Source organism: Geotrypetes seraphini, chromosome 11, assembly GCF_902459505.1.
Source record: "Geotrypetes seraphini chromosome 11, aGeoSer1.1, whole genome shotgun sequence".
Classification (NCBI taxonomy): Eukaryota; Metazoa; Chordata; class Amphibia; order Gymnophiona; family Dermophiidae; genus Geotrypetes; species Geotrypetes seraphini.
Genome location: NC_047094.1, coordinates 72419998 through 72492086, shown reverse-complemented (window position 1 = coordinate 72492086; position 72089 = coordinate 72419998). Strand labels below are relative to the sequence as shown.

The 72089-nt window shown below is 42.0% G+C and overlaps 1 protein-coding gene across 1 annotated transcript; it reads right to left on the bottom strand.

Moving 5' to 3' along the window:
- Positions 1 to 34469: 34469 nt before the first annotated feature.
- Positions 34470 to 68574, bottom strand: LOC117345869 (phospholipase A2 inhibitor and Ly6/PLAUR domain-containing protein-like). The gene is made up of 5 exons (XM_033915135.1): positions 68362 to 68574; positions 45468 to 45593; positions 40928 to 41077; positions 36090 to 36233; positions 34470 to 35494 (listed from the first exon to the last, which is right to left on the bottom strand). The coding sequence occupies exons 1-5, from the start codon at positions 68411 to 68413 to the stop codon at positions 35304 to 35306; spliced, it is 663 nt and encodes a 220-aa protein (XP_033771026.1). The 5' UTR covers positions 68414 to 68574; the 3' UTR covers positions 34470 to 35303.
- Positions 68575 to 72089: the final 3515 nt, after the last annotated feature.

Here is a 72089-nt window from a genome sequence, read left to right as displayed (position 1 = left end):
TGATGTGATGGCTAAGCATGATGCAGCATTTGGGGCTTTAGTCCAGGCGGTAGGCCCTCCCCCTGATATGTTGGGACTGCTTCGATACGTCCCTATGGGTGAAGCTTCCAGAGGTTAATGTACAAGAACGAAAGATTAGGTTACTTACCTCTGCTAATCTTCTTTCTTGTAAATATCCTCTGGAAGCTTCACACCCGCCCCTCTATTCTGTCCGATTCGCAGGTCACCTGCCAGTAGCTGGATTTCTGTCTTTGACCAGCTTCGCTGAGAATCCCATGCATGTTCCTTATAAGTACGTAAGGTTTGGGGTTAGAGGGGGTCCCTGGGTGGTGCCTTAAGGCTGTGTCTCCTTTATCAAACGTTGTTCTGTTTTCAATTTGTTACTGTTCAAATTTCATGTTATGCAAAATTTGGCCTTAGGGCACTATTTGTTTTGAATTTGTTTCTCATGAGCAGAATTGATATGTAGTTGGGAGTCCCCGCACCCCTTCTCTCTCTCTCTTCTTGTGTTTCCTGTTTGTACTAGATCTGCCTGGCTTTGGTACCAACTGGAATTCCAGGGGTGAGTGCAGGGATATGACACCAGAGGGTGGGGTTCAAGGCTGAAAGAGATAAATAACCTTATGGTGAAGCTTCCAGATGATATTTGCAAGAAAGAAGATTAGCAGAGGTAAGTAACCTAATCTTTTGTTATCCAGGGACAGCAGGCAGATATTCTCACATCCCTCCCACCTCCCCTGGTTGGCCTCTTAGCTTACTTATGGAACTGAGGTATCATGAGCTGGCTTGGGGAAACCATTCACACCTGCAAGGTGCAAGCAGTCGTGAACTTTCTAAGAATCTTAAAGTGGCAATACACTTTTATCACTGTCCATACCAGGCTTTGTGGATGATGTCACCCACATGTGAGAATATCTCTCCCCTGATAAAACCGTTTATCGTAAGTAACTGCTTTTTGAAGCAATACATTGCATGCCTTGATATTTACATATACGTTTACTGTTATTACATAAACTGTTTAAGTTTAGATAAATTACTGGAAGAAAGATCTCTAAATTTTTATTAGCCAAGTAGACTTGGGAAAGTCACTGCTTATCCCTGGATATAAGTAGCAAGGAATCTAAAAGAACCTAAGAATAGCCTTACTGGGTCAGACCAATGGTCCATCAAGCCTAGTAGCTTTTCTCACCGTTCTCACGGTGGCCAATCTAGGTCCCTAGTACCTGGTCAAAACCCAAGAAGTACCGTTTGGGATCCTGCTTGGCCACGCAGCTCCTGATGGGTGAGGCTCGACTTTAGTACAGGAAGAGGCAGTCGGTGCATACCGCAAGTGATTTCCTTCACTCGCCAGTGCTCCAGCTGCCCTCTCCTGCCTCTCCAGCTGCCCTCTTCTATCGCCCCCGCTAAAAACTGTATTTGCGTTTTTTCATCATTCGCGGGGGTCCCTTACAAATATCATGGGAGTACTGTATGTATTACTGATCTGTTTCCCCTTGTTTCATATTTGTTGGGTGTCTGTTTTGTACATGTCACCAAGGTGTAGTATTCTACTAGCATATAATTTCTGTGAGAGATACTGCTAATGTTTAGTTTCTGTATAGGTATTTATAACAGGCTGAGTTGTTCTGTTTTATATCAGGATGCATTTTAAGGTGCTTCTTTTTATAAGTACTAGGGTTGCTATTTGAGCCTTGGCATCAGTGCTGCTTATAACAAGTTTTCTGTATAGATCTTGAATGTATTTGCAGGGTTTGGTTACTGGAGCTCTGTTTCTGTTATATAAAGTTTGTGAAATAATCATAGAACATACTTACATGTGGCAGATCTTTTAGAGATGGCAACCTGTCACCTTTTAACTTCATCCTACGCCCTCTCATTTTAGAGCTTTCTTTCAAATGAAAGAGACTTGATTCATGCGCATTTAATCCATTTAGGTATTTAAACATCGCTATCATATTGAGATCTTTAAGTCTGTCCCCCATACGCCTTATAACAAAGACCACGCATCATTTTAGTAGCTTTCCTTTGGACCGACTCCATCCTTTTCATATCTTTTTAAATGTGTGGTCTCCAAAATTGTCTGATCGACTCACTTTGCCCTGGCGATCTACCGATCCTTTCTTTGTTCCACTCCTTTAAGAATTATGTCACTTATACATTCAATATGGAACAGAGTTTGTTCATCTTTCTCTGTCCTCTAAACATGTCTGCCCTTTCCCCACCTTCCCATCCAATGTCTGCCTCTCTTTTTGCTACACTCTTCCCCTTCCAATTCCATCTAATATCTACCCACTCCTTCTCTGCACTCTCGCCCCCTTCCAGCTAGTAATGCAGCTCCATGAAATGAGGTGAGATAAAATGCTTCATGGGGAGGGAGGAGGGAGTAGCCGGTGGCTGGCTCTGCTGGAGCCAGAAACAAGGAGCTATATCAAAGCTTGATGTAACTTCCTGTTTCTAGGTCTGGAAGAACCAGCTTTCTGCCTGACGTGTTAATTGTGATTAAATATTTTAGTGGGCATTAAAAATGTAGGCCCCATTTACAAAGCCGCACAGCCAAGTGACACTAGAACTTTTAGGGATGCGTCTAAATCAATTATATTTAGTTGAAAAGGCCAATCTTCTTAGGAGGTGTGTAAATATAGTGGGTTTAGCTGCAATAGTAAGCCTAGTATTATATGTATATTTACATAGACCATTGATTTGGTATAAACGTGTGCAAATAAGTAGGATGATCAGTGTGCCAGTTACATAAGTAGGATTATTGATTATGGTATGATCATGCCAGTATTAATAACTCTGTATTGTAACACCACCACAGAGCTCCTTGTGTTTCAGTATAGAGCCCATGTATTGTAACACCTCACAGAAGCTCTTTGTAACTCTGTATGGTAACATCTCTAAAGAAGCTGTAGCGTAACACCTTTACAGATGCTTATGTAAACTGCTCTGAATTGACTCCCCAGTCATTAGTAGTGGTATAGAAGCTCTGAATAAATATAAATACAATTGATGCTGAGTTATTCCAGCTCTCCCTTTCTTTGTCTCCTATGTATCGTATTTCAGGATCTATTATACAATTTCAGCAGCTTCAGAGGACCTGCACTACTAGAAACATGATCTGCAACCAATATGGGAGTATGTCCTTCAAAGAATTCCAGATAAGGATGAGGACTGAATGCTGCAATACCAACCTTTGTGACCCAGGAGAAGTGAACATCTGTATATACTCATATTGCACTTCCATCAAAAAAAAGTTTCCAGATGGCCTTGTTTCCTGATGGGTGGGAAGAAATTGTTAAATATGTTCTACAAATATTTTGTTTTAAGACATCATTTTCAGTAAGTTCCTGAGGAATTAGACCACCCATATAGAAGATGGCCCAGGATAGAGTAGAGCAGTGGCAGAGGGAAGCCTAGGAAAATTAAAGACCAATCAACTTTTGTTGCATCCAGACCAGCTGGTAACAGAGAGGACAGGGCCTGCTTGTCTTTGAAACGTGAGGCAGCATGTGTGATTCTTGATGGAACATCCTCTAACTTTTTTGAGCTGGGGCACACTAAACCTAGTATCCCCAGCTCGAGACACCCAGAAGTGTGCTGGCTTCGGCGTGATGATGTCATGCCAACGTCGGCGCATGTGCAAAGGCCCTTCAAATGGGTCTTGCGCCAAGAGGAGAGAAGGGCCGGCAGAGAGAAGAGCTAGAAAGAAGGGCCGACAGAGAGAAGAGGTGCTGGCGTCAGGAGATTGCTTACAGGACGTGCCTCTCTTCGTGAGAGGCATATCCTGTATATCAGGGGTGTCCAACCTGTGGCCCGAGGGCCGCATTCGGCCCCGTGAAGTATTTTGTGTGGCCCTGGTCGAGGATGATGCAGTGTTTTCCTCTGCTGCCCCTGGGTGTTTACCTTCTTGCTGGCTCCCTCCTCTGTCTTGCTACAGCATTTGCGCGTTTGTGCGGCCCCAGAAAATTTTTTTAGGACAATGCGGCCCAGGGAAGCCAAAAGGTTGGACACCCCTGCTGTAGATAGTCAGCTGGCTCCGGCATCTCTCTTCTTCCCCAGTGTACTGCGGTACACCTGAAATCTCAGGAGCCACACTGGTGTACTGCGGCACACAGTTTGCGATACACTGCTATAAAAGGTGTTAGAGCATGATAGGTTCATGTGTTCTAAATTTCTGTGAATTATTTTGGCAGACTGGTTGACTTCATAAAATAAGTGGACATCATTATAGGACGATGTTATAAAATTATCCCCTCGTATGTACTTCACCTGCATATACAGTGGAAGATTTTATAAAAAATCACTTCTGTTGTACTGTCTTTCTTGCGGAAATAGCTTTCTAAATTATCCTCACTTACTACAAATGGGTTTACATTTGTACCACCTCAATCACTATTTTCCTCTTTTGAATAGTACCAGCTGTGCAGCACAGAGCGAATGGGCTGAACTGCCATTTGTCTTTTTGCTATGGATCACATTGTATTAGCGATGAGTCGATGAATTGCATTGGAGCTGAGACGAAATGTTTGGAGGTAAAGATGAAAGAAGAATCGGGTAGGTTTTATTTAATAATAGCAATAATAACAACTATAGGGTTTTATATTCAACAGCACTTAAGAAGATAGGAGCAGCTACTTGCCAGATTAGTGCCATTTATTGTGAGCAGCTGTAGATTTTCAGCAAACATAGATGATGATGCTGAAAATTCCCACCGACTGGATAGTGACAGGTGGTCTGGAGATGGGGCTAAGGCAGAGCTGAGAGTTACCTGATTAGCAATATTCAGTCTGTTAACCAGGTAACTAGATAAAGCTAGAACAACAAAAATGCTGTCCTAATTTTAACCTATTAGTTATCTGCTCATTACTCCGAATAACACTGGTACCTTTGAAAATTCACAGCTTATTCCTGAGATAAGCAGCATAAAATCTGTTTTAATTTTTTTGGATATTGCCTGGATTCACCACTATTGGAAACAGGATGCTTTATGGACCTTTGGTTTTTCCCAGTATGGCGATGCCTATGTACCTTTACAAGAGGCTTATGCTGGTATCTGGGTTTGTATGAAAAATCCTGTAGCAGCCAACATTTAAGACTGCTGACCACTGTGAGCTGAATATTGAAAGGAGAATGGTGGAAATAATGTTCATAGTGCTGCTAGACATATAGTGGTAATTTTATAACAGGCTGCCTATGTGTGAAGGCAGGTGGTCATAGCTACCCTCCTTAGAAGCCGGCGATGATCACGGCATGTGCTAAGGCTAGGAAGGCTTCAGCACCAGTGTGCTGATCAGAAAGTGGAGCCTTATATGGCTCCGATATTTGTATTCTTACTGTTTCTTCAGGATGGTCTTGAAAAGAGACTGGTGGTTGGCTCTCTCAAGGTGCAGGTGGAAGGCTTCTTGTGCTTTAGAGCTTGAGTGAAGAAAGTGTCCTTGGCTTCCCAAATTTCTTCTTCCCAGATAACCAGATTTTTGAAGGGTGTGTTATGATTGCATCTTCCAGTGTTTCAACTATTTCTTATGTGAAATCTTAATATTGTTTTATGGGCCCTCTGTAAAACCCTGTACAAACCCTTATAGAACATGTAATGAAATGTTATACTTAAAGTGTTATATGAGAGTTTAACCAAGTGTGTATTTATAAGTTCATATGAGTTTATCTGCTACACTTGTCTGCTACACTTGTTGTAATGTGCAAAAATGAATAAAGAATTTAAATCTAGAACGTGTCACTAATGGATCTTACCATCAAGACTGTTTTCGTCTCGGCGAGAAGATTTTTGGAGCTTTAGGCTCTCATGCAAAGAGGCTTTCCTCAGATTTATGGAGGCTGGCATGCGTCTGTGCACTGTGCCTTCTTTTCTGTTGAAGGTGGTTTCGGCATTCCATACTTCCTGCATTCCATGCCACAGGGTGAAGAAAAAGGAAAAAGTTTTGGCAATGCTTCTCTGTTATCTCGAGGTGACAAATGATTTTCATGTTTCAGATCATCTTTTTGAGTTAACCAACCTTAGTAGATGTGGCAAGCCAGCCTCGAATGCTTCTATCTCCAGATGGATTTGCATGGGTACTTCTGCATACACTGACTGTGGTAAACAGCTGCCAATCTCTTTGAAAGTGCATTTCAACAGAAGCATGGCCTCATCATGAGCAGAGTCCCAGGCAGTTCCGTCCAAGCTACATGGTCCACCCTTCATACTTTTATATGTTTTACAGAGTGGATGTGGCAGCACAAATGGATACTACTTTTGGGTCCTTGGTGCTGGCAGCAGGCTCATCTGCCCCGCCCTAAACTCAGAAGACTACTTTGGTACATCCAACTTGTCAAGCTCATGTTCCTTTTTGCGCTGTAAGGGAAGATTAGGTTCTTGATTATCTTTTTTTCCAATAGAAAGGAACATGGAGCCTACATTGGAGTCTTGTGAGCTGTGCTGCTTGTTTGTAGCCTCTTAACTACTTGGATTTTTTGTGACTTTTATGTTTTTATATTTAAGACGGCCAAGAACCCTATAAGACTCCTGAGGAAAGCATTTTTATGTTGCTGAAACATGGCCCATGTTCGGTCATTTTTATTTTATACATTATTTGATTTCTATCCTGTGGGCCACTTGTGACTGTATACACCCTTTGTGGATTGTTTTTAAGATTTTTGTTTTTAAGTTTAGATGCTTATTAATTATAAACTGGTACATCTGAACTTCTGTTCTGTATCTTTTGGTTGTTTTGTACAATCCTGGAGCCACACTTTCAAAAAGATATTAACAGGATAGAGTCGGTCCAGAAGAAGGCTACTAAAATGGTCAGTGGTCTTCTTCATAAGGCAGACTTAAAGATCTCAATATGCATATTTTAGAAGAATGGTGGGAGAGGGGAGATATGATAGCGATGTTTAAATACCTACGTGGCATAAATGTACATGAGGTGAGTTTCATTTAAAAGGAAGCTCTGGAATGACGGGGCATAGAATGAAGTTAAAAGGCTCAGGAGTAATCTAAGAAAATACTTTTTTACAGAAAGGGTGGTAAATGCATGGAATAGGCTCCCAGCAGAGGTAGTAGAGACAAAGACTATGTCTGAATTCACGAAAGCATGGAACAGGCATGTGGGATCTTTTAGGGAGAGGAGGAGATAGTGGATGTTGTGGATGGGCAGACTAGATGGGCAAATTGGCCTTTCTGTTATGTCCCTTCCAGATTCCATTTGCTAGGTGTTCAATTCCAACCCGCAGTCCGGGTGTTGCAGAAATTTAAATCTTTTTAGAACACATGCTGCACTCCCCCTAGTGGTAGAATCAGTTTCAGTTTCTGCAAGCAGTCTGAACAGAAGTCTTTTGCTGTTGCTCTGCTTCTGTTTCAATTTTTTTCGCTTAAAGTTCACTTAAACTTCATTTCTCAGTGGTTTCAGTGCCTTGAGATCCCTCCCCAGTGGTCCGTTGGAGAAAATGACGCAGTCCTGCAGCTTCACAGAGAAACTCTGGTGGTTCTGTGCAGCCAGCCTGATGTATGCCACCTTCTGGAAGTAGCTGGGGTCCCTCCTGTGGAGTTTGCTGGCCAGTGACTCCACAGTCACAGATTTCTAGCGCAGGCAGATTGCTTCTGCATAGAAACTCACCTGGGTTTCAAGGCGCAAACTGCCTTTCCTGCCCACAACCATGTGGCAGAAGATCCTTGGGGACGGAGAGTGGGTGTAGCCAGTCTCTGGCCGGCTGGCAGTCCAAAGATCTTTGATTGTAGTGAATTTGGAGCTGTTTTTGAGACAGAAAGTCCTTTTTCTCCAGTGAGCAGCTTTAAAAACACTGACAGCAAAGGTACTACCGAAACTGTGAGTAAACCTCCATTATTTCGTATGGGAACTTCGGGGGGTGGCTTGTAACTTGCTTTAAACTCAGTTTTTCACAGTTTCTGAGGGTAGGGTTCAGGTCCCCCACCTCCCCAGACCCCCAAATGGGGTGAATGGCCCAGACAAGTGGAGCAGGGTGTTAAATGAGCTGCATCGGTTCTCCTGGCAAGTAGCTATGCTCCTGGAAACCCATCTGAGAGGAATAGAAACAAACTTCTTTAAATTCAAAATGTTTCTTCAAATTTTTCTAAGAGGGGAGAGCAGAGGTGGCAGGAGTAGCAATTCTGATACATAAGGATTTGGGGATGGAAATAAAAGCAGCATATAGGGATAGGGAAGGATTCAAAATCAGATTGTAACCTGATCAATATTTATGCCCCTAATCAGGATCAATCAGATTTCTTTTGGTGCATAGAAAGGGGACTTGCTGAACTTTGTAGAAGGGAAAGTGAATATAAGAATAGCTATACTGGGTCAGACTAGTGGTCCATCTAGCCCAGTATCTTGTTTCCACAGTGACCAATCCAGGTCATAAGTACCTGGTAGAAACCCAAATAGTAGCAATTATGAGGTGGAGGTTGGATTTTTAATGTTACGGTGGATGCAATCTTGGATCACTTGAAGGGGATGGGGGAGTTGTGCACATAGGGCAAGATTTAAACACCTGATGAACGCTGGGCTTAGTAGATGTGTGGAGGTTATATCATATTACAAAGGAAAATTATACCCATTATTTCCACACACAGAAGTCATGATTTGATGCAATAGGAACATTTTTGGGTGTGTGGGTGACTCGGAAATAAGTTCTATAATTTTGTCCATGCTTCAGTGTGGCTTGAGTTTAGAGAGCTGGGGGAAGATAAAGACTTAATCTTAGCCTCCTTAGGTATCCCTTTGTGGATAAAGAGATAAGAGATATTATACAAAACTGTATTAGAGAAAATGATACTGGGGATATGAGGGATGCATTGAATTTGGTATTGAGGGGTTTGTTTGTTTTTTTGTTAATTGGGGAGTGAGAAAGAAGAGGCAGCATGAACAGAGGTCTCCCTCATTGAGGGAACAACTACAGTTCGGCAGAACTTGGTAAGAATTATGGGGCACCTTAAGAAATTGCAGATTGGGGAGGTGAAATATAGAAGACATTTTCTTTAAACAACACCTATTTGGATTTGACTTTTCTGATTTGAAGAAGGGATACCTTCGAAAGCTAAACAAATAGTGCTCATTCCAATGGAAAGGTATCATCTTTATTCCTTTTGATTTGTTAATAAAATGAGTAGGCTGTTAGCTAGAAAATTGAAGAAAAGGAGGGGTTGCAAACAGTGACTAAAGTAAAGAACCAGCGGGAGTATGCTGATATATATAGATATTGAAATTTGGGACCAATTTGTGGATTATTATTTCTTTCCTGGATGTCAAGGAACAACCTTTAAATAAGTAGAGGGAATATCTTGCTCTTAATAATGATGAAGTAGAGCTCAGTACAGTATGAGAGGCAGGAAGGGCATATATGAGAAGTATTATTATTATTTAGATAGCTGCTTAAAGGGAAAAAAGATTACATTCAAAAACATCAGGAGTTACTGCATCAGAAACAAATGAAGACACATGCAGGGAAATATACAATCAACTTTAAGAGCTTAAAAGCCAGTCGAATTTAATGTGCACATTAAAATTTGAATTATTGCTTAAGAAAACAAAGAGGAATTTTTTTTAGAAATAGAGTAGGCGAAACAAGATTGGTTTTTGTTTTGTTTTCTAGGCCCAGATGCCAAACAAAATCTGCATAGAGATCCCTTAAATTTTGAAATCACACTGTTTAAGAGTTCCGATGAGAAAACGAAGTTGGCTACTCTCTACAAAGGAGCCTAGAAGGTCCTAGAGATAATACACATATCAAGGGTTGGGAAAGATAGCTGGGTAAGGAAGTGAGGGGGAATGGGCTCAAATACACTATTATGTGCACTCATGCTATTTTGTAACTAATAAACAACTGCAGTTTACTATAGTTCATAAGATTTTATTGGAGGCCAATTAGGGTGAAACAGCAGGAATTGGCATGAGGAGTGTTTGTTGGAGAAAATGCAGGGGACGGGGGCCCCAGAACAGCACAACCACAAGGCACTCCTGCCAAAGATGTTCCAAGAGCCCCCGTCCCCTGCATTTTCTCCAACAAACACTCCTCATGCCAATCCCTGCTGTTTCACCCTAATTGGCCTCCAATAAAATCTTATGAACTATAGTAAACTGCAGTTGTTTATTAGTCTTTAAGCCCGTTACATTAACGGGTGCTAGAGTAGATGTCTGTCTGGGTTTTTTCAGGGACGCAGCAGAGGAAATTAGGCCAGTAGAAGACCCGAAGCAGCGTGTTTACTGTGCCTGGGACGCTGCTGGAGCTGTGAGGTTTGTCGGCTGGATAGGGTCGGCCAGGGGGGGGGGGGGGGGGAGTCGAGGTGTGTTAGTGGTGTGCCAGGTAGGGTTGGTGGCGGGGGGGAGGGGAGGGGGGAGTTGCGGCGTGTTACCTGGCTGGTCCTTAGACGCGCGCATGCGCACTCTTACCGCCACAGCCCGACAGATCAGGACTCAGGGAACACGGGGTAAGAGTGCACATGCATGCTTAAATTTTAATATAATCTGGGTTACTGGGATCTTTCTGGGTCTTGGGTTTCTTGTAGAAGCTTAATTTTTATATCCAATCTTGTACATCAAGCTCCGTCTTCGACTGTATTTAAATTTAGGCTAAAAGCCCACTTTAGAGACAGGTTTTAACTCTTAATGCTTAAAGTACCCATATCAGATTTAATCATTCCCACCGTAAGCATTTCCCTAATTGTCTGTTTTGATTAGATTGTAAGCTCTCTCAAGCAGGGACTGTCCCTTACATGTTTAATGTACAGCACTGCATATGTCTAGCAACACTAAAGATTTGATTGGTAGTAGTAATTAATAAAGTACAAAAAATAAGATTGTAGCAGGAATTATTTCAATACATTTGGGATTCTAAGAGGCCAAGGATAGCTAGAACTATTTTATGGCAGAAAAAAGAATATTGGGGAGAAGCTATGTCCAACAGAGCTTGGTATTATGTCATATCCTTTTGAGCAATTTTTGTAAGCCTGAATATAACCAGGACACAGCCCAATCATGCATTCTTTATCTTAAAAATTAGCCTCCCTTTCTGTGCTAGTTTTGGCATAGATTTAAAATTATTAATATTGATTTCATTCACCATTGGAAACCCCAATACATAATATAGATAAACTCCAGAAGCATGTTAATATGATTGTTCTTTATTTAGGCCCAAAGAATAACATTTCCCTGCAAGGATGTGCTACACCAAGCATATGCACACTAGAATGGACAGACAACACACAGACCTCTGACTTATATAAAATTGAGACATACTATTGTAGCAGGGAAAACTATGTATACCAAGACTTCTTCTTTCCAACTATTGCTGGGCTCTTCCTGATGATTGTCCTTTACTGATTGCATCTTCCAACCTTCTCCTGATGAAATTCCTTTTGCCATTGTCTCCTTTCAGCTCTTTTTGGGTTCCACCTGATTGTCACCATATGACCCTTACAAAGCAACATTTCATACCATACACTTGTCATTATGTGTACATATGTTTTGTAATCTTCATGTTTAAGATCCAAAGAGACTTTCAAAGTACATTTTATTTTTCTTGTTATGCTGTAAAATACGAGGGTGGTTTGAAAAGTTTAGTAAAAAAGCAAGTTAAACAATTTCTTTTTTAATTTGACAAAATCATATTTTTCCAACAGGATGGAAAAACTGGAGAATCGCTGGATTAAGTGTATAGCCCTCAATAGACTATGTTAAGAAATATGACTGGCATTATTAAACAAAATATTTTTAACTTGATTTTTTTACCAAACTCTTCAATCCACCCCCGTATTTAATAAAATAATTCATTTAAAAATATTTCTGAGGATCTTTTGGTTACAAAACATATCCTAAGGGTCCATGTAAGCTGTTGTATATTGGTTTGTTTAGTTAAATGCTTATATGTTCTGATTTGGTGCCAAAATGATTCTTCTGCACTGTTACCCCTTGTATATGTGTTAATCTGCATCGATGCAAAAGTCTTAATGTTTTTGCTTTAAAATAAATAAATATTTTTTTGTGCATTATAGAGTTTGGATCAGTACTTGATATCTAATATAATAAAAGCCAAGCCACGCATGCACACTCTGACCTGCGTGCTCCTGTTTCCATGCACTGTAGGTCCCCGCAGGTAGGAGTGCGCATGCGCGCTTCCACACATCTCTCTCTCCCAAGGCGGATGTCGGCTTCGGGAAGCGAGGAGGCTGTTTGCCGCCGCGGCTGTCAGCAGCTGTAGGCTGCAGCGGCTTGAGGCGGCTGTTGGCGGAGGGCGAGGTAAGGGGTGCTGCTGGGCAGGGGAAGAGACGGGGGGTAGAAAAAGGAAGTGAGGCCTACTGCTGGACGGGGGAGCAGGAAAGAGGTGCTGATGGACAGGGGAAGAGACGGGGGAGAAAAAGGAAGGGAAGCCTACTGCTGGACAGGGGGACAGGAAAGAGGTGCTGCTGGACAGGGGAGAGACTAAAAAAAGGGAGAAGGGCTGCTGCTGGATAAGGGGAGCAGTGAAGGGGTGGTGGTGGACACAGGGAAGGTAAAAGGAAGGGAGAATGGGTGGATAGCCGAGGAAAAAGAAAGACAGAAATACAGAAGGAGAGGAGAAGAAGGAGAGAGAGAGAGAAAGAAATAAAGACAGACACACACACATATATTCTAGCACCCATTAATGTAACGGGCTATAAGACTAGTTCATTAATAATGAATGAAGAGTTTTTTTATGAGACAAACAACTGGAGTTTTTATTCTACATCTATGAATGCACTGAATGGCCTCTCACAGCACATCCCCCTCCCCCAACCTCCCTTTTATCAAGCTCTGCTGCCGAGCAGTGCAAACTAAATGCTGAGCCACTCATAGGATTAGAATAGGCGGCTTGGCATTTAACTCCCGCTGCTTGACAACGCAGCTTTATAACTCTGGCAGTGGTGAGCAAAATGCTGAGCACCGCTAGATGAATATCGGGTTTTATATATATGCACGCTTTACTGAATTGACTGCAACCGGCAGTAGTATGCAGTCAATTCAGTAAAGCATTGCTATGAGTCTTATCCCTGACGCAGTGGGGATGTAATTATTTCCCGCGAAACGCAGGCCTCGTCTAAAGCACCAGTGCGGAAGATCGAAAGCATAAGCAACAGCCCTGGTTTCTAAAAGAGCATAAGCCTAAGTACATTAAGTATTGAAAAGTACTGAATTGAAGTATTTAAGTATTTATAGCATATAAGCACTTTCTATGAAGCACTTTAAAGCACCAGTGCACTTTAAATCTATACTAGTATAGTTTGTCGGTTTCAAGTGTTGAAATGAATTGTAGTCTTTCAAATGATAAATGAAAAATCCCTATTCATTGAGTTTTTATATTAGATTATTTAATTGGAGAATGAAATAAAATCAGATAGTGAAATTTATGAACTGAAGGAATCTGATCGAGACTTTCAAAATACTGAAAGGATTCGACAAAATGGAGCAGGGAAAGCAGTTATTTACAATGTCCAATGTGACACGGACAAGAGGACATAGACTGAAACTGAGGGGGGACAGGTCCAGGACGAATATCAGGAAGTTCTGTTTCACGCAGCGAGTGGTGGACACCTGGAAAGCTCTCCTAGAGGAAGTAATTGGAGAATCCACTGTTCTAGGATTTAAGGATAAACTAGATGCACATCTCCTTAAGAGTGGCATAGAGTGATACGGGTAAGAGTAAATTAGATGCACATCTCTCTTGAGAAGCATACAGTGATATGGGGACTAAAACTATGCCAGGGTACACCTGGCGGGGCCTCCACATGTACGCGGATCACCGGACTTCATGGACCCAAGGTCTGATCCGGAGATGGCAATTCTTATGTTCTAATAAAATCAGTATTAAATAAGTAATTAATTAACGTTTTAACTATGGTAGGGAGGATGAGTTCAAACCGGTGATGTTATCAGGAGTAAGAGAAAAGAAGTCTTCTTTCTCTTGGAAGAAATCCCAAAATGGGAAAATTCACTCCATATCTGAGGCTTGTCCCTGTTTGTTTAAGTAAAAAAATGTTCTACAGCTCATTTTGACTTCTTTAATGGTTTTTGAAATATATATTTAATCAACAGATAACCATTTAGCTTTTAGTTTCTTGTTGCACTGTAAAATTGCCATTATTTGAAAAAAAATTAAATTCCAGGGTACCGGCTTACTGTTAATGATGTCACAGTGGCATAGACGTATGTAAACAGTAATTTGAATTAGAATAATTTGTATTTGATAATATGATAATTTACAAATAATTTATTTAAAAGCATTTCAGGAGCTTTAAGAACACAAGCGCCCCTTGATTGGTGATAGATTTTCTTGGTGAAGCAGTAGGTCGGGGAGAGGTAGGGTGGATAGTGGAAGTGGGAAGGAGAGGAGGGCATAGATACATAGAAACAGAAATATGATGGCAGATAAAAGCCAAATGGCCCATCCAGTCTGCCCATCCACAGCATGGGTTAATGATTTAAATTGATGCTCAGTGCCCCTCCCCTTCCAAGTTCTGAAGCAAAAAAAGGTATTGGCAAGTAGGAATGTACTGAAATAAAATGACCAGTGGAAAAAGGAGACTGGTGCAGCTTACAGCATCTTGTTTGCATGAAGTCATTCTTAGCATATGTGTGGCTATTCTCTTCATAGGAGAGAACCATTTTGGAAACAAAGTCAAAGAAACAGCCACCTAAAGATCATTGTTGCACCTTCCAGACTCTATGGTTAGCCACTGAGGAATAAACCACTTCATCAAGAAAGCAGCTCTTTCTATTTGGAGAAAATTCTGTTACTTGAAGAGCTACCATTAGCATTCTAAGCATAGACAATAACAACCGCCTTGGTCTTACTAGAGAAACAGGAGGCAGGCTAAGACTCATACATCTATCTGCTCATGTAAAATAACCATTTTCCCCACATCTACCCTTCCAAGGAAGGATAGTTGTTGGGTTGTTTTTTTTTTTTTTTTTTAAGAATGTCCTGGCCACTAGCAACAACCAATGGGTACCGCTGATAATAAATCAGGGATACCACCTACATTTTTCTCAAGTCCAATCAAATCAGCCCATCCTTTTCTCCTATCTCAATCACACACAGTGTTGTTCTCTTCAGCAGAAGATACATTCTCTCCTACAAAAGACGAGTGGAAAAAGTTCGAGTCAAAAACCAACAAAAACTACTAATTCTCTGACCCAAGAAAGCTGGGCATTATAGTTTTCTGTTGACAAGTAGAATTGAATTAGAGTGACATCATCTCATTCTGCCAGAGAAGAAAGCTCTCTGAAAGATCAGAAGCATGCATCCCCCTTTACTTAAGCAGTGATCTTTTCAGCTCCTCAGTTTTGTTATCTCCCCCAGCCGAATAGATATGAGTACTAAACAAAACTTTTCCGCCAGAGTTTTATCTAATTTAAAACTTCTTTTTGTGGTGGTGTTCAGAATAATTTTCTTTCTTTTTTTTTCTTTGAGGTTTATGTGGCTCCAAAATCTGGATTCTGAGGCAAGCAGGCATAATATTCTCACATGTGGGTGATGTGATCCATGGAACCTGGTACGAACTAGTGCTGCCTGATTCACCAATTCAGTTTGATTGAATCAATTTGTTTTGGAAAAAATTTAGACTCGCTGATTCAGGCCTGTTCTTGTTCTTTCCCTCTGCCAGAGTCCTTCCTTTTTTTTTTTTTTATATAAACTTTTTTATTCACCAAAATGAAAGATACATGAAACAGGAAGTTACATCAGAAGAAAGGACTCTGGCAGAGGAAAAGCCCAAGAGGCAGGCCTGTGCAGATTGGCAGCAAGGGTTGAGAACTTCTGGTAGGTGCTACTTCCACCATTATTAACTATACATGCTATATCGTTTGAAATTACTAATTTCTCATTTTGATTTCAAAGCTGTTGTGATCTTATTTCGGCTGGACTACTGTAACGCGCTTTACTTTGGAATTTCTAAAACGAAGGGAAAAGCGTTTCAGTTAATACAAAATGCTACAGTTAGACTGGTTATGGGCGTTGAAAAACCAGCTCATATTACACCTGTTCTAAAGAAATTACATTGATTGCCAGTTGTATTTTTGGTTCGACATAAAGTGATTTCTTTAATTCATCAAACACCATGGATTTTAGTAGAGTTGTGGTACCTTACCAGCCAAATAGAGCCTTGAGATCAGAAAATCAAAGGTTATTAGACTCAATAATGCAGGGGAGATATACTGACACCAGAGCGACTGTCTTTTGTATAAGATGTTAAGCTGTGGAATTCACGGCTATGCACTTATTGGTTAAGATTTAAAATATTAAAAATGAAGCTGTTTGTGGTAGCATTTTTGTGAGGCATCTGGTTGTTTAGTAGTACAGTGGGTGTATTTTATGAGAAGATATTTTAAGATTTCGCTTTGTGATGTTTATTCCTTAGTTTTTAAGTTTGTTTTACTGTACCACCTAGTTGTAAGAACATAAGAAATTGCCTCCGCTGAGGCAGACCAGCGGTCCGCTCCCGCGGCAGCCCATCAGGCCCATTGCCTGAGCAGTGGTCTCAGACTATCCCTTAACCTACCTCTACTCCTATCTGTACCCCTCAATTCCTTTATCCTCCAGGAACCTATCCAAACCTTCTTTGAAGCCTTGTAATGTGCTCCGGCCTATCACAGCCTCCGGAAGTGCATTCCATGTATCCACCACCCTCTGGGTGAAAAAGAACTTTCTGGCATTTGTTCTAAACCTGTCCCCTTTTAATTTCTCTGAGTGCCCCCTTGTACTTGTGGTTCCCCATAATCTGAAAAATCTGTCCCTGTCTACCTTTTCTATACCCTTCAGGATCTTGAAGGTTTCTATCATGTCTCCTCTAAGTCTCCGCTTTTCCAGGGAGAACAGTCCCAGCTTTTTCAGTCTGTCAGTATATGGGAGGTTTTCCATACCCTTTATCAGTTTAGTTGCTCTTCTCTGGACTCCCTCAAGTACCGCCATGTCCTTCTTGAGGTACGGCGACCAGGACTGGACACAGTATTCCAGATGCGGGCGCACCATTGCACGATACAGTGGCAGGATGACCTCCTTCGTCCTGGTCGTGATACCCTTCTTAATGATGCCCAACATTTTGTTTGCTTTTCTTGAGGCTGTGGCGCACTGCGCCGACGCCTTCAAGGTTGTGTCTACCATCACTCCCAGGTCTCTTTCAAGGTTACTTACCCCTAGCAGTGATCCCCCATTTTGTAGCTGAACATCGGGTTCTTTTTCCCTACATGCATGACCTTGCATTTCCCTACGTTAAAGTTCATTTGCCACTTTTTGGCCCATTCTTCTAGTGTCGTTAGGTCCCTTTGCAGATCTTCGCAGTCTTCCATGGTTTCTACCCTGCGGTAGAGTTTGGTGTCATCTGCAAATTTAACAACCTCGCAATTTGTTCCACCTCCAGGTCATCAATAAATACATTGAACAGGAGCGGTCCCAGCACCGACCCCTGCGGAACTCCGCTCGTGACCCATTGTAGATTGTATATTGTGACAAACCTACTTCTAAACCTGGCTTTGTCCCAGGGAAAGTAAGAAAAAACACCAGGACCCTGATCAGAAGAGCTGATCAGATTAGTGTCAAAGCCCCAGAGATAGCTGACTTCTTAGTGAGATGGAGCAGGATAAGTACTGGCACAGTAGCAACAGCCAGGAAGTTGCCTACCAGAATAAAGCTGTTGTAAACCCTGACAAGTTTACTGGGCACAAAAAGCGGCCTCTCCCTTTAAGGCAGTCCCAGTTCAAGGAAGATAGAAGAAGCCACAATCTCTATCCCAGAGAGCTAAGCCCCATCCCCCTTCCCAGGAAGAAGGGGTGTAGCTATGAGAAACATAAACTGAGAGCTCTGAACCAGGAAGGGAGGCAGACATGGGAGGAGCAGAAAAACTCCTAAGCTATGGCAGGGCAGAGAAATAGAAATGTCAGAAGTAGAGGAACAGTCTTTTTCTCCAGCCTCTGAGAGCCCAGAACCCTTGGAAGCAATGGAAACAGTGGAATTGCCAACCGAGCCAGAAGTGGGTTCAGAGTTCATGGAAGTGGAACCATGAGAATGTGAGTGTTTAACCATTTGTTGGGGAGAAGTTATTGTGCCGTGCTTTAAAAGGCAGTTGTTTTCAATCAAAATTATGAGAGGGAGGACTTTTTTCTTTATCCTCTGAAAGATTACACTCCTTTTTGAGCTGTGATTTAGTGTAGTTAACAGCTCCTTAAAGTAGAAAAGAACTTCTGCACTGTGTTTTGAGCATTGGGTTTTTTTTTCCTTTGCTACCAAGTAGGACTGAGAGTCAGTCAGCTGGGAAATGCCCAGGTGTGCTGACTCCAAGGACTGTGGAGCCATGAAACAAAGAATACTCATATTTATAATGTTTGGATATTACATTACGTTACATTAGTGATTTCTATTCCGCCATTACCTTGCGGTTCAAGGCGGATTACATCCAAAATAAAAACAAGAATTACATTTCAACTTTGAAGTAATAGAATAAACGATGAGATAAAATTTTAAGGGATAATTATGGGATTTAGATAATGTTTGGTAATTAGAAAAAAATTAGAAAGTACTAAGGGTTTATAGAGTGTTGGATGTTGGGTTAGGATTGTTGTGCTGGATAGGTTTAACGTGTTTTTTGAAGAGTATGGTTTTAATTTCTTTCTTGAAGGTTTTGTAATCTGTGGATGAAGATAACAGAATGGTGAGTTGTTTATCCAACTTAGCTGCTTTGGAGGCTATTAAGTTGTCATAGAGTTTTTTTCGTTTGACATTTTTAGATGGTGGGTAATAGAATAGTGAATGGGTTCTTCTGTGTCTGATTGAGGAGGATTGATTTAGTCTGTTATTCCAGTAAATTGGGCTTTCTCCTTTGATAGCCTTGTAAAGTAAGCAGTAGAATTTGAAGTTCACTCTTGCTTCTATTGGAAGCCAGTGCGAGTCATGGTATGTCTCTGTGATATGGTCATTTTTTTTAGTGAATAGACAAGTCTCAGGGCTGTATTCTGCACCGTCTGCAATTGCTTCATCATGGTCACGGGACATGGTAGGTATAGAATGTTGCAGTAGTCCAGCATCCCAAGGATTAGAGATTGTATCAATACGATCGGATTTTTCTCAGATTTCTAATGGTCATGAATGATGTCTTTATTATTTTGTTAATTTGGGGTTGCATGTTACAGCTTCTGTCAATCGTGATGTCAAGCAATTTTAAAGTAAGTTGTATTGGGTATGAAAACAAATTTATTACAAGATTAGTTAACGTTGGAGTTTTGTCATTTTCAAGTAGAATGAAATTTGTTTTGTCAGGGTTAAGTTTTAATTTGTGCTCTGACATCCATATAGCCACTGATTCGAGGGTTCTGTGTATTGTGTTTGCTATGAAGGATTCTGGTTGGTTGAAGGGTAGAAGAATAGTGATGTCATCTGCGTAGCTGTATGAAATTATGCCGAGATTATCCAGGTAGTAGCTGAGGGAAGCAATGTATATATTAAATAGAGTAGGTGATAGGGGTGATCCTTGGGGAACTTTGCAGGGGTTGGACCAAGGTTCAGATTTTTCTTGCATTATTTTGACTCTGTAAGTTCTTGATTATAGGAATCCTTTAAACCATGCAAGTACTTTGCCAGAGATTCCTATTGAGTCGAGAGTTTGTAAAAGCATGTCGTGGTCAACCAAGTAAAAGGCTGCAGAAAGGTCTAATTGTATCAGCAGTATTTTTTTGCCTGTACTGAGGTGTTGTCTTGCAGTGTCCATTAGTGTTCCTAGAAGTGTTTCTGTGCTGTATTTGGCTCAGAAACCTGATTGTGTGGGGTGGAGTATGTTGTGATTCTCTAGGAAAGAGGCTAGAGTTTTGGCTACGAGACCTTCCATCAGTTTAATGTACAATGGGATTGAGGCAATGGGTCTGTAATTGGATGGTTGGTCTGTTGCTCCTTTAGGGTCCTTTAATATCGGAGTTATTATGACTTCGCTGAGTTCTGGTGGGAAATAACCCTCTAGTAGTGAAGAGTAAATCCATTGTAGAAGCAGGGAGCAGAATAATGTGCTTGATGTTTTCAGTAGGTAATGGTTAAGGTCACAGGCTGCATGGCTATATTTATTAAAAAGATTGTTAAATTCCAATCTATAGGTGAGAAATGGGACCAGGTTCTATCCGCTACGACTGATTCTTTATCTATTGGTGGAAATGATGACTCTATGTGTGAGGGTGTTCCATTGAAAGAAGCTCTGATAATTGCGATTTTGTTTTTGAAGTAGGAAGCTAGGAGGGTGGCTGTAGGTGGGGGCAAATTATTGTTCTTTATGTATGGTGTTGTGTTTGTGAGGTCTTTTAGTAGCTGGAATAATTTTTTTGAGTCTTGAGGTCCATCTCTAATTTGTTTCGAGTAGTATGTTCTTCTTTTTTCTTTCAGTTTTTGTTTGTACTTTCGGTTTGTTGTTATCCATGCTGTTTTTATGGAATCTTGGTCTCTTTTTCTCCATTTTCTTTCCAATTGTCTACATTGTCTTTTGAGTTGGAGTAGTTCGTTGTCAAACCACTTGTCTGATTTTCGGAGGATTTTGTTTTTAAGTTTTTCCGGGGCTAGTTCATTGAGGGTGGCCTTACTTAGCAGGTTCCATTTAGAAATGAAGTCTTTAGGTGTGTAGTGTTGTACAATGGAATCTGTTTTTGACCAGAATACTGTGGGATTTATATGTTTGCGTGAGAGGAAGGTAGTCTGTTGAGTAGTCAGAGTGTATTTGTTGCTGGACCAATTGATTTCGAAGAAGTAGGTGTAGTGATCAGACCAAAGGGAACGGTTCCATTTTCCGTTTGAGGTTTGAATTTCTGGATGTGTGGTCTGTTGGGACATGTATGCTACGATGTCCAGTTGGTGTCCTTTTTCATGTGTAGTTTGAGGATCTAAGATTTTATATGTTAGGGCTTATAGGTATGCTAGTACGGATTTAGCATTTTTGCAAGATTGGTTTTCAAGGTGAAGGTTGAGGTCTTCTAGAAGGAGGTTATAGGTAGTTGCTAGAGAGTTTCGATAGATAAATTCTTCAAATATAGGTTTGGCTGTGCTCCAATTACTTGGGGTTATGTAGCATAGAATGCATGTGAGTGTTCCTTTAAGTGATGGGCTTGAGAGTTGACATGCAAGTAAATCCATGTATTGTTCTGTTATTTTGTCTTATAGGTGTATGTTTAATGTGTTTCTGGTTATGATAGCAATTCCTCCTCCTTTCTTATTTTCTCTACATACCAGTGTTATTTTGTGGCTTTTTGAGCAGACTTCAGTTATTCTAGGGTCAGTATCAGAGGTGATCCAGGTCTCTGTGAGGAAAAGGCAGTCAAGGTTATCTTCTTCTATCCAGTTTTTTATGCGTTCCGTTTTGGGGCCAATGGATCTGATGTTCATATAGGCGCATTTGAGAGGGGTGTATTCTGTTGTCGAGTTGCTCGTTGTTTTCAGGTAAATGAGTGATCTTTGGAGGGGTAGTATTGTGGTAATGTAGGGATTTGTTGGTTTTCTAGTTGTTGATTTAGGGGAGGGTTGATAATTGAAGGGCTGATAGTTTGTGTTTCTGTTTAATATGCAATGCCAGTTTAGCTGGGTAATTCCTCTGGAGTTTGCTATGATAGGTATTGGGTATATGTTGTGTGCATATGTTTTCCAGTCTGTGAGGAGCAGAAGTATCAGAAGGATTGCTTGAGTATAACTTTATATTTTAGTAAAGTTTGTTTTCCGATGCCTACCCAGTGTATGAGAATATAACAACTGCTTTAATTTGGTGAAACCTTTTTTTAAGGGGGGGGAGAACCTGTATTTTGATTATCAGGGCGGGAATTATGATTCTGAGGGTTTTGCTTGCTAAGCAAATGTTTTAAACAGGTTCTGGAGTTTCTCCAACACTGGGCTCGTCTAAGCTCACAACCACCTGCAGTGCTTTAAGGCACATGCCTTCAGTGGTGGAAGTTTTCTTCTTATTTTTGTTTCCTTCTGTTTGAGAAAAGTTTTGTTTATGGACTAGAGGGGACATATGTTTCTTTACCCTGGTGAAGAGGACTTAATTGTTTGAGCCTAAAAGCCCAGGTGCAATTAAAAGGATTCTATATTTCTTCTTTTGGTACAAATAGAAAGAAAGTGTGTGGGGGGGGAGGGGGGTATCTTGTGATTTGTTGAAATTGGCTTTTCTGCTTTATGACTGAATGAAGGTCAGAATAAAAACTGAAAACTGTGATTTGGGGAAAACAAAAGACTCTAAAATGTTGATGTTCAAGATGAAGACTTTATTAAAAGTTCAGCTTCGTAATCCACATAAAAACAACAAGGACCCAATCCTCTGAGAGATATGGACCCAACACGGTCCATGTTTCGACAAAACTGTTTTCCATTGCATACCTCGATTGTTTGGTTTACATTTATTTGGACTTGTTCATAATCCATGAGTTTTTTAATAGAACCCATCTGGGCCCCTGAAGAAGACAGTTTTGTCGAAACATGGACCGTGTTGGGTCCATATCTCTCAGAGGATTGAGTCCTTGTTGTTTTTATGTGGATTACGAAGTTGAACTTTTAATAAAGTCTTCATCTTGAACATCAACATTCCACAGAGTCTTTTGTTTTCCTTGGATTTCTTCATATGTGGAACCATCAGGGTCAACTTGTTGCTTTGCTCTATTCTTTTATTGGGGTCATTTTATTTTATGGACTACACCATTTGCACAGTAGCAGTAGGCAATTGCCTAGTTTAAACTTGTCTCTGAAGGGTTTACCCAGTTCCAAGGGAATACACCCAGATCACAGCACGTCACTGCTAGCGCTGCCCGCTGACCAAACCAGGGACCTAGCACGCAACAATATACATTTTAAAAATAAAATAAATAATTTAAGAGTTTGGGTCTGAACTCTTAGGATGCCTAGCAACGCCTAAGTGAAAGGCCCTCACATGCCTAAAGATGTCTAATGATACCTATCTCAAACATTAGGCATGGTTGGGGTGGAGAATAGGCATTGTTGACTTAGGCATTGTTAGGCTTCCGAGATAGGCGCCTGTAAATTATGTGAATGAAAACCTGGCCTAATGGAGTGGCGCCTACCTTTAGGACACCTAGCAATTGATGCCTAAGTCTGCTTAAGCACTGTTAGGCATGATTCTATAAATGGTGTCTTGTGGTTGATTAACAGTTGTGCCTAAGGTAGCCTAAGGCCCTGATTGACCCAGATACCTAAGGACCCTTCCATAGGTGGGGATTAAGGCAGTGCCATAGTAATGGAGGGGATGAGGGAGTGGTACGCCCCAGGTGTCATCTTCCTTGGGGCACCTCTTCTGCCCCTTCTCACTCCTTCCCCAGCTCCACGGGCGTCCCTTCACTTCACTGTACCTTTTTAACTTTGGTGCCAGGTGGCCCGGATGCACAACCAGGTTGCTGAGGCAGGAGGGAGTGGTTATGTCACTGTCATGGGGGCGGCCATCATCGTCAGGGGGTTCAGGGACTGGCAGTTCTCGTCAGGGGGGGTGATGGCTGTGATCGGGGGCAGCACGAGGTTTTTTTATGGGGACATCTGTGTCCATTAAAAAAGAAAAAAAAGGTGTCCTGCCACAAACAGCTGAGTGGCAGAAGGCTGCTTCGGGGCTGCCCCTGCCTCTCAGGTGTTCAGGCTTCCCCTGATAGCTCTGCACATGTGTGAAAGTCACTCAGTGATTTATTGGCGGGATCGGACAGGGTTTATGACAAACCTCTGCTCAAATCATTTGCATGCAGACTTGTTTGAGCATCAATCGCTGTTTTGGAATCGGCCAAAAATTGGACCGCAGCGTGCCCACAAGGTCTTACTGACCCTGTTTAGTGCATCTAACTTAGTGTCCTTTGCTTTTTTGCTGGGCTCACTCAATGGTAGCTATGCCCTTCATAGGCTTTAAATCCCAAGCCTGTAGCAGTGGCTTTTTAGGATTTCCACAGTGAAATGCAAATATATCTCATGCATATTGAGTGTGGATATCCTGAAAACCCAATGGGCTGAGAGTCCTGCAGGATAAGTTTAGGAAATAGTGTTTCAGGTTTTTGGAAGAAGAGCCTTTGGGGATAGGTGCAGAGTTTGCTGCACTGGTTTCTAGCTGCTAGAACAGTGAGAGCTAGAAGTTAGAAAACACATGATGGAACATACTGAACAAAATTAAGAAATAGGAGAGGTGACTTGATCCAAGATGGCCGAGAGTACCTGATTGCCAGAAGGTCGCTCTGGGATTTGTCCATACTGGTACCTTTTTCGCTGCAATTATTGCAGTTTAGACTGCTTATTTTTCCCTGGAGATGCCAAGAAAAGGGGAAGAAGCACTGCAGGAGCCTCACGGTGCTTTGATAATCCCCCTATTGTGATCATAGAGCAGTTCCTGAGCCACCTTCAACGGGAGTCTGTTTCTTCAGGAAAGCCGCCCGATAGACACGGCAGCGCAGAGTGAAGCCACAACTGATGTCTTTGGGCGGGAAGTTACTCTAAGTCCCAAAGTCAGAGATACTTCCCTGCAGCCACAGAGAGCCAGTTTGCTACGGGAAGGGAACGGGTCCCAAGAAGCAGCGTTCTCATCGCGAGGTTATTCCATCTGGGAGCTTGACAGAAGATTCTTCGGTGGACTTAACAAGTGCTAAGATGGATTTTGCACTTGTAACCGAAACAACGCAGGAGCAGGAGGAACAAGAACAGCAACAAGAAGAGAGTTTGAGAGGTGAGCTTTCTAGTTCTGACTATGAAAGTGCCTTTTCTGTAGTAAACTCCCTCTCCCCCCCTCCCCCCCCCCCCCCCCCCCCCCGAAGTGACAATGGCTAGCCTTTAGGATTTGGTCATTAAATTAGGGAACTCCTTTACTCCAAAAATAAAAAATGTTGAAAAGAAATTAAGTAAACAGAACCAAGAGTTAAAAGAACTTAAGCAAGAGTTGGGTTCAGTTAAAGTTGATGTTGATAAAACACAGAAGGAAGTTACTGGGGTAAAACAAGTTCAAGATTCTTTGATAAGAGACAATACAAATTAAGGAGTGAAGGGATGCAGTTCTGAACCAGGGCAAGGTCAGCACACTGATCTAAGGCCCTGTGAAAGGATCTAAGGCCCTGTGAAAGAAGTATGAATCCTTCATTATTCCTTCTTCCCTCTTGCCATGCAGTCATTCTAAAGCAAGGAAAAATGTTAGCACCTTGTGACAGAATGCTGAGGCATTCCCCCCTCCCCTCTCTTGTCACAAGATCCTTGTCACATATTAACCTGACCCAAGTTTACTCTTATCTTATTCAAGTATTCCTTATATGGGCAGCAAACAGACTTTGCCTACTTGCAAAAGCAGGCCTCTGTCACGTGCTGAGTTTAAGGAGCATGCATTATAACCTTTGGAATGTCACATGATATAATAAGCTTTTAGACATATTAGAAGTGTACACAAGGAAATCACTTTATTGTAACCGTTATAATGTATTCATATGTCACATGAGATAGTAGCTTTGAGAATCACTTTAGATATGTAAACAAGTGAGTTACCTTGTTATAATCTGCACTGTAAATGCATGATGAAATTGTAACCTTGCAAAAAGCATTAGCTAAGTAATTAAGGGAGTTAAGATACTCAATAAAAGGGTGAGAGACCATCCATTAGGGTCGCCTCATCCTGATCTGAGTCCTGTGAGAAGCCTCATTCCTACAAAGGAGGAATTTGGAGATGTTAGAAAATAATTACCGTGCAAATAATTTGCGTTTTTTGAATTTTCCTAGAGCTTTCTCCGTAACCCCAAGAGAAATGCTGAAAAAATATATAGTTGAAATTCTTGGTGTCTCTGAAGAGTCAATTCCCCCATTCCTCCAGGTATACTATTTGCCTAGTAAAAATAAAGATCAACAAGTGGCAGACCAGTTTCAACAAGATATGCAACTCGATGTTACCGCAATGTTGGAAACCTCAATAAAAAAACAGATTAAGCCTGCAACTCTCTTGGTGACTGTGGCACTTTTGTTAGACAAGAATTGGTTGATGAAACTATTCTTTAAAAATAGAAATAAGGATTTCCTTGGTATGAAAATACAGGTCTTCCCAGATGTATGTAAAGAGACCCAGAACTGAAAATGCCAATTTCTACTGTTAAAACTAGGCGTAATCTCAATTGGGGGGAGGCTTGCTTTCTTCATTTTCCATGTAAATGTATAGTTAAATATGGAATAAACAAATATATATTCTTTGATCTTGCTCACCTGACCAACTTTCTAACCTTGAAACGCCTTGAGAAAGAGGGAACAACAGTGATTTAATTTGACTCCCTGTTTAGCGTTCAGCTACTTTTTATTTCTTCTATTTTGATTTATGTATTAAGATTCACTCAATGAAAATCTTGGATCATGATTTGTAGACTAGAGATTGTTTGTTTTGAAAATGTTTGAAAAAATTCCTGTATGGTTTACTCAATTCATGTAATCTTTTCTGTACAAGATGCTTAAATGCTTGTTAAAATTTGAATAAAAAAAAGAAGACAGGATAGGTGATGGCTTATGACAAAATGAAAGTTTGAAGGGAAAGTATGGCCTAGTTTTTATGCATCTCTTTCCCCTTTATTCAAATGAATCACACCCATTGCGGATCAGAAAAGCAACAAACAAGACCAAGGTTCTGTCATTAATATGTTTAATGGCACTGTAGACAGACATCTGAAATCAGCGGTGTTCAAACACTGGAATACATAATTGATGATAAAGTACAATATATACATTTGCAACAACCCAAAAGTGAGTTCAACATCGCATGATTATGTTCCTTTTTTTCATATGAATTTTTCTGCATATATGTTGGTGTAAACTCTACAGAATCTGTCACAGTTGTACTGGCTTTAGCCTAAATTGTTGAATTGTACACATATGTTTTAATAAAAACCAAGTTTTCTTTTTAAAAAACCCTGAGGTTATACCTTCAACTGTAAGCACAGTTTGAGAGCTCTAAGATAGAATCTTACAGCCCACAAATTTAGTGTATGTTCCTTGGATAACATGATAGTAACACCCTAATGTAAAAAAAGTTTGTGTTCTTAATAAAGAGTTCAGATTTCATGGTCATAGTTTTATTTCTGGTTTTATTTAGAAGTTAATTTTCAAACTGTTCACATTCAAAGTCTGCACTAATTTCCAAAGGAAAAACTTTTCTTCTGTTTTGAAACTTGTCACAGGTTAAAGTCCCTGCAGATGCTGGTTCTTTCTTTGCCTGCAGGTACTTCCTTTTATGAAAAATGATGCCTGTAAACTTGAAAATTAAAACTATGTATATTTTCCTCCCCTGATCATATTCCCCCCCACACTTACATGAAATGTTGCTACTATTTGGGTTTTGCCAGGTACTTATGGCCTGGATTGGCCACTGTGGAAACAGGATACTGGCTAGATCAGGGATCTCAAAGTCCCTCCTTGAGGGCCGCAATCCAGTTGGGTTTTTAGGATTTCCCCAATGAATATGCATTGAAAGCAGTGCATGCACATAGATCTCATGCATATTCATTGGGGAAATCCTGAAAACCCGACTGGATTGCAGCCCTCAAGAAGGGACTTTGAGACCCCTGGGCTAGATGGACCATTTATCTGCCCAGTATGGCTAGTCTTATGTTCTTATGAGTGGCTAAAACTGCATGCATTTTGGACTAAGTCACAGGGCAATTTTCAGAAAGCCAATTAATATGGGGGAAATGCTTTCTAACCCCATATATCATTTTGAAAATTGTTTTCATAAACATATACTCGTATATTGCAAGCAATGAGGTTCACATTCAGAGCAATTTAACCGTACAGGAGAGGCTCCTGCTTGATTAAATTGTATGCGTGGACCTATCCAGGGATATGCAGTGGCATTTATGTATTTAAAAGCATTTGTTACACCGCCCTTCACTGCAGATATCAAAGTAGTTTACATTACCAGTAAAACTGTACATTAAAAACAAAAACAACTCAGAACTTTACAGAGAATCAGACTTATAACTTACAATAAAAAAAACATGAGGGAGGATATGCATAGAACAAAAAGTGTACCAGTTAGAGTAGAATATGGGTCTGGGTCTTTTTCTCTACAGTCCCCTGCACCAACTACTAATTTACGGTACAGCAGGAATCTGCTCTAAAAGGAATGGCCATTATATCTGCAGCTGTCATACAGTCTGCTCTATACTGTCACTTTTACTTCATGGAGGAGGTCAGTGACCACTGAGGTATTAAGGGGCAAATTCTGTAAAGGATGCCTAAAGTTAGGTGTCCACAATGTGGATTCCAGCAACATAGGTGTCCAAATAAATTGGATAATAAGCCAAATTAACAACTTTAACAAGCAATAATTGGAAGATATGCGTCTAAAGGCTGTGCATGATTCACAAAATAGACATCCACAATTTCATGGCCGCCCATTGGAAAAAGCTGCGCCTAACAGGATAGGCGTGGGCATGGCTTCGATATAGACTTCCATTTACAGAATCGCATGCTGTTCAGCGTCCTAACACATCTACATTCTTGCCTAAAATGTAGGCATTGCAAAACCAGGTCTACATTTGGACATGTGGTGGATGCAACTTAGGCATTACTTAGGCGTGCTAGAGGTATCCACATATAGGTGAACAGGGCTTTATTTTTTGAGGTAAAGAGGACTCAAGTTTGATATTAAGGTCAAAAGATGTTTAATAATGTATTACTTAAACAAAGCACATGAAGAAAATATATATATTTTATATTGCTTATTAAATCTATTTTGGGGGATAAAGAGGACTCCTATTAATAATAGAAAAAAAATGTTTAATAATGTATTACTCAAGCACAGCACATGAAATATATATATATATATATATATATTGCATATTAAACCTCATTTCCAAAAGGTTAAGAAAATAAAAGAAACCCTTCTCATAATGGCTGTGGTTCAGAGCAAGTGGACATGTCTGATGCACAATCTTGACATCATCAATATGCACCTAGATGGCAGAATGTTACTAAAAAATAATAGGAACCCAACTAAAAGGAAGTGCTTGTGGCTCAGCAGTTAAAGGCACTTCTTCCATATTCCGCAGGTCATGAGTTCAAATCCACACAACCCCCAGTCCCTTAACAGCTTCTTTTTGGTCTCATACGAGAGTATGGGTTGTGGACTTTGCCATTTACATTTGCACTCTGACCTTTCCAGGGTCCAGAAGGAAATTTATGGTTAACCTAAGGTATCATCTCACATGGCAGGAACCCCTGCCTAAAAGGAAGCACCTGTGGCTAAGTGGTTAAAGGCACTGCTTCCATCTTCCACAGGTCATGGGTTCAAAGCCCTAGTATGGTCAGGTACCCTAATATATTCCTATTTTTTTAGTGATAATCTGCCCTGTAGGTGCATATTGATGATGTCACAATGATGTAACGATTGTGCATCAAACATGTCCACTTGCTCTGAGCCACAGGCATTGAGAGTAGGGGTTCTCTTCTTATTTTCTTGAACTTTGGGAATGAGGTTTAGTACGCAATACATTTTATCATGTGCTTTACTTGAGAAATGCATTATTAAACTTCATTTTTCATTATTATGAAAGACGAGTCCTCTTTATACCAAAAAGCAGGTTTAGTATGAAATATATTTTTTTTTTTTCATGTGCCTTGATTGCCGGAACACAGAAGCCAAAAGAGAAACTGGACAAGTGTTGAAGGTACATGTTTGATATTTATCCTAGAGAAATGACTGCGTATGAATCAAGAGGATATAAGCTTGGCTTTTGAATGGGCATTTGGTTTAATATCTGAATGTGTGTGGTGCAGTGGTTAGAGCTGCAGCCTCAGTACCCTGAGGTGGGTTCAAACCCTTCACTTCTCCTTGTAACCTGGGGCAAATCACTTAAATCCCCTCATTGCACCAGGTACACTAGCCACCAGACAAAAAGGAACTATGATAAGGTAGCCGAATGTAAAACCACTTAGGATATAAGTGGTATATAAATAATTAAAAGATAAATTTTTAAAAAAAATATGCCATTTTACTGCATACAATTTTAATGTTAAAAAACAGCATAAAATAGCCATTCTAATGAAATCATAATGCTAAAACATGATAACATTATTGACGTGAAGATATCTATGCAACGCCTAAGAGCTGATTCTATGAAGGATGTCTATTTAGACACTTCTAAATTAGCTGAGCACGATTCTCTATAGTGTGTCTATGCATTATAGAATCACGCTCAGCATTTTCCCACCAGATGTCTAAATGACACCTAAATGTTAGACTTCCTTTACAGAATTTGCCCCTAAGGGTGGGTGATGCCTTTATCCCTCCAGTGATCATCTGCATAGTGTTGCTGAATATCTCCCCTAAGTGCCTTAGCCAAAATCAGCTATTTAGTGGGCAGGCCGGGGGTGGAGCTGGGGCAGATTTGGCACTTATGCAGTTAAGTGCTGATATTTAGCACTTAACCAGGTAAGGTAACTGGACAAATTGGACCACATTAAACACAGTTCTATCTTTGTCCGTTTTCACCTATCCGATTAAGGGCTCAATACTGGCCCTTTACTGGATAAGTGTTGACCATCCTCACATACCCGGATCTTCAATGCCAGTGTCCAAACATGGCGTAGCATTGAAAATCTGAGTATAATGCCAGTGGCAGCTATAAAATTGGCTGTAGCCAGCTGAATATTTACTCCAATATGTTGTATTGAAATTGGATATACTCTGCTATTCCAATGGAGATATTGTCATGCACCTCACATTTACTCTGCACCACTGCCCCCTACTGTTCTAGTGCTAAGACCCTACCTCTACAACTTTTCCAATATATCCTCAAGTATATTTAACAAAAAAATAGAATATATCCTACATTAGTATTTTGAATTACCTCAGTGACTGCTCAGAAGCTAAAGACTGTGAACTTGAGGCAAAGGAGCCCTGCAGAGAATTATACAGTATGTGAATGGGTGCTTGTGTATATGTATGTATGCCAGTATGTTATACTGTATAAGTCTGATTAACTTCATCTGATTGGTCAAGAACATCATTTTAGAACATATTTCCTGCATAATATACTGCATAGATCTTTAAGATATTTCAGCAGTTGTATGTAAGAAGCACATACATTTGGCACCTTAGTAAGAAAGTAGACTCTACTTACAATGTACAGCGCTGCATGTGTCTGATAGCGCTATAGAAATAAGTTGTTGTTCTTGGGTGGGGGATGATCACTATTTGGAATAACTAGCGATGCTGATATGCTCAAATCCTTGTGCAATTTAGTAATTCTTCTAATATACCTTACAAATCTGTCCCTTCATATTCCTCCAAAGTATCTTCAGAAAGCATATCGCCTTATCCTAAAATAGATTATTAATAAAGAAAATCTTATATGGAAAAACAGGAGGATAATGGATGTTGGGCAGGGGTAGTCAAGTAGAAGCTAGAATGTTATTTTTCATCTGAGATTGTGCACAATTAAACTGTGGACATGATTTTATTAAGACTATTTTTCTAGTCCGTGTCTATTGGGTGGGGTGGGCAACACACTCTCCTTACTAGGAGTAGCCTAATGGTTAGAGCAACAGGTTGCATATCAGGGAAGTCCAGTTCGCATCCCACTTCTGCTTCTTGTGATCTAGCACAAGTCTCAGCCCTCCATCACCTCACATACAAACTTACAAGCCCTTTTCCTAAAGCTTAGTGCATGCTAACAGACATTAGCAAGCTAAATGTACGTCCTATTTTATATCAATGGGTACTTGGCACTTAGCATGCACTAATAGACAGTGTGCACTAAGATTTAGCAAAAGGGCCCCTAAGATTTTAAGCCCCTCTCCCCCCTGCTGTTCCTGAATATAACTCACCTTGAGCTACAATTAAAAAGGTATGAACTTCCCGTTTCTTACTAGCAGTGTCCTCAGAAGATTAACAGGCTCTGCTAGCAGGTGTGTGTGGAAGGAAGAGGGCAAGGACTTTTCTTTCTTCCCTTCTTGGGAGTGCTTGGATTCCAAGCAGGAAATCCTGAGGCAATGGAAACCTTGGAGTAGGGATGTGAGGATCTTTGAGTTGTCAGACAGTAGCCTACTAGCGGAGACAGTGTGAACACAGAAATAAAAGAAGAGGTGTCTGGTTTCTTGGAGATATAGTACAGACTAAAATCTACAGAGTGGAAAATACAGGATCTGGAGAGCCTAAGATTGACTTTCCTGTACTTAATCGGGCTGAATCTGGGTTTCTTTTAAAAGTTTTATACCTTGTCTGAAGAAGTTCATCAATAAAATACCTCTCATTTATTTTTATTAAGGAATGGATCTTTCTTAAAGGACCCTAGGCCACAAGGGGGCATCCACTAAAAATCAGAGGCGGGAAATTTCATGGCGACTTCAGGAAGTATTTCTTCACCGAAAGAGTGGTTGATCATTGGAATAGACTTCCTGTGCATGTTGTCAAGGCCAGCAGCGTGCCAGATTTTAAGAATAAATAGGATGCGCATGTGGGATCTCTAAGAGGGTAATAGTGGGGGTAGAGTCATCGGAATAGGCAGACTCGATGACATATAGGATATCTGGGAGAATAAATTTAGGGAGGGGATCTTTAGTGTGGACAGACTAGATGGGCTATGGCCCTTTTCTGCCGTCATTTTTCTATGTTTCTATCCTTGGCTCCATGCTGGTCAGAGACAAAATGCTGGGCTCAGTGGACTTTTAATTTGTTCTAATATGATTGGCACATGTTATGTTCTTATAATATCCATTCATACTGGGCAATTGCTGTTTTGGGAGTGAATGTACTGACTTCTGGAATATTGGAGTTGTGAAAGGAGAATCCATAGGGACAAACCCTTGAAGGAGGATCTCCCCATACCACCCAAACTTCCATATACACGGTGTGTGGCATGCCAGACCTTACACGCTCAATGGTTCCAGCTCAGAAGGTACCCCAGGGCTACATGCAGGTAAATCAAGGATTATCTACAGTATATTAGTGAAGAGGTGATAGGTTTCAAAAGACTGCAGTGATCATTTCAAGTGAGCAACATTTTTATTTGATGTGCTGCATTGTTGTTCTGAAATAATGTCTTTGAAAAAAAATAAAGAAAATCTTGTCTTTCCTATGTAGCTGAAGGTGCTTTTGACAGCACAAAATAGTACCTGGAACAGATTGTGACATCATTAAAAGAATCTGCAAGAAGAGAGGAGAGCAGGCTGGCTTCTACAGCTCACATTGGTGTACTGGACAGGAGTGGCCTGGGGCTATGATAGAATGGCATTGCTAAATCCATATGCAACGGCAACTCTTGTTCTTTTTTTCTAGTTCAAATAGCTAAACAAGTGTAAAAGGTCTGACACTTGTGTTAAAGAAACATTTCTCCTCAGCCTTTCATGATGAAGAAGACATGAAACCTCAATTCTATCATGACAGACTGCTTAGCCAGGTGGAAGCTTCTACAATGGGCTTGGCTGCATAATGATAGCTGCCACCAATAGCAATTGGTAGCGATGTGCTGTCATTTGACAGAAAAGCTAAACAAAATGCTATTCATTTCCTCTTTGTTGCATTTGCTTTTGGCCACCATTTATTTCAAACATGGGCTGCCTAAGGCCCGGACCCTTGCCTGTCACTCTCACTGCCATTAACATTATTTTGAAACAGGACTGCCCCCCTCATCCCTCAATGCTTACCCCTGTTACCTCCTATGCTGTTCTTAGACAGTAGATGGTATTAGAAAGAGAGTTGTGGACAGTGCTAGAGTTTGAGGGAGGGGGGTTACACATATTAATGGTGATAACAGCAGCATTGGGGACACCCCCTCCCCACACAAACTTAAAATGAAAAAATGTTTACTGCACACCTAAAGTAAAAAAAAAAAAAAAGGAAATAGTTTTGAAGGGATACTAGAGAGAGCCCCAGCATGCTTTTAGAGGGTGTGTCAGAAAAGGGTCATCAAAATGCTTCAGGACCTGCAAGACTAAATGACGAAACTTAAGGAACTCAAAATATACCTCCTGGAAGAAAGAAGAGAAAAGGGTGATACAGTACAAAGTTCAAGAAGACAATATTTGCAAAAGGAAAAGGGTTCATGATATGGTATTGGAAGGAAATAGTTCTTTACTGAAAAGGTAGAGGAATCAGGAAATGGAGAAAATAGTAACAAGCAGATACAGAAATATGCTTGGGACAGAGATAAGGGAGAGGTGGGTAGATGATCTGAAAATAAGGAGTGACACCATCTGCTGACAGGTAGTGTGAGCCAATACTGTTATTATGAGTTATCTACTTCACAGCCCACTGCAGAAAACAAGCCCTGTACTAGATAACATATTATAACACCATTAGCAGATGCTGTTATTAAACAGCCTCCTTTGCTGGGAAAGTTTGAGCTTGATCACAGGAGATAGTAATGGATCTTTTTATGAATTTGTAATGAAAGTTTGAGTATGGTGTGCCAGTTTTTCAGATACATTAACATTTCTATGTGAAATCAGGCTACCAGTTTCTATTTCACATGCTGTCCATGAAGCCATAATGGTTATTTTTAAGCTTGTTTTATTGAATAAAATGGCAATAATTTATATAGTAACATACTGAACATATGTGTACAAAATAAAAAGCCATTCAGAAACTGAACAGATTCTGTTGCACGATCAGGGCAGGCAGGGCAACCTTCAGCATGCTGACATTAGTGAGGAGCCATGGATGGAACTGAGAAGACACCACGTTGCAAGGATTGAGTGCTCTGAGAGACTCCTGTGTTTCCTCAACAGAAGAGGAGTTTCATCAGAAGAGATCCATCAAAAATGGGAAGGATGAAGTCATTGGGAGGAGTTGGTGAGGAGTGGGAAGAAGAGACTAGGAAGACAAGCATCGTCAGAAGGAGTCCGAAGGAGAAAGGAGACTATTAGGAAGGAATTTCATTAAGAGGAGCCCAGTGAAGAGTATAAGAAGGAGTTCATTGTAAGAGATCCTTCATCAGGAGGAGTCGATGAAGAGCAGAAGGAAGACACCATGGCGACAGAAGCTTCATCAGACAAGAGACCATTAGGAAGAAGTTTCATCAAGTGGAGTCCAGTGAGGAGTGGAAGGAGGAGGCCTATGGGGCAGAAGCTTTAGCAGGAGGGGCTTCAGGAGAACTGGTTGGAAGAAGCCATTAGTGGAGGATATTCATTAGGAACAGCCCAGCGACAGCCAAAATGAAAGGGTCATTAGGAAAGGGATTTCATCAGGAGGAGCGCAGTGATAGCTGGATGGAAGAGTCCAGTAAGAGAGAAGTGTCATCAGGAGAAGCCCAGCAAGAGCTGGAGAAGGCCTTAAGGAGAGGATCTTCATTAGAAGGAGTCCAGTAAGGCCTTGAAGGAAGAAGCTATTAAGAGAAGAGCTTCATAAGGAGAAGCCCAGTGAGAGCTGACAGGAAGAGGCCAAGTTGAGGGCGGGTGCCACTGCTGCACTGGAAGCCTTTCACCTCAAAGGAGGAACCATAATAGGCAGCTCTGGCCTGGGTGTCACACATATTTCTGGTAGCACATCCATGTACAGCGATTTTCATGTCTTGTCCACCTGTGCAGAGAAACACATATTATCAGCATCCCAGTAGTATCTCTTCTACTATGACATCAGTATCAATAAGAAGCCAAGTAGGGAGTGGGACAGTTCACGTCAACCTTAGGGACAGTAGTTATATTAGTATAAATTCAAATAAAATACATAAATCTCAAACAGATTACAAATTTATCAATGTATAAATGAAAAGTCCTTTGTTCTTCAAGACACAACACAGTCCGTGTTTCGGCCTCCTATTGATATTTATGTATTTTATTTGAATTTATACTAATAAAACTTGTTGTCCCTAAGGTTGATGTGAACTGACCCACTCCCCACATGGCTTCTTCCTTAGCTTTGCTTTGCGTGGGGTGTACTTACCTAGTTTTTTGTTTTGTTTCATCAGTATCAGTAAGACCATGGCATTAGTTTCTCTTGTGATCGTATTATCAGAATGTCAGTAACCATTTAATTTACATTCCTGAAACTATGTAAGACTTCCTATTATCAGGCTATTCATAGCATGATTATTGGGATACAGAAAATCCAAGAGACAAAAGTCAAAGACTGATTTTCCAAGATCATTTCCCAGACTGCAGCCCACCAGACTCACCTGATTTTATTGTCACACCATATTGGATACACCTATCCTCCCCTCCTACACAGGTTGTGTTCTCCTTTTTGTCACAGGTATCAATTGATCCAGAATAGCAGGACATGCAGTAAAGGCCATTTGGATTTGTTTCCTTGAGTGGTACTGAGAATAGAGAAAGACAAGAGAAGGCTCTTTACATTGCTAGTGTTATTCCTAATTGTCTCATGGCAAACATTTGAGAGTTGTAATTGGTGAAACAGCAGAACAACCTCTTGTCTATAAATGGCATCTAACATATAGGTTCTGAGGAGCATGGTGCAAAGCGCATCAATCATAGGTGCTATTTATAGAATTGTGCCTAGTGGCACCTAAGTGAACTTAGGTGACAGTAGGCAACCTAACCTTAGGTGCACCTTATTTATGCCAGGGTTTTCTTGGCCTAAATGAGTGCACCTAAGTCCAAAATAGGCACCTACATAGCAAACACACCCACAATCTGCCCCCTAACCACATCTACTTTCTGGTAGGCACCTTGAACTAGGCAACCTCCTGAAAGTGGCAGGTGCCTACTATCCAATTAACTGCAATTTAAGCCAATTATGAGGTGCTAATTGCTCATTATTGGTGCCAATTAAGCTTTTAAAATAATTAAGTTAGGTGCCTAGATTGGCTAGGGCCTAGGCACACCAATCTAGGCATCTTTTATAGAATCTGGGCCAGTGGCGTAGTAAAGGAGGGTGGGGGGCAGACCGCCCCGGGTGCTGACCTGGTAGGGGAGCTGCCCCCATGCCATGCTCACGCCTTCCTTCGCCGCCCACCATACCTCTTTAAATCATCAGCGTGAGCAACTACTCTGGCCTGCTTCTTGCTCTAGCCTGGCTCCCTCTGAAATCACTTCCGGGTCGTGGGCTCAGGAAGTGACATCAGAGGGAAAGCCAGCTTGAGCAGCAGTCTGGAGAAGCTGCTTGTGCTGGTGCAGATTTAAAGAGGTATGGGGGAAAGGGAGAGCGCAAGTGTGGTATGGGGGGGCATGGAAGGAGTGGGAGGCAGCGTGGAATGTGTGAGGGGCACCACCTACCCTTGCTATGCCACTGTACCAATTTTTTTTTGGGGGGGCGGGTGAAGGAGGCAGGTTTAATGATGACTGATGATATTGTAATATGGAATACTCAGCAAAGAAAACTGAACTCAGTAGTACAATATTCAGCTGGAGGTGGTCAGGATTTCTTTAAATGCTATATGAGACCCGGATATTCTATACTGATCCTCTCCAGGTACTGACACTGAACATCAGAGGATGTGGTAGCCGCTGAGAGACATCCAGATGCCATAATATTCAGTAGTGGTACCCAATTAATGTAGGACAGATTTTATGCTACCCTAAGTTAACTAGATAGTTATCTGAGTAGGGCTGTTGAATATCAATGGTGCCCAGGTAACTACCTGCTCTGATCTGATTCCATTCCTGGATCACTCTAGCATTACTGTTACTAGTATATCATTTATTTATTTATGTTATACAATTACATCACAAGTTAACACACTTGCTAAAGTAAATCAGAAAATGGAAATGATCATAATATAAATCCTTCTTAGACCACAATTATGGGGGGGGGAATGTAGCTACCAAAGAAAAAGAAATACCCTTTTATTTTATTTTTAGAACAATTTAAATTTCCATCCATTACATATAGTTCATAGTTTATTAAAATTTTGATTAAACACAAATACAACGTATAAAAAAGGAAACCAACTCCAAATTACAGACGAAACCAAACGAAGATCTTACATACTAGACATGGGGAGGGCTTGCATACAAGAGGAGAGTGGGGAGAACTACAATGTTGTAAAGGAAATAAGACATTGAGGGGAAAAAACAAAAAGGGAAGGGGAAAGAACGACTGATACCAGCCATTCAGGGAGCGGCGTGGGATCAGGCATGAGTGTGAAAAGCTCACGCCTGCCTTGTGTGCCACTCTGCCGGAAGAGAGGACAGCTGTCCAGTGAAGGAGGGGCAGGAGCGCGGAAAGCTCCTGCCGATACAGCGCTGGACCAACAGAAGTTAAAAAAAAAAGTACTGGGGGGGGAGGTATTCGCTCCATATGATGCACCCTTATTTCCACTCACTTTTGTGGGGAAAAAAATGTGTCTTATGGAGCGAAAAATACGGTAATTTACATTATGTCTACTTTTTTATTCTGAGCATTTTTCTCATGTATATTTGTGTATTTTACTTTATATTTGCTTATTCATGTTTCAAATTTCATATTGCTCATGGTTCCCACATTTTTATGTTCATGTCCTCCTATTGTAACCCACTGTGTTCCACATGCATCAATCCACATAGCATCCCATAATTATGCTACCAGTTGTTTATATCATCTCATTGCTCTTTTTATCTTCATTTTGTTTAGCGTTACCAAATCCCCTGAGGAAGGCATCTATAGATGCTGAAACTGGAATCTTAGTTGGGACCTTTTAAGAGACATAAAAACATAGAGTATGATGGCAGAAAAGGGCCGTCGGCCCAACATGTCTGCCCACTCAAAAGAACCCTCTCCTTAAAAGAATCCTCCCCTTAAAAGAACACTCCCTCTAAGCAATTCCCCGAAGTGAACCCACATGTTTATCCCATCATTTCTTAAAGTCGAGCACGTTGCTGGCCTCAACTACCTGACGTGGAAGGCCATTCCAACTGTCAACCACCCTTTCAGTGAAGAAGTACTTCCTGATGTCACCATGAAATCTCCCACCCTTGAGTTTGAGCGGATGCCCTCTAGTTGTCGTAGGACCCATAAGAAAAAGGATATCTTCCTCCACCTCGGTACGGCTGTAAGGTATTCGAACTTCTCTATCATATCTCCTCTCTCTCTGCGTTCTTTGAGAGAATATAACTGCAGCCTGCTTAGATGTTCTTCATATGGGAGATTCTTGAGTCCTGAGATCATCTTAGTGGCCATTCGCTGAACTGATTCCATTCTCTTCACATCCTTTTGATAATGTGGCCTCCAAAACTGAACACAGTACTCCAGATGAGGTCTCACCATGGACCTGTACAACAGCATTATGACTTCAGGCTTTCGGCTGACAAAACTTCTTCGGATGCAACCCAGCATTTGTCTTGTGAGACTCTCTTATTATGATTGACATTATCAATAGATCTTAGGTGATTTTTGTATTTATAATAAAGTAAGAACATAAGAACATAAGCAGTGCCTCTGCTGGGTCAGACCAGAGGTCCATCATGCCCAGCAGTCCACTCACGTGGCGGCCCATCAGGTCCAGGACCTGTATAGTAATCCTCTAACTATACCCTTCTATCCCCTTTTTCTTCAGGAAATCATCTAATCCCTTCTTAAACCCCAATACCGTACTCTGTCCTATCACACCCTCTGGGTGAAGAAGAACTTCCTAGCATTGTTTCTGAATCTGCCCCCTCTTAATTTTTCCGAATGTCCTCTCGAACTTGTAGTTTTCAAAAATTTGAAGAATCCCTCCTGCCAAATTCAGGGAGGGGGGTATTGGGTGGTGTCCGGTTTAAGGGAGTGGGCATCCCTCCTGCTGATTTAAGGTGGGGGGTGTTATGGGGTGTCAAGAAGGAGGGAGTGGGCATCCTTCCTGCCAATTGGTGGGGGTCCTCTGACCGCTGCAGCTGGCTTAGCTGATTGCAGCAGGGGATTTTCGCCCCCTGATCAGCTGAACTGGCAGGACTCCTCAAAGTCTGTTCCTTGTGACTGGGCAAGTCACTTAACACTCTGTTGCCCCAGGTACCACAGTTAGGTAGTGAGCCTGCCAGGACAAATAGGGAAACACTCTTAAGAGTAGCTGATTACCGGTGACCATTTTTTTTTAGCCAGTGCAGGCAATACACCCCAGTATTCAATGCTGGGTCATGTCTGGACACTGGCATTGAATATCTGTTTTTATGCGGCTGGCTATCCCTTATCCAGTTAAATGCAATATTCAGCACTTAACCACCTAAGTGAAACCAGAAAGATAGGACTGAGTTTTATGAGGTCTGATCTGCCCAGTTAATAGCTAAATATCAGCACTTAACCACATAAGTGCTGACTTTGTTCCCAGATTGCCTACAAAATACTCGTCTACAACTTTAGTGGTTAGGGCTTGTATTCAGTGGCAATAACCGTTAAATTAAACTGAATATCAGCAGATATGCAGTGATTTAACTTGCTAGGTGACTCTCCTGCCTGGTTAAATCGATTTGAATGTTGACCTATTTTTCCACACAGGACCCGATTCTTTAAACGGTGACGTGGTGCTTAGATGCAATTCTATGAAAGTTAGGTGCATGTTATAGAATCGCGCCTAGCGGTGCCGAAAGTGGTCCTGGGCATCTTAACCTCAGATGCACCATATTTATGCCAGGGTTATCTTGGCCTAAATACCGGTGCCTAAGTTAGGTGCCTAATGATGCCTAAACAAGCGTCTGTATGTAAAACACACCAACGATCCTTCCCATAACCATGCCTACTTTCTGGCAGGTACCTTGGGCTAGGCACCTACCTGAAAGTGGTAGGCGCCTACTAAGAAGTTAGATGTCTACCATCCAATTAGTGTAATTAACATCAATTACAATTTGTTGATTGCCAATTCTGTGCAGACTAAGCTTTATAAATAATTAAGGCCCTCTTTTACTAAGCCACGGTAGCGGTTTCTACCATAGCCTGGGGCGCTAAATGTTCACACACTGCTTTGACACTCATTCCTATGAGCGTGGACCAGCGTTGGAGCATTTAGTGCTCCGGGCCACAGTAGAAACTTCTACTTTGGCTTAGTATAAGGGGGGAAGTTCCTGCACCTGGTGGCACGCCAAGCCTAGTTCAGTTGTCACTTACTGTTGATCTGAGGAGGGTTGCAGTTGTCTGTATTACAACATTTGGAGCTGGTAATCATTTGGAAGCTCCCGGCGTTGGTGCTGGTAGTCAAGTCGCAGTCTTTTTTTGTTCCGCAAGACTTTATGATTGACATCATCTTGGGACCTCCCACTGCAAGAGCACAGCACAAGAAAATGAGAGGTGATAGAAGATACAGCTAAGGAACAAGGATTCACAGAATAGTCCTAAATGGGACTTCTTCAGAGCCCTGACAAATTATCTCTTTTCAATTATAACAGGTTTTATATTTCACCTCCACCTGAGGAAGCTTCATGGTGAAACACAAATTTGTGTTGAGGCATGACAAATGAAAACCTTAACCTCTAAACAAAGGATTGGGCTATCTTTCTTTATTCAAGCAGTGCTTTTTTAGCTCAAGATAACCTTGACCAGCACTCAGATAAGTACACCTCTGAATTTTTAAAAAAACTTTTTGTGGTTATAATAGAAAGTAACAATATACGAATTTCAGTCTACTTGAGTGTGCATGCTGATTTAATCTGCTTTGCTGCCTTCTTGTTCATTTTATATGTGGCACTTTTGAATTATATTACATTACATTACATTACATTCGGGATTTCTATTCCGCCATTACCTTGCGGTTCAAGGCGGATTACAAAAGGTTAGTTTAAGGACAGGATTACAATGAATTACAGAATTACAGAATTACAGAGTTAGAGAATTATAGAATTACAGAGTTACATAATTACAGAATTACATAATTACATGAATTATAATGAATAGCTAGATAGGTTAGATGTAGATCTTAAGGGCTTTTAGAGGTCGTGTTGTTATTGCTGTTTTAGGAATTTCTTGAAAAGTGTGGTTTTTATTTCTTTTCTGAACGTCTTATATGAGCACATTATATAAATAAATTATACATTTTAATATGATTTATTATGGCATATACATATTTTTCCTTTTTGAAGTTATATTTTTCTGGGGTTATTATTATTTTTGTATACATTTATCCCACATACATATTATTGGATGAGGATTCTTCATACGCAAGTTGAAGGTCATTTTATATAACAGCGCCTATGATAATAGGGCAGGGAGGCATCTTATTATAGAAACTTTCAGGGGCACTTTCTACATGGCATCTGAATCTGATTTTGGGAAAAAGGTCCACAAATCCAGAAAAGAAAATGATCATTTTCAAACCAGAAAAATGTTTTTTTTTTATTTTGAAAATAAATTTTCAAATGTTTTTGAGCTTAGTGTGTTTATCTTTTTGAACCATTTTTGGAAAATAAAAAAGTCCAAAAGAAAAACAGACACAAACAAGCCATTGGGATATAGGAGGGACCAGCATTCTTAGGCCCAGATTCACTAAAGATAGCAATTCAATCACTGTTGGCCGATTCTCTGGCTGATTTTGAAACAGCAATTGATTCACTATCTTTTTTGCATGCAAATGATTTGCACAGAGGCACAAATCATTTGCATGCAAACTCCCCAACTCAATTGCTCAGTGAGCGATTGAGTCGGAGCAGAGACCTGACAGTAGTGACAGGAGAAACAGCCTCCTGTCACTGCTGTCAGGGCTTCTGCCAGTTTGTTTGTTTTCTTTGTTGTTTTTTTTTAATTGGGCAGATATTTTGTTTTGCCAAAGCAATGGCCAATCAGAGACTTCCTTAGGCTATTCCTTAAGGAAGTCCCTGATTGGCCTTAGGCCCCTCTCCATGCATCACATGATGTACCAGGGAGGGGGCCTAAGGCCCGCAGTATGTCATCGCTGGAGTCTGGAGGAGCAGGAGGGACTGAGCACGAGGGACTGAGCACCCCTCCTGCTCCCAACTTAAGGTACAAGGAAGGTGATAGGGAGGGGACAGGGGGCATCAGTGGCTGCTGTCCGGTGGCAGGATCCAATGCAGAAGTTTGGATCTTTGCATAGATAGCTGGGAATTTGTGTAGGCCCTGAAGCAATGGCGTCCTGCCACAAAACGATCGTTGGCCTGATTGTGTGCAGTGTATCGCTTTGGTACACAGGGACCTTCATAGCACAATTTTTTCCCCTATTTGCTATGTTTTGTGCTCTCTGTTTTTCTTTAAGCACCATTTGCAAAAGTTTTTTGCTGTTGATGTCAGGGTGGAAGAGTGTGGGTACACCTCTCCAATAAACTGAGGCTTTTTCTTTTACTAATTAGTACATTCCATTAGGCTCTTTTTTGACTTAAACTCAACAGAGTGGTTTTTTGCTGTCATTTTGTCTAAGTTCCCTCCGTTCCTCATTGTTTTGAGTTTTAAAAAAAATTGGTCACCCTATGCTTGGGAAAAGTTAGGCCTCTGACATGTAACTTTACCTGCTTTTTGAAAAGGCTTTCACAGGGTATGGTTTGTTCTGGTTTATTAGTCTTGGGGTCCCTTTACTAAGCTGTGGTCAGAATTGGCCTTAGTGTGCCCTTTAGCAGGCTTTCCTGCACGCTAAGGCCATTTTTACCACGGTTGAAAAAAACCCTGATTTTCTATTTTTGCCATTAGCACATAGCCATTTAAAAAAAAAAAAATTACAGTAGTAGCATTTACTGCCGCCTATTAAGGAGGCAGTACAGGCTCCCACATTATCCATATGCTAACCAGTTAGTGCATGATAATATAGATGTGCTAACTGCTTAGCACAAGAATGCCCACTTTCCACTCCTGACACACCCCTAAAAATACAAAAAAATAATTACCACATGGTGGAGATGAAGACTATCTGAATTCAAGATAGCGTGGGACAGGAATGTGGGATATCTTAGGGAGAAGAGGAGATAGTGGATGGTGTGAAAGGGCAGACTAGATGGGCCATTTGGCTTTTATCTGCCGTCATGTTTTTTATGTTAGTATGTGTACATGGCAAAACTAATACAGGACGTTTTAGCGTGTCCTGTGTTAGGCTACTTTTGACATCCCACAAAAGCTGCTTCGCTAGGAGAGTGCCTAATTTTTGCATAATGTCTGAGCCACTGTGACACAGAAAAGAAAACACAATTTACCTTTGGGCACGTACTTCTGTGTTTTCAAAAGTATGTGTGCATTTTCCCTCTAAAATAATATCCACATTCTTATAATATGGTATGTAGCAGTGTGCATATACATTATTTCTTAGGATAAATTTCAAAGTATAAGTAGGCTTACATTATCACACTGAAAATATACCAAAACCTGAAGAATAAAAAGTCTGAAAGTGCTTTTCACATGGGGCAGGTTATGATATTCCCTTGGTACTGAACACTGCAACTAACATAACCTGGTCATATGACTAGACGATAAAACCTACAAATGTACACACTTGAACGGGATTTCTGGAATGGGAGAGGGAGGGGGGGTCAACTGGGGTTTCTTTTGAGGGAATAGGGAGGGGGGTTTGGTTGTTGTTATTGGGTTGCAAAATTCAATGATATATTCACTTTGTATTGTTGTTATTGGTATTGGTGAAGATTGTGCTATTTATCTTGGTAAGCAAATTGATCACTTTTGCACAAATCATATTAATAGAGTGGTCGATAGTCACGGTGGATAAATAATGGGGATTTGTTGTCTTGAAAAAATGTAACAGTGAAACATGTTGACAAAATACTTATCCCATAACTGACCACAAAAGCTAAGTACAAATTTTTCTATAATTTAAAAATAAAAAATACATTGAATATTTATGAAGAAATTAGGATTCAAATTAATTGAATACAAACATTGAGTATACAACATTTGATCCAGTGATGAAGCGACATGTTAATCATTAGATAGATGAAAAGTTTGAGTGTAGTGTGTTGTCTCTGAGGATCGGAGATCGAATAACCTTAGATCAGGTCTTTAGGGGTGGTGATTTAATTTACACCATCTGAATGAAGAGATTTATCTTGGTAAGATCATTTCCATCGTTGTTTGCGATCTTTTATTATCAATAAAAATTGTTTACATCTTTGACTTCGAGAGCCCCGAGCCACATTCTGAACAAACTGCAACTGAGTGCACATCCACCTGGGGTGGGTTAGTTTGGGGTCTGGGTTTCTGTGGAGGGGTGGTTTATGGGCTTGGGTTTGCCATGAGGTGCTAAGAGTGTAAGTACCTTGTGGCTTTTCTTGGTTTCTCCAGGGACGTGTTCCTGTTTGTTTGGGAGGGTTGGGGGTGGACTGGGTGAAACCTTGATGACTTCTGGGTTGATCATTTTCTCCTGTGTTTCTTGGTCTGTATTGATTTGTTTCTCTATTTTGATTGTTTGCTCTGTTGTGTCATCAATAAAAATTGTTTCAACTTAAAAATTGTTTACACCTAAAACTTACAAATGCAGAAAAATAATCCACAGGGAAGTGAAGGAAATGCTGATTCATTAAGACTTTTATCCAGTTCTTAGTCAATCAAACCCACAAGCTAAAAAGTTTATACTAAAACGTGTTGCAGGGCTCATCATCAAAGCTTGTGCCACTGTGTCATCTGGCGCCAGTCCTGCAGATGCTGAAGGGTAGAGACGGTCTCCCCAGGGAGTAAGAGGCAAGGCCTGGGGTTGAATACCTACCAGAGAGGATAGTCTGCCTCAGGATGCTCACGCAGTGGGTCTGAGATGAGTGGCATTGTACAGGGGCAGAGGTGCTGCAGTTGTTATGCTGCAGGTCGGTGCACTGCTGGCACAAAAGTGAGGCCCCTGGAAAAGTTAGAAATAAGGAAAAAAAAAGTTAGCCAAGTTTTGGAACTGAGATGGAATTGTTCTCGTTGGCTTCCGCGGCTGGCATCATGATTGTTGCTGTTGTCCAGATCTCGCTGCGACTGGGTGAGTAGAGCCGACGTTTCAGCCATCATGCTGTGGCTTTCTTCAGGAAACCACAGCAAGATGGCTGAAACGTCGGTTCTACCCGCCCAGACGCAGCAAAACCTGGACAACAGCAACAATCATAATGCCAGCCGCTTTTCCCTCATCTGAGCTCAAAGTGAGTTACAAGCAGGAATGCAATTTATTTCCCTGTCCAAGTGGCCTTATCTACACTGTACCTTAGGCCAGTGTTTCCCATGTTGGTCCTGGAGTACCCCCTTGCCATAAGAACATAGGAGCATAAGAATAGCCATATTGGGTCAAATCACTGGTCCATCTAACCTAGTATCCTGTTTCCAACGGTGGCCAATCCAGGTCACAAGCACCTGGCAGGATCCCAAATAGTAGCAACATTCTATGCTACTGATCCAAGGGCAAGCAATGGCTTTCCCCATGTCGCAAACAGACTATGGACTTTCCCTCTAGGAATTTGTCCAAACCTTTTTTTAAACCCAGCTTCGTCAGTTAGGTTTTCAAGATATCCGCAAAAAATATGCATGAAAGAGATTTACAAACAATGGAAGCAAATCAATCTCATGTATATTCATAGCGGATATCGTGATAACCTGGTTGGCAAAGGGTAGTCTAGGACCGACTTGGGAAACACTGCCTTAGGCAATGGAGAGCGAAGTAATCACTTAAGGTCATAAGGACAGTTACTAGACGGAGCAGGAGATGAACTTTAATTTGTAGACTGCAGCTCTAACCACACAACTATTCCACCATTTTTTTTTTATGACATTCCCTCCCTCTTTCCTTTATATTCTTCCTCCCAATCCTCACAAACTCTGGAATACAATATTTAATTTTTAATCAATTTTCAGTTCAAGAAAGAACAGAAAAGACCACACTCGGGTTCTGCAGCTGACTGGATTAAACTTCTGACCTGGTGACAGGATACAACAGTTTCCTTCTGTATCTGCTATTTCGCCTGTGTTTCTACTGCCCATTATTTTGGGAAATGTCTGTTATTTCTGAATACCTAATATCAGAAATCAAGTACTTCTGTTCTTCAATTTATGACAGCGGAAGAGACCTCAGTGTTTCTCAGGAGAAATCCTGTGAAACCATCTATGGCAATAATAATATTGTCATAGAAAAATACATGTATTTCTCTATGACAATATTATTATTGCCATAGATGGTTTCACAGGATTTCTCCTGAGAAACACTGAGGTCTCTTCCGCTGTCATAAATTGAAGAACAGAAGTACTTGATTTCTGATATTAGGAATTTATGAATATCATTTTGTGGTTATTATCTTTAAAGATATTCAGCTTGTATTGTGAGAACTGTTATTTCTGAATGTCATTAATAGAGCATCAACCCTTGGATTCTGTATACAAGGAGTCGCTGCAAAGTTCTCAGCCCAACCAACAAAGTTGGGGCAGTCTCCATCGAGGGCTATACACTTAGCCCAGTGATTTTCCACTTTTTTAGTTCCATCAGAAAAATATGGAACAAAAAAATGGAAAATCGCTGGACTAAGGCCCGGATTCTCAAGACAGCACTGATATCTCCAGCCGCCTTAAAAGCGGCCACCAATTACATGTAAATTGCACATTAGCACCGGTTTCGGAATCACACTGATGAAAAAATAGTCCGGAAATATAGGCCAGGGTTTTCCAGGCCTACATTTCGGTGCCTGTCTTTACATGAATCATGTCTACGTAGGCGCTTTAGGATACCAAACACCACTTCTGGCATTGACCATGCTTATTTTGGCATTCGGTGGCTTAAAGTGCCTAAATAGGTGCGATTCCGGCATTGATTTTCCAGGCGCCAGCATGCACCTCATATCTCAGTTACAAATTCCATTTGGATGGCGTTTTTAACAGAGGTATTGACACCTATTGGTGTCTAGAAAATCAGCACCGGTTCAAGAATCTGGGCCTCAGTGTATAGCCCTCAATGGAGACTGCCCCAAGTTGGGCACCCAAATTTGGGCATGATCCCGACGTGCACGCACACATTAATTGGCTAATGAACCATTAACGTACAATAATTGGGTACTAACAACCAATTACTGATGTTAATTTGCGCCAAATGAGATTTGCACATGCATCTTTTCACATGGTTTTCTGTCTACAAACAAACAATGGAGTTGTCCAAAGAAAACGGGTTACTGGAGATGGAAAACTGCGGGATTTGTTGGTGATCAATCTGCACCTCTAAAGGTTTAGAGAAAATATAGAAAACTGTAGAGAAGGCTGGAACTGTTTATACATTAATTCCTAAGTACAGAAGTACATACTGTATATAGCTGCTGTCTGTGTATTTGGAATAGTAAAGAAGAGAACTGAATGTAAAACCCTGATGTGAGTATACATTTGAGAGCAGGCAGTGCCTTAGAAAGAACCAGAGTCCTGTGGGAAGTAGCAGCTGTTAGCTAAGCACTTTATAAGTTCACACACGCGTATCAAATATAGTGGGCCAAGTCCTTGAATTGATAAACCCTAAAGCATTAGACTCCTGATGCAAGCCGGTTGGGCCGAAACATGTACATGTCGAGTCGACTCAGTGAGTGAATAAAGCAAAGTCGTGAAACATATTAGCTCACCTGTTTTTTGTTTTTTTTGGGACATCTCCACAGTTTATTTGTATGCGATTGACTCGTGGAAGTGACTCTCCTGTTTTGCATGCTAGTCTGTATCACTGAGCGCCAGAATTCTATAATGCATAACTCAAAAGGGGGCATGGGAGGAGCATGGTCTTAATCAGGGGTGTTCTGAAAAGTTGCATGTGTAGTTACAGAGTTATGGGTCCGCATGCCCAACTTGGGCACCAGCATTTCCACCAGGTTTCAGCAGGTGTAATTCTGGCGCCCAAAGTTAGGATAAATGAATCAGCACTAAGCGCTATTTTATAATAATTGTGCACTCTTTATAGAATTGCACTTAGTAGCATGTGGGAAAGAGGAACCCGAACTATAGCTACATGATTCTGGGTTCTATGGTATGAGTCACTGCCCAAAATAGGATCCAGGTGTCATTGCTGAGGATACGTTGAAACCCTCAGCTCAATGTGTGGCAGCGGCTAAGAAAGCAAATAGAATGTTAGGAATTATCAGGAAAGGATTGGGAAACAAAGATGAAAATGTTATAATGCCCTTGTATTGCTCTATGGTACAGCCGCACCTCAAATACTGTGTGCAGTTCTGGTCACCGTATCTCAAAAAAGATACAGCGGAATTAGAAAAAATACAGAGAAGGGCGATGAAAATTTAGTTTATTTATTTCATTTATTTAAAAATGTATGTACCACCTAAATCTAAGCGGTCCCCCCCAAAAAAAACATACATATTATTAAAACATGTAATAATAATAATAATAATACATTTTTATATACCACCTAACCAGCAGTTCATAACGGTTTACACAATAGGTACTCTGCATACAATATAATAATAACAAAATTCATTCTCTGCCTAGCTACTACTTTATATTTAAATATATTTATTAAACAGCAAAGTGTACACATACAAAGGTAACAAAATAAAACAGTTTTCTTATATATCTGCACATTATAATCTCCAACTATCCCCCCATCCCACCTTCCCAACCCATCCTATAAACGCAAAGCATGAGCATTCAAACAATCACAACTCCAAATTATACATTCAAAACTCTACTGCAAGCGTGAAGGGTAAGGTCCATCCAAAAGTGTTCCCAAATTGCCTGAAAATGACGTCCTGGACCCCATCAAGAGCTGCAAAGTGTCTACATTCCAAAGAGGCTTGAATAATCATCAAAGATCTCCAATGAATATACGGCGGAGAGTCAGATGACAGCCAATTAGTCAAAATAGCTTTTTTGCCCAAAAACATCTAGTTACTACTTTAAAACATATTGTATCGATACCAGCTATAACACTGTATTGTCTGCCTGCCCTGTATTACATATAAGCATCAACAAATAACTGTGTTTTTAATAATCTCTTAAAATTTATTCAGTCAGTTCGGAGCCTCAGGTTCCCAGGAAGGGCATCCAACATTTTCACACCGGTATCGAAAACATTCTAGCCTCCGTCGCCACATAATGCACTCCTGATTCCTTGGTTGCTGTCAACGTCATCTCTCCCTCTAACCTCAATGCCCTTCCTGGTCGATAGATCTTCCATAGTGTTTGAAAACAATCAGGGGCTAATCTATACAAAACTTGGTGTACTATAGAGATTACTTTATATTGCACTGTTTGTTTTAGAGGAAGCCAGTGTAGTTGTTTCAAAATTGGAATAATATGTGCCATGTAATCAGCCTAGTGGCCGAGTTCATCAATAACTGCAGCACTTTGCACTTCGTTTTTGTCAAACTGAGAAAATGAATTGCAATAGTCTAATTTAGGCAAAATTAAACATTGTACTACCGATCTAAAAAGGTTTGAGACAACTTCACTATGAGGAAAGGCTAAAGCAGCTAGGACTCTAGCTTGGAGAAGAGAGAGCTCAGGGGTGATATCATAGAGGTCTATAAAATACTGAGTGGAGTGGAAAGGGTTCGTGAATCACTTGTTCACTCTTTCCACAAATACTAGGACAAGAGGGCATGCGATGAAGCTACTAAGTAGTAGATTTAAAACAAACCAGAGAAAATATTTGTTCATACAATGTGTAGTTAAACTCTGGAATTCATTGCCGAAGAATGTGATGAAACCAGTTATCGCAGCGAGGTTTAAAAAAGGTGTGGATAATTTCCTAAAACAGAAGTCCATAGTCCATTATTGAGATGGCTTGGGGAAATTCATTGCTTATTCCTCGGATAAGCAGCATAAAATCTGTTTTACTACTTGGGATCTAGCTAGGTACTTGGGACATGGGTTGGCCACCGTTGGAAACAGGATACTGAGCTTGATGGACCTTCGGTCTGTCTTAGTATGGCAATTCTTATGTTCTTAATATTATCCTGTGTCCATTTTTGAGTGCCATTTATAGATTCAGCCCCTAAGTGCGCATAAATGGCCTCTTAGCACTTAAGGCTAGATTCAATAAATGGCACCCCAAATTAGGCACTGGATCATCTGTTGCCGTTAGTATTCTATAAAGTTCATTCTGCAAGGAGCACCCTTTATAGAACACTAGGATAGCATGCATTTTGAGGTAAATTCTATAAAAGGTACCTAAAGATAGGCACCCTAAATAAAGAGGCACTTAAAGTTAGGTGTCTAAATTAATTAGTAAACTGGCTTCAATTATGAGGTTTAAGAAGCTCATAATTGAAACAAAATACAAATGAATTGGGTGATAAGCGTCTATCTTCTTAAGTAGAATTCTATAAAAGATAGGTGCCTAACTCCAGGCATGTTTAAGGGTGGAGAAAGACTCAGATGCACCCATAAAGTAGGCCTTTAAAACCCGGGCCTCCTGTATATTGAAGAGGAAGCAATGGATATTTTTGTCAAAGCATGAAATTATCTGTTTGCTTGCATATTACCCCATGGGGGAAAAAAACCCCCAGTAGTATGTCTGCCTTAAACAAGCAGAATAGCATTTTACGAGCACAAGCAAGCACCTTCTAAAGCGTGCATAGGGGAAGATTCTGTAAAGGTCAACCAAAGTTAGGCTTGGGATAATATGCGCTAAGCGTGATTTTTGTAAAGGCAATTCTGCCCCCAGTTCCCCCCATACACGATTCACTCCTCTACTCCCCCTCCCAGTTCCCATTCCACGTTCACCAAGTTTTTCTTTTCAGCCAGCAACAGTTCTGTTCACTCTCTCCCCCTCCCCAACAGTGCAGCTCCCTTCCATCTGCCACAGTGCTATTCACTGTTTCCTCTAAGCCGTATTCCAGTCGGGTTTTCAGGATTTGCCCAATGAATATGCATTGAAAGCAGTGCATGCAAATAGATCTCATGCATATTCATTGGAGAAATCCTGAAAACCCGACTGGAATACGGCTCTCGAGGATCGGAGTTCCCTACCCCTGCTCTAAGCTGAGTGGGATGAACTGCCTGCCAGTGTGTGTGTGTTTGTGTGCGTGTGCCTTGGGGGACCACTGAATTAGCACATCTGAGAGAACCTCTCCTAAACATTTCAGCCCTAGGCATGTATCTACTTTGCTTATGCCTTAATCCTGCCCTGCCCTGGATAATCTGGCACCATGAATCTTTCCAGGTTTCTTTGCATGATTTAGCAAAGTGCTTGGATGATGGAAAAAAAAAAAAAAAAGAAGCTATTTCCACCCTGGTAATCATGTGACAGACTATGAAGGAAATCTTGCAGTACAGATTTACACTAATAAGGGACACAGTTTTTCATATTGTCAAACACAAAATAACAAGTTTTCAAAGCAACGCAATGATAATGAGACAATCTGTGAAAAAAAAAAACCCCAACCTATTCATATCAAACATCAGAAAGGGGTAATTGAAGAAGCGAAATTGCAGTAACAATTACATGCCGTCATTTTTCAAACTAACAAATAAAGAACCTCTCTCACCCCAAGAAGTCTACAAAGATTAGGGGAAAGAGATGAAGTCATTTTTCAAAGGCATTTCCATACATAAAACAGAAATGGGTTTTGAAAATTGTGCAACACCTATTGTATACATACACAAAGATGTGTATGTATACCGAAGAGGTGCTTCCAGGACAAGGTCAAGGCAATGAAGTGCATACTTTTGGATTTCCATAAACGTGTGTGTAAGCTTTCATGGAATAAATATACAGTAAATAGCAGACAGAAATCTGTGTGCTTATTTTTCAAATCCATAGCATATTTCTTTATATTTCGTATACAACTAAGAGGCCATAATAAATTTTCAAAGAAATGCATACTTTCGTTGTACAAATAAATTAATTAAAAAATTATAGGAATCAACATTTCAAGCGTGAAAGGTTCCTTCCTAGTTAAAGACCAGCCACGGATAATCCGCAGCACTTTACTAACTAAGCAATGTCACCAAATACTGGCTATGACCTCACAATTCCAAGCAGTGGAGGGATGTTCTAAGGGAGGAGTCGGGAGCTAAAGTGACCAGCCAGCAGTGGTGTAGCGAGGGTGAGAGGCACCTGGAGCGGTAGCGCCCCTCCCCCACCCTCATCTCTACCTTCCCCCATTCCTTCACCAATCCCCCCCCCGTTCCTTCCCTTCCCCATACCTGTAGCTGTTCACTGCTGTGAGCGACAAAAATTTCAACGTGCTCCTCGTGACCTTGTTGTCTCTCTCGCTGCCACCTCCTATGCAAAACACCCGGAAGCGACGTCAGCAGGAGGGACGGCGCGGTTGCAAGGAGCACGTTAAACTTGTTGCTCATAGGAGTGAATAGCTAGAAGTATGGGGGGGGGCGCGCACGTGGCAAAGGGAGGAATGGGAAGAGGTGGGAGTGGAGAGAAGGAGGGGTGCCGGCGTCCAGGGCGGATTGCCCCTCCCCCGTCCCCCTTACTACGCCACTGCCAGTCAGAACCACACAAAAGGCTGTCTTAACTTTGGTTGTTTAGCTATGCGAGTGCAAACACCGAATATTGGCTGGCTCCCACATAACTTCCAAGTAGTAGCCTGATTTCTCTCCTGGTTTTCCCTTCCTCCCCCAAACAGAACTGAATCCCCTTCCTGGTCCCCCCCCCCCCAAGAGGCCTCTTCTCGACCCCCTCCAAGAACATGGACCCTCGGAGGCTGGTTTGGTTATTAAAGGAGTGTACACTAGTGCTGCCCGATTCAGGGAACAGATTTCTGATTCAATTTGGCCTATTGAATTGATTTTTCGATGCGATTCACTTTTCCTGCCCAATAGGGCGTTTTTTGGGTTTTTTTTTCAAATGTCCTGGCAGGATTCTTTTGTAGTCTCTTCGTCTACCCCAGTCCCCTTTGCCCTCTCCAGCACCATGCCGGTGCTGTAGTATAAACAAAAAAAACAAAAAAGACTTTTCCTCTCTCTGTTAGGTCCTAGCTCACGCTTGCTGTCTAACACCAGCTCTGGCAGGATACACATTTCAAATCTGACATATTGTAATCACAAAACCTAAAATAAAATTATTTTTTCTACCTTTTGTTGTCTAGTCATTTTATTAATTAAATCATGTTGGTCCCAGGCTCTGGTTTCTGTTTGTCTTCTGTTAACTCGCTCGCCAGGATCTCCTGCCCATATGACGTTTTCTTCTTTCTCCATGCTCACCATCCATCTTCCAGCTGTGTACCGTCCCTTCCACTGCCATATCCAACATTTCTGTTTCTTTCCCACTGTCTACCATCTCTCTCTCTCTCCCTGCCTTGTGCCCTGGATCAAGCCTCTCTATTCCCCTCCATGTAGCATCTCTTCCTTCCTTCCTTTCCTCCATTATCATGTGCAACATTTCTTTCTTCCCCATGAACCATTTCTCCCTGCCCTCTACCCTATGTCCACCATTTCTCCCTCTCTCTTCTCCATGCATATCTCCCTAATCTCCACCATATGTAGGATATCTCCCTCTCACCCCTTTCTACCTCTGTTGCATCTCTCCCTTCCTCTCCCCATTCTCCTCTCTCCTCTCTCATTCTTCTCCTCCCTTCCTCTCTCCTCTCCCCATATGCAGCAGCTTTCCATCCCTCCTATTCCCCTGTGCAACACCTCCTGACTGACCCACCCCATGCCCCTTCGGGCCTCCTAAAGTAGCAGCAGCAGTGGCAGTGACCAACTTTGCAAAGGCAGCGCGGTGAACAGGCTTCTCACAGATTGCCTGCCAGGGCTTCCCTCTGCTGCATCATAAGTGACATCATCAGCGATGCAGCAGAGGGAAGACCCAAGCGGGGCAGACCATGAGAAGTCTGTTTACCACGCAACATCTGCCAAACCGGTCACTACCACTACTGCTGCTACTTAAGAAGCCTGGAGGTATGCCTGGAGTTAGGACTCACTGAACTAAAAGATTTTGAAAGCAGCAGCTTCAAAATAGGATCTAATAGTATGCAAATTCCATAAGGTATAGTATCTCTTTTGGACCACTGCATCAATCCGGTTCTTCATGGTCAGTCACTGGTCAAGAACAACTCCCAATATTTTAATTGTTGGACTTATTGTATATGACACTGAATTAATCTTAATTATTGGTTCATAGGGGATCTTTTGTGAGGAAACAAAGAAAAATTTAGTTTTGTCTTGATTCAATTTCAATTCCTGCATCCAAGACTCCATCAAATTCAACATGGCAATTTACCTGTGTTAACCAATTAGCACAGGATATACCTACCTTCCACCGCCAAACTAGTCCTTTGCTGATAAATAAAATCCATTTTTTTATTGAGTGGGTAGTGCATACCAATTCCAAAACTACCATAGGACTCCTCAGCATGTTCCACAGTAACACCTTTTTAACACAGAAACATAAAAATATGATGGCAGATAAAGGCCAAATGGCCCATCCAGTCTGCCAATCTACAGCATTCACTATCTTCTCCTCTTCCTAAGAGATCCCATGTGTCTGTTCCACACTTTCTTGAATTCAGACTCTTTGTCTCCACCACCTCTACTGGGAGACTGTTCCATGCATCTACCACCCTTTTTATTTTTTTTTTTTTTTAAGTATTTCCTTAGATTACTCCTGAGTCTATTATCTCTTAACCTTATTCTATGTCATCTCACTCTGGAGTTCCTTTTCAATTAAAAGAGACTGGCCTCGTGTGTATTTATGCCACAAAGGTATTTAATCATCTCTATCATATCTCCTCGTTCCCACCTTTCCTCCAAAGTATATATATTGAAATCTTTAAGTCTGCTCCTATATGACATAGACCATCAGCCATTTTAGTAGCTTTCCTCTGGACTGACTCCATTCTGTTTATATCTTTTTGAAAGTGCAGTCTCCAGAACTGTACACAATATTCTAAATGAGGTCTCACCAGAGTCTTATAAAGGGTCATCAATATCTCCTTTTTTCTACTGCCCATTCCTCTCCCTATGCACCCAAGCATCCTTCTATCTTTTGCCATTGCTTTTTCAACCTGTAGGTCCTTCCTCATGTTTTCCACACCATCAGAGGTGTCTACTCTATTGCAGATTTTGATATTAACCACAAAGAGGCAAATCTTACCTGACAGCCCTTCAGCAATATTTCTTACAAAAATGTTTAAACCTCCCCCCAATAAACCATGCGCAAGAACCAAACCTTGAGGCACACCACTGGAAACATCCCTTTCCTCACAGTGATCTCCATTGACCACTACCCTCTGTCGTTTTCCACTCAACCAATTCCTGACCTAGTCTGTCACTTTAGGCCCATCCCAAGGGCACTCAGTTTATTAATTAGACATCTGTGTGGAACACTATGAAAGGCTTTGCTAAAATCTAAATACACCACATCTAGCGCTCTCCCTCTTGCCAATTCTTTTGTCATCCAGTCACTGAAACTGACCAGATTTGTCTGACAAGAACTGCCTTTAGTGAAGCCATACTGCCTTGGGCCTTGTAATCCACTGGATTCCAGAAATGTCACTATTCTCTTTTAAAAGCATTTCCATTAATTTACTTACTACAGAAGTCAGACTTACCGGCCTGTAGTTCCCTACTTTTCCTTACTTCCACTTTTGTGGAGAGGGACCACATCTGCCCTTCTCTAATACTCAGGTAGATACCACTCCTGACTTTAGCCAGCTGAGCCACCAGGACTGTTAATGATTACCACAGCTTAGTAAAAGGTAGGGTTACCATATGGCTCCAGAAAAAAAGAGGACGGATTGAGACCTCCGAGTTTTACTTCCATTGCTTTCAATGGAAATATGGAGGACAGACTGAGACATTTGGGTTTTCCTTCCATTGAAAGCAATGGAAGTAAAACCTGGAGGTCTCAATTCGTCCTCTTTTTTCTAGAGCCATATGGTAACCCTAGAAAAGGACCCCTTTTATGTTTAATAATACCAGTCTTTGGGTCGTCCTGCTCCTTTTGTGTGCTAATGTCTAGCGTGTTAGAGGGGGTTGCTGGAAAGTTCTCAGCCCAACCAAGAAGGGAATGACAGAGCTATGAAACTTACAAGTTTCTTCCATATATTCACTCATAAGTTCAACACACTTGGCACATTGTGTCTGAAGTTTCTGTAACCCTTCCAAAAAAATACTCTGATGCCTGGTCACTGAAGTATTGCTCTGCTGCTCCACGTTCCTCTGAATTACTAGAAAACTGTCGCCCTTTTAAACTCTTTCTAAGGTTTGGAAACAGAGAGTAACTTATAAACTGGAAAATGTAAACATCTCCGGGTTTTTTAACCTAAGAACATAAGAATTGCCGCTGCTGGGTTAGACCAGCAATTCATCATGCCCAGCAGTCTGCTCACACAGCGGCCCTCTGGTCAAAGACCAGCACCCTAACTGAGACTAGCCCTATCATGTCCTTGTTCAGCAGGAACTTGTCTAACTTTGTCTTGAATCCCTGGAGGGTGTTTTCCCCTATGACAGACTCCAGAAGAGCGTTCCAGCATTTTAGTTCTGTGAATGTTTTATATACTGAATATTATAGCTTTTGAGCTTCAGAGGATTGTAGGTAATAGTTAATGTTGTTTTGAAGAGTGCTCTTGTTAAAAAAAAACCAAAAAACTAAGGCTATTGGTTTTATTTGAATTGCAAATGAATAACAGATGAGGATTTATTTCTCCTTTAGCCTGGTGACTCATTACTCTGTTTAGGAACATTGGGTAATCTGCAGAGTTAAAGAGGTATCTCAGTTTTCTTTATATGCTTCATATGCACATAGGAATTCTAATAATTTAGTTTTCTATGCATGTATAGGAGTTTTTATAGGATATTTTCTGCAATTTGTATGTGGGTTGCTAAAGTCATTTATTTATAGAAACTAAAACTAAAAACTAAAACTAAACCTTAAGTTTATATACCGCGTCATCTCCACGGAAGTGGAGCTCGACACGGTTTACAGGAATTAAAAACAAAGAAAGGAACTCCAATGGAAGGAAGAAGGGCTTGGTGAACAGGAAGGAAAGAGGGGACTTAGAATAATGGAGAGGGAGGGTGTAGTTACATTTTGGAGAAAAGCCAGGTTTTCAGATGTTTTCTGAAATGTTGGAGGGAGGTCGAACTCCGAAGATGGGCCATAAAGCTGTTCCACAGCTCGGTGATCCTGAAGAGGAGGGATGTACCAAGTTTTCCTGTATGGGAAATGCCAATTAGAGAAGGGAAGGATAGTTTGAATTTCTGAGTGGATCTGGTGGAGTGAGTACTCGAGAGCCAAGATAGTGGGAAGAGGGGAGGAAGGATGCCGTGAAGAGATTTGAAGGTAAGACAGGCACATTTGTAGCAATAAGGTTATTTAACTTACTTATTTTATACCTCTATGTTCTCCTGATCCAGCTTTATAGTGAAACATAGGTATATAGGACTTCTGAAGGGCTAGGATTACTAGATGTCCGGATTTCCCCGGTCATGTCCTCCTTTTGTCTGGGTTTTGAAAAGCCTCCTCTATATGGCATCGGCGTCGGGCAGGAGGAAATCCGTGCATGTGAAGATTTCCTCCTGCCCAATGAGAACAGGCAGCGGGGACATGGGACTAGGGCGGGATTGGGGGCGGGACTGGGACATAACGCGGCCGGGATGGGTGGAACTGGGCGGGCCTGTGGGAGGGTCTTGGGGGTCCGGATTTTACTATAGTGAAATCTGGCAATCCTATGGAAGGCAATTTTATAAACTGTGTCTATACATAGGCACCTAGAGACATGGGGTATGTCACCCGTTTTCCTTGACCCGTCCCAGCCCCTGTACCTTAAAATCACCTCTATGCTTTGCCTTGGCAGTGGCAGTGGCAGTGGCACTCGCACTCATAGGATGTCTGCATCCTGCACCAGGCCTTTTTCTCTGAACTGTCTTGCCTTTCACAAAAGAGGAAGTTGTGTCAGAATGGGTGGGGACGGTTGAGAGAGAAAGTTCCAGTGCAGTCTGCAGGTAGCCTATAAGTGCACTGCCATTGTCCTGGTGAAGACTGGAGGGCAGGGAGATGGAATTGCAGAGTTCTGCGGGACCAAAAAGGGAAGGAAGAGATGCTGGACTGTGCATGGAGGGCGGGAAGGAGAAGGGAGGGAAATGTTCTTATGTTCTTATAACTGTCTACAAGAGGGTGTGAACACAACACATGAATGTTGATTGGATATACCACTGCATAGAGAGCACCTGATAGGAAGCTCTTTTATAAAGGAAAGTAGATGCCTACTGCACTGGCATATCCATTCAAAGAGCATGTGTTGCTTACACACCTCGTCAGATAGTTGCGGGCTCTTAATCAAAAAACATAGACGTCCAAAAAGCATCTTCAATTGACACTTGGATGTCCTAATCGCCAGGATGTCCAAGTGCCGATAATCGAAACCGCCTTTCTGGACATCTAGCAAGGTGTCCCAGCCTCTGTGCACGAGATAGGTGTGGTGGAGGCGTCTTATGAGCAGGCTGTGGGCATTCCTAAGGGCGGGTTAGACTTGGACTTCTTGCAGCAATAATCAAACATTTTGCAAGACATCCTGGATGGAACTTACATGTTTGGAACTAGACCTGTTCTAGAAGCGTCTATGTGCCACAAAGGTGCCCAAACCGACCAGATGGCCACTGCATGCATCAAGGTAAGACACCCCCACATTTCCCCAGTGCTCATTGACCCCCTTCCACCACACAAAAATGAGAACAAAAAGGTACATATCAGCTTAGGCATCAGAATGGGAGGGGGGCCACAGGGGCCATGGCCTCCCCAAAAAATTCCACTTAACTTTTATCCCTGGTGGTCCAGAGGTGCAGCTTTCCTTGCTCCTGCCTGCTTCTAACCCGGTTGGTCGCGGCTGGTTTCTTTTACTGCTGAGCTGCAATGAGCAGGAGCGCCAAAGTGCACTCCTGCTCATTGCTGCTCAGCAGCAGAAGAAACCAGCTGCGAGTGACCGGGTTAGCAGCGGGGCAGGAGCAAGGAAATCTCGCTCCTGCCCGCTGCACCTCTGGACCACCAGGCCAGAGGAGGTAGGAGGATGGGGCAGGGTGCAGAGTCTTACGGGAGGGTGCAGAGTCTGACAGGGGGTGGGTGCTAGGTTCAGTGCATGACAGGGGGAGAAGGGGGCTAGGTAAAGTGCCTGAAGGGGGAGGGGGCTGGGTGCAGAGACTTACAGGGGTGTGTAGCTGGGTGCATAGTCTGACAGGGGAGGTAGGGAAGAAAGGGGGCTGGGTTCAGAGCCTGACAGGGGAGGGAAGGAGGGAAGGAAGGGTGCAGACTAAGTCTGGCAGAGTTGAGGGAGGGGGCTGGATGCAGTGCCTGAGGGGGGAGGAGGGGATGGGGGCTAGGTGCAGTGACTGACAGAGAAGGGAGGGAAGGGGGCTGGGTGAGCCTGACAGGGAGAGGTTGGGTGCAGGAGGTAGGGAGCTGGGAAGGCAGGAAGGACAGATGCTCAGGGGGTTGGGAAGGACAAATGTACGGGCTGGGGGGGGAGGTTAGGAAAGGAGAAAAATAGAGATGTTGCACAGGTGGAGTAGTTAGAAGGGAGAGAAAGAAATGCTGCCATTGGGGAGGGAAAAGGAACACAGAATTGTTGGATATAGGTGTATGGCATGAGAAGGAAAAAGAGATGATATAGATGGGGAAAGGAAGAAAGAGGGAGAATTTATGTGCTTCTCTATGTGAGACAGCAGTCCCTTTTTGAATCTTTCTATACCCATCGCATGAGCGTTTTTTCCAACTATTCCTGTGTGTTCCCTGAGGCAGGATCGAAACGTGCACGTCGGAACCCGCAAGCTGCAAGTTAAGTTTGCTTAGTTCTTGTTCTAAAAGCTTTGACGTATGCTTAGTAAACAATGTGGTTTCTACAACACAAAAAGCATATATGAAATGATATAACGTCTTGTTTACTTTTCCATGCGATGATTGGGCTGTGAGGTGGTTTTTTCTGGGGTTCGCCCCAGTTTTCCCCTCCATGATTCTGAGCAAGTTTTTGTGAACTTTGTTATATCATCCATATAACTCTTTGAAAAGGTCTATAGAGTGATTTTTTCTATCTTTAAGATATGGCATTTTCACCACAAGCATCTACAGAAAACCCACAGACAGGAACAACTTACTGCAGTATGACAGTTTTCATCCTAAACATTTAAGAAACAATATTCCATCAGTTCAGTTTCTCCGGTTTCAAAGATTATGCACTAGCACTGAAGATTACATCAGCAAAGCATGTGATATGAAGAATAGGTTCTTAAGTAGAGGTTAGACTTCTTCAACTATCACCAAAACATATAAACGAGCAAATTGGTTTCTGTTATTACATCCAAGGTCTAAAAAGGATGAGTCCACATTGGTATGTGTTCTCCCACACTCTACTCTTGCATTCCAAATTAAACACATTATTAAAGCACACTGGGAGTTTCAAAACGTACCGATAATCGAAACGAGTTTTTAGGACTTTTTAGGCCTCTGAATCCTGCTGTGCACCCAGTGCTGAAATGGGCATTTTTGAAGAAGTGGTTAGGGCGGGATGTGGGCCAACCTAGTCGTACTACAGGGATAATCAAAAGTTTGACTAGACTGCCTAGACGTAATTTATATGTTGTGACTTAGGCGATCTATAAACAAGTCTAAGTGCCCACAAGGTATCCAAAGTACAGACACAAAGTACAGACCCCCACACACTTCCCCAGTGATCACTCACTCCCCCTCCACACACCCCTCCCCCCCCCCCCCGCTATAAAATTTAGAATACAAAAGTACATACCTATCTCCAGAACATCAGCACCTGGCATAGGAAAGCCTAATAAAACTGCACAGAGGTAGCTTAAGTAGTCAGGGGGGATGGGCTAGTGAACCATAGAGAGGAGAACCAAGGCTCATAAGCCACTCTAACCACTGCATTCATGGTGAAAAATATGAGTCCACCAAAAAACCCCAAAACCCTACTCTACTGCCATATGGGTGCAGCCATAAGGGCTATTGGGGTTGTAGACAGGTTGGTATAGTAGGTTTTGGGGGGCTCACCATAACCTGCAAGGGAGATGTTTATTTGGCACCCTTTTTTGTGAAGTTTATAGCAGTGCCCTGTAAGGTGCTCCACTATGTTGCCATGTCTGGGTGGCCAGTCCATCACTTTGCTGGCCCCTCCCATGTCCAAAAGATCTTATCCTAGGCGTTTGGGACTTGGATGATTTTTTTTGGACACGAATATAGTATAAAGATAGATGTACTAGCAGTCTGGACGATTAAATGGCTGGACATAGATGTAGACAATTAAAAAAAATAAATAAAAAAATTGGGGGATGTATTTTTTGAGAATGGACTTCTTTGGACACTACTGACTTTGGGCGACTAGCGCCCTAGGTCCAAAACAGACTTAGACATTTGTTTTGATTATGCCTCTCCACGTACGTTCAGTAAATATGTTTTTTTAAATGTAATAAATTAATCTCTACTAGTTTATTTTTCCTACTTTATTATTTGAAAGGTGGTATATTAAATCCTAAATAAACCACAAGCCATTATTATTATTATATTCTATGGTCTAACCCAGGGGTAGGCAATTCCGGTCCTCGAGAGCCGGAACCAGGTCAGGTTTTCAGGATATCCACCATGAATATGCATGAGATGGATTTGCATGCACTCCCTCCTTGAGATGCAAATCTATCTCGTGCATATTCATGGTGGATATCCTGAAAATCTGACCTAGCTCCAGCTCTTGAGGACCGGAATTGCCACCCCTGGTCTAGCCTAGGGGCAGGCAATTCCAGTCCTCAAGAGCCGGAGCCAGGTCAGGTTTTCAGGATATCCACAATAAGTATGCATGAGATAGATTTGCTTTGCATCTCAAGGAGGCAGTGCATGCAAATCCATCTCGTACATATTCATTGTGGATATCCTGAAAACCAACCTGGCTCCGGCTCTCGAGGACCGGAATTGCCTACCTCTGGTCTAGCCAAAGCAGTTTACAGATTACATATTAGATGAATTATCCAACTATTATACAAAACTGGTTAGATTTTAAGAAAGTACATTCCACTTACAGAATGCTGAAAGTCCAGGGTGCAGCTCAAAAATAACTGTGTCCAAAAGATTTGGAGCCTTTCTTTAAGTTTGATATTGGCTAGTGGGTTTAAGGCAAAGATAGGGAACTTTCAGTCTGCAGGCCCACCGTAGACCGCAGCTCAATCTTATTTGGTCTATGAAGGATATAATGGTGGCAAGAACTCTTGTTTTCCTCTCACCCACTACTCAATCCTTTTCCTACCTGCCTAAAAGTGGTCACATGGCATGGAACAAAGCACAGTTGTTCAGCCTTGAGGTAGCATGCTTACTACCCTGGGGAGCCATGCTACCACTGAAGGTAAGTTTACCAAGGAAGATGGGGTGAGGAGATTCTTGTGCTGTTGGAACGGTTGGTGCTAAAAGAGAGCCCGCTCAGAGGTCTTCGGAGTGAAAGATTGATGCTGGTATAGGATGAGTGTGCAAACAGATGCTGGGAGAAGGCTGAGATGTGGGGGCCCTGAAATGAGAGGGGGTTAATAGCAGGGGGCCAGAGATGGAGAAACTGATGCTGGGGGGGAGCTGAGTAAAAGGACTATGGGAGGTCACTGAAAATGGGAAGAATGGTATTGTGGAGGGCTGAGGAGAGATTCTTGTGGTAGGGAGCAAAGTCAATGATGATATCATAAGATTCTTGGGGGGGGGGGTTGGTGTACAGATCCTGAAACTCAGAAGTTCCAGCTGATTCGAAGGCGAATCCTTCTTTTGCACTAGAGCTAAGTGATATAATCCTTTACGAGTCTTACATTAACTAATATAGCCCTCCTGCTCTAAAGACATTCAATCCCTGGTCTAAGGTATACTATGAGTACGTATACAGCTAGACTCCTTATTTGCATTTGATGTTGAGCTTGGCTGATATTGCTTTATACTAGTTGATATATTAGTTACCCACCACAGGAACATAATAGATGACTACAAAAAAACAATAACCAACCCCAAAAGGCCAATTGACTCATCCATTATTCTTGACCAAGCTGTGAAGGATCTATCCCGGCTGTAAACAGTAAAGCATGAGTGCTATAAGTGATCACTAGTTATTCAAGACAGCTTTTATCATCTTCTTTCTCTTGAGAAGATGAGCATGAAAGACCCCCCTGTATAGCACAAACCTAGCCTTCATTCTTTCTCATGTCAAGCTATAAAAGGAGCATTGATTGACGATGATAATGACTGCTGTCATTCTGTTTTGTGCAAATGTTTCCTGTCTGTAAAACAAATGTGTGTCTTTTTTACATTGGGGGTTTTTTTTTTTAACTATTATAAAACTTAAACAAATGGAAAAATCAGGCAGAGCATGGTTTATGGAATTCTTTCCAATCCCTCTACATGTAATTACATGTGAATGTGTGTGTCAGAACAGATGATGAGATGGGAAGGCAGCTTGAAAGGTGTGATTCCTTAATTACTGTGAAGCTGTTGAAACTGCTTCTCCTATAGAAATGCACTGAACCATTTTGAATGGTTGTTCATTTCTTTTCCATTCCCCCACCTAGGGTTACCATATGGCTCCAGAAAAAAAGAGGACAGATTGAGACATCCGGGTTTTACTTCCATTGAAAGCAATGGAAGTAAGGAGGACAGATTGAGGCATCTGAATCTTACTTTCATTGAAAGCAATGGAAGTAAAACCTGGATGTCTCAATCTGTCCTCTTTTTTTCTGGAGCCCTATGGCAGTGTATCTCAAACTGTGTGCCAAGGCCTCCTGAGATTCCAAGTGTGACATGGCACACTGAGGAGGAAGAGAGGTGCCTGCCAGTTGACTTCCCTCCGTGGTACTGCGCCAGCGCTGCCCGATTCGCTGAAGGCCTGCATGTTTACCCCTTCTCTCTAGCATCCTCCGGCTTCCCCCCTGGCCTCCTGGCCTCACCTTTAAAGCTAATTACAGCAGCCTGCAGAGGATCGCCGGTAGGTAAAATGATTTTATTTTCAATATAGTAATTGAAATGTGTCAGTTTTGAGAATTTATATCTGCTGTGTATATTGTGTGTCTATGAAAAATGAATGGAAAAAATTGCATTACACTTAGTAAAGGGGATGGGATCTGGGGCAGAGCTAGGGAGGTCTGTGGTTGGGGTACTCAGTTGATATTTGTTAGACTTAGGGGTACTTAGCTTGAAGTAGTTGAGAAACACTACTGTAGGCAATCAGCTGGCGCTAGTGTCTCTCCTCTCCGGCCCTCTTCCCTGCTGACACCTCTTACTGGCATCTCAGGGTGCATCTGGAGGGCCTCTGCACATGCTCGGATGTCGAAGTGATGATGTCACGCATAGGTGTGATGTTATCACGGTGACATTTGCACACTTCTGGGTGCCTCAAGCCATGGCCACTACCTTGAGTGTGCCCCGGCTTGAGAAAGTTTGAGAGACACTGCCATAGGGTAACCCTACCCTCACCACATACAGAAATTCACATACACTGCTGAGAAACTTTCTCCAGATCAACTCCCTTCTTGGGACTAGAGCTGCCTTCCAGAGCTCTGCCCCCACTGCTTTCCCATTGGCTGGAATCTACCCACAAGCTCTGTGACTAGAACCGCCTTCTAGTGCTCCACCCCACAGCCTTCCTATTGGCTGGATCCTACCTACAGTCTCTGCTGCTAGTTATAATAGAAGCAGTTAAGGCAGGCTCACTCACAAGGGAGAGGGGAAGGGAGAACTGCAGAAGTTTTATTTAGAAAAATAGGCACATTATGCATTTTTCTATTATCTGGACTTTAATGTAAAATTCTGCTGATTTCTGAAAAAAAGCCAGACAGTTGTCGATCCTAACCTCCTGAGTCCTGAGCATTTTATCGCAGGGCCTCCTAAACATGTAGACACAAAGTATGTGCCAAGTTTACTATGGCCTTGTTCAGGGCATGTATGATGTTAGGATAGTTGTACTGAGGTTTTACGGGGTGGGCAATTTGTAGGGGGGGTGGGGCAGTTGCAAAGGGGATTGTTATGGGGGTTGGGGCAGTTGCAGGGGTGTTGGGTAGGCTAGTTTTGGGAGTTGAGTAGTTTGTGGGATGATGGGGCAGTTGCAGTGGGTAGTCCTTGATTGCAGGGCAGTTTCCAAGGTGGTGGGGTAATTGGATAAGATTCAAGAGTGGAGCAATTTGGTGTAAGATTTGCAGGGGAGTTTTTTGGGAGTAGTCAAGGAGTAATATTCCCAACCAACAGACATGAAAGAAAAACACACATGAAATTTGTCTCCCCACCGGCTAGAGGGTGCAAATATAAGAGACACCATCAACAACGGCTATCGTATCAAGCAGCCATATGGGGTAAAGACCTACAAAAACTAATTGCACACACAAACAACTATGAAGAATTCAGGAAACACCTAAAAACTTACCTATTCTTGAAATACCTAGGTAATGAACCGGAACATCAACCCCCCCTCGTAACATCATCACATACCTGTACTTATAAACTGTTAACCTCAACCCCTAATCACTAACCATGATCACTCTATTCAATTTACGGAATATTTCTACTTCTGTGTAAGCAGCTTGGCACTTCCTGGCCTGCAGCACACATACTGTAGTAAACATTATCAATGTTATCAGATGCACACTGCTATACTCTTTAATTCGTTGCATGTACAGTTTCTCTTTATTGTATTTACTGTCTCTCGTTTGTAAACCGCCTAGAAGTCGCAAGATTGCTGGCGGTATATAAGAATAAAGTTATTATTATTATTATTATTAATATCAGGGGACAGTGCACTTTGCAGGGTAGTGGGGCATTTGCAGTGGGATAGTTTGGGGGGATGGGGCAGTTTGTGGGATGAGAAAGTTTGTGGAGTAGTGGGGCAAACACAGGGATATAACGTTTCAGCTGTGGGGCATTTGGGGGATGAGGCATTTGCAAAGGGGGAAAAAGGTTAGGGGGTAGAGTAAGGAATTCCACCTTATAAACTGCTTTGCTCTGTTCTCTAATTGCTACATTTCATTCTTATGTTTCTGTGTTACAGAAGCTGGAAATCTTTTTACCTTAGAAATGCATTGGGGGCATATTTTGGGGAGCTAAGTACCCTGGAACCACAGTCCATTAAATTTTCAGAGAGCTATTTCCCCCCTAAACAGATGGACAAACCTCTTTTGTTTAATTCTTTCCAGCTTTAGTTTGCATTTAATGTTGAGCTTGGCTGATACTGCGTTATATGGAATGCTCTAATAAAATGTTAAATCTCTACAGGATGTTTGTTGCTGAGATTCAGATATGATTGAAAACCATTGAGCGGTTCATTCATAATTTCGCATCTCTAAGGTGGGAAGGCATCCAAAGGGAGGGGTGTTTTTCAATTTTTTTAAAAAAAAATTTCCACATGTCGAGCACACCGCAACAAGATAAAATGCACCGCATCACCAAATCATTTTGCTAATTCCAGATGTTTGTTCAAGCACTTTGCCCTTTTTACCTATCTAGCCATTACTTCACCAGTGCTACAGCCCTGCACACGGCACAGTAGCAGGACTGCATATGAAAACAGACGCAGCCTTCTGCCCCAATGATCTCAGTCATTCGAACAAACCAGCCATTTGAACAGCCATCAATTTGTTGACCCCACCCATAGGCTCTGTGCCAGTTAACACAACAGGCTTGGTTGTGTCCCTAATAACTGATACATGCTGGATAGCTTATTTTATTGAATGCAAGATCAGGTCCACATTCTGACTACTTATGCACAAAGATGCTAGGTTACAATTATGTCAAATGATACAGACAGAATGTGCTGGGAATTTCCCAGTGGTGTGACAGAGTGAGGTAGGTGAAATAGGAACGCCTCGGAGTAATATGTATTCCCTACACCCACAGTGATACACTGAGATAGGTTAGAAATGCCAGGGTATGCTTTTTATTCCCTGCAATATGTTTTACAAGAAAGGATCAAAGTGTCTGGGATGACCTTTATTATTACAGAAAAATAAATTAATAATGATGATTATATAAAGGTGCATATAAATGAGCTGATGAAAATTCTCATTCAAAAGGATGCAAATTTCCAGATGCAATGTTTTGCTTGCAGGTCATAAAAAAAATCTGTAAGGTTTATTAGATAAGCCAGACTGGCTACACTCCCTCTAGATGCCTTTAATTTTAAGCAAAATGCAACCCATCCCATCAGAAACATTGAGACAAAAATAAAATCAACCATAAAACAAAATGGGGAAAAGTTTTCCTTTGAATAAGCTGCAGTGTGTCACAACTAACCACAGCTGTTCTGAGAACCTAAAACCGTAGAGACAGAAAGAGACTGCCAAGAAGAAATGAGATGCAGATGAAAATTTGACACTGCAGAGGCAGAAAAAAGGCAGAGGGAGGGAGACTGTCAGAAAGGAAAGAGACAGAGAAGACAGGAGAGATGGGGTGGGGGGGGGAATAAAAGTGAGACGAAGAAAATATGGGAGGAGGACGCCCCTAATACAGGGAAGAAAGGGGAGAAAGAAACAGAATAAAAGATGAACCGAAGGGATCTGTTAGCTAGCATACAGCAAGCCTGCAGTAATGTGAATGGGGCATTGTAGATATGCATTCCCTTCACCTTTAACACTGCAGTGCTGTCAGCCTTTGCAAGAACCCAGAGATTTTGCAACAGATAGGAGAACTCATATGCAGGAATGCAGACTTGTAAACGAAAAGGCTTCCCCCCCCCCCCCCACCCCCGTTACCTCACCTGGAGCAATAAGCGCAGAGAGGATGCAGAGGCTAGTAAGAACAGCCCTCATGGTGCTGGAGAGAAGATGAATCTGGTTGCTGTAGGGGCTGCGTCCGAGCTCTCTATGGTCCCGGGAGTGTCACTTGCATACGATGCGCAATTTATGGACTAGCGGGAAATGAGGAGGGGAAAGGCCGGGAGCAGGAATGATGCAGAAAAGGGGCAGGAAAATGAGAGAAGGGAGGAGGGAGGGGAAGCAGGGTCTAGACAGAGGATAGCCCAATAGGGTGAATGCCTGCCTCCTACTGCAGCAATAAACCCTGCCAGGAGAAATCTAGGGCTACAGAAAACACTGCAGAAAACTCCAGATGCTTTTTGCAGGCTCCCAAATCTGTGCATCAGAACGCCTGCATTTCGGTTAGTATGCACTTAATTACACCCATGGCAGATGTCAGTCACATTTCCTTTCATGCTAGGGCGACTCTTATTCTAGCAGACGAGATGGGAGCGCTTCTATTCCTTTCTCTCCTCTCTTCTACCTTCCAAAGTATTTAGATCAATGCTGTCTTATTAAAATGTTTATTTTATTTTTATTTTTCCTCTAACTCTACTTTTCACTTCTCTATTACCCTCCAGGTACTTTAGTTAGATTGTGAGCCTTCGGGACAGTTAGGGAATTTTTCAAGTACCTTTCTTATTTCTAATCTTAATGTATATTTTCTGTAAACCGCTTAGAACCTAATGGATGTAGCGGTATATAAGAAATAAATTACATTACATTACATTACCTCGTCATTCCTCGGACAATGAAATAAACACATATATACTTCTCCCTCCGTATTCGCTGTGATAGGGGATTAAAAGAACTGCAAATACAGAAAAACCGCAAATAACTTTTTCATATGTTATTCGCTGTTTTCTATTAAAAACCATCGTGAATATGGTGAAACCGCGAATAACACGGTGGGAGACCTGGCCTGTTCCTGAAGGAGAGGCAAAAACATGGTGAAGAAAGTGCCGGGAATCGGCAATTTTCTCTGTCAATGCTTAGAATCAGCGATTTCTCTATGCGAGCTGATGTAATTTGGGGGGAGGAGCCAGCAAGCTAAAACCGGTGAATAATCGAAACCGTGAATGCTGAAACCGCGAATACGGAGGGAGAAGTGAGTGTATGTGTAGCCAGGGTTGTGGTGAGGTGGGGTGGGGTGTTTTGTTTACACAGCGGGGACTGTTAGAGAGAAAAGGTAGTTGGGCCCAGGTTTTTGGAATAGTTCGATTATTTAACATTTAAAAAAAAAAAAAGGTAAAAATTTAAGAACATAAGAAGAATAGCCTTACTGAGTCAGGCCAATGGTCCATCAAGCCCAGTAGCCCATTCTCACAGTGGCCAATCAGTCACTAGTACCTGACCAAAACCCAAGGAGTAACAATATTCCATGCTATCGATCCAGGGCAAAGCAGTAGCTTCCCCCATGGCTTATTAAAATTTTTGAAATGCTATTTTATTTTGAGTGGTTAAAATGGTGTGGTAGCTGTGCATTTTTAAAGGTAATGCAAAAAAATAGAACAAGAACAGAAAATGTCTTCTCTTATTTCTTTCTGTTCATTAATGTTAGCTGGTGTATTTTATATCTGGCTACCTATGTGCAATTTTTCTTGTTCTGTATGTAGCTTTGGCCTGATGTGCTGCTGTCTTCCACCTGGAAATACCTGATGGGGAGGCTAGAAATTAATATAGATATAAACAAATAAAATAAAGATTGTGCTGGGGAGCAGTTGTTATTTCTTGGTAAGGGTTTTGAAAAGTGAGTTCTGCATCAGTTATAGGATTTCAGTTTTGTTTTCACCCTATTGGGGGGGGGGGAAATCATTGAGATGCACTAACCAACTAACCTTGATGAATCCTCCCCCCCCCCCCCTATAATATCAAAACCTTATTCATTTCTGTGCTGGAACTTGTTGCTGAGGCTTTGGTAACACTGGTTAGTATATCTGGTTTTAAAAAGGTTTGGACAAGTTCCTGGAGGAAAAGTCCATAATCTGCTATTAAGGTAGACATCCATTTTCTTGCTACACTTTGGGATTCCGCTAGGCACTTGTGACCTGGACTGGCCACTGTTGGGAAGCAGGATATTGGGATAGATGTACTATCAGCCTGATCCAGTATGGCTATTCTTAGGGCTAGATTCACTAACCTGCCTCTCCATGCCCGATCTGTGGCCGATCCACGGCAAGCTGACCAATTCACCAAGGCTCAGCATGCAAATGGGGGCGATTGGAAGAATCCCCCCACCGACCACACGGATCGCTAGTGAGCGATCCTGACGCATGTGCAGACCATCTGCTTTTCCTATAGATGGTCTGCGCATGCTCTCTAGAGAAGGGGTGAGTGCAATGAATACAAAAGCTAGGACAGCTTTTAGCTGGGTTAGCGTTGAGCCCCCGCAAGGGGTTACCAGCACTCATTCACGGCCCATAAAAGTTCTTTGGATGCTTTAAATGGCAGAGTCTATTGGACTTTAGAAAGCCCAGCTCCTATTCACGAGGCAGATAAAACGAGACACAACTGTCTTTGCATATCAATCTGATGGAAACTGAACGCAAAGCTGAGAAAGGAGCCTTGCATGGGCACTTGGGAAACTTGTAGGGATGCTGGGTTTTGCCGCCCCGACTCTCTCTGCCACCCTTCCCCGTAGTGCAGTCCCGCTTTTAACCTGTGGGTTAAAACCACAGGCTCGCACTGCGGGGAAGGGCGGCAGAGAGCAGGAGAGAGCAGGGTGGTCAGAGCAAGAGATTGGGCAGGGGGCAGAGAGCAGGGCTGCCAAAGCAGGAGAATCGGGGTAGAGAGCAGGGTTTTAGCACAAGTGCCAGTCACCAGTCGCTTGTTTTTTGATCGGCCAGCTAGTCGGTGTGCCAGAAGAAAGTTTAGTGAATCATATCCTTCCTGCTTTGCATGCCGTTTCCCCTCATTTGCATGCATGGATCAAGATCGGATCGGAGGGTGATCGGTGCACAGGCTAGTGAATCGGGTCGGAGGGAAATCAGGTCGCAAAGGGGTCACAAACTAATTGGTACACGATCGGTTTGCTTAGTGAATCTAGCCTTTAGTTTTTATGTTACAGAATGGAGGGTAGCCTAGCGGCAGTGGCGTACCAAGGGGGGGGGGGGGCGGGGGGGGGAGGTCCGCCCCGGGTACCAATCCCTGAGGGGGTGCTCCCGGTCCGGTCCAGTTACCCCCCCCCTGCGCCGGGTGTCGCGTCTGGAAACAGCCTGCAGCAAGATCGCGCTGCCAGAGATCTTTGCCTGCTTCGACTGTTTCCTCCGCCACGGTCCTGCCCCTCCTCTGATGTCAGAGGAGGGGCGGGACCGCGGCGGAGGAAACAGCCGAAGCAGGCAAAAATCTCTGGCATCGCGCGATCTTGTTGCAGGCTGTTTCCCCAGGGCAGTAGCGTACCAAGGGGGGCGAGGGGGAGGTCCATCCCGGGTGCCGCCTTAGGGGGGGGTGCACAGCTGGCCCGGTCCCTATCGCGCTCCTACCCTCCCAGCGAAAGCAGCATCGGCGCCATTATCGAAAAAGGTAATGGCGCCAGGCCTTGGAGCACCAAGGCAGACCGCTTCTCCCCCCCTCCCAGCCGAAACCCCGCTGACCATCCTATCTCTCTCCCCCCCCCCAAGTGAACCTTTCTGACCCTCCCAGCGAAAGCAGCAAACCTCCCTCCAGTAGCGTCGGCTTTATCCTCCCTCTG

Excerpts from the sequence above, each read along its gene's own strand:
- LOC117345869 (XM_033915135.1), bottom strand. The coding sequence starts at position 68,413 with ATGAGGGCTGTTCTTACTAGCCTCTGCATCCTCTCTGCGCTTATTGCT. Across the intron at positions 45,594-68,361 it reads CTCTGCGCTTATTGCTCCAG|GGGCCTCACTTTTGTGCCAG; the intron begins GTGAGGTAACGG and ends TAACTTTTCCAG. Across the intron at positions 35,495-36,089 it reads TGGTGTGACAATAAAATCAG|GTGGACAAGACATGAAAATC; the intron begins GTGAGTCTGGTG and ends TTCTCTGCACAG.